The 72,089-nt window shown below is 44.8% G+C and overlaps 1 pseudogene; it reads left to right on the forward strand.

Annotated features, from left to right (window-relative positions):
- Positions 1-32,661: 32,661 nt before the first annotated feature.
- Positions 32,662-47,805, forward strand: LOC135903181 (uncharacterized; annotated as a pseudogene).
- The last annotated feature ends 24,284 nt before the right edge of the window (positions 47,806-72,089 follow it).

Genomic DNA, 72,089 nt, shown 5'->3' on the forward strand with positions numbered 1-72,089 from the left:
GAGAGCATAGGAAAAGGTCAAATATGTCCTTTGGAGATGTAATGACCATTCATTACACTCCACATACAGGCTTTCTACGGGACTTGTCCTAAAAGCGCCTGTAGCCAGGCGTATACCCAAGTGGTGAATGGGATCTAACATCTTTAAAGCACTAGGTGCAGCAGAGCTATATACTATTGCTCCATAGTCGAGACGGGACCGTATAAGGCTTTTGTAGAGGCTCAAAAGGCATCTCCTGTCACTTCCCCAAGATGTGCGGGACAAGAGCTTTAGCGAATTCATTGTTTTCAGACATCTCGCTCTCAGATATTTAAGGTGAGGGACAAATGTTAGTTTAGAGTCTAAGATGATTCCTAAAAATTTATGTTCGTGGCTGACAGATAGCCGTTGTCCATTAAGATAGATAGCAGGGTCAGGTAATATACCTCTCTTTTTCGAAAATAGAAGGCATGTGCTTTTTTGGGGGTTTAACTTGAATCCATTCTCGTCAGCCCACTTAGATATTTTGTTTAGGCCAAGCTGTATATGTCGCTCACAGATAGAAATGTTGCATGATTTAAATCCTATCTGTACATCATCCACATACACTGAATAAAACATTGTTCGTGGAATGAAGCTATAGAGGGAATTCATTTTTACTATGAAGAGCGTGCAGCTCAGTACACCACCTTGTGGCACACCTGTTTCCTGCGTAAATTGACGAGATAGTACTTTACCAACCCTAACACGGAACGTACGATTAGAGAGGTAGCTTTGAATAAGGTTCAAAAGATTGCCTCTGACACCCATACTAGCCAGATCACGAAGAATTCCAAAACGACAGGTTGTGTCGTATGCCTTTTCCATATCTAAAAATACGGCTAATAAAAACTGCTTGTGCACGAATGCATCTCGGATATTCGCCTCCATGCGGACAAGGTGATCTGTCGTACATCTACCCTCCCTAAAGCCACACTGCATGGGGTCTAGTATTTTGTTGCTCTCAATTAAGATAATGAATTAGGCGTTTGTTTACCATTTTCTCAAAGAGTTTGCATAGGCAGCTTGTCAGGGCTATAGGCCTGTAGCTGCAGACCGAAGTTGGATCCTTGCCCTCTTTGAGAATAGGAACGACGACTGCTTGCTTCCAGGCAGATGGAATGTAACTGGCAGAGAATATGGAATTAAAGAGTGATAGTAGTGTTATGTGTGTTTCGGCGTGTAGGTGTTCTATCATTTCATAAGCTATTCGATCGCTTCCAGGAGCTGATTTATTGCAACAGTTCAAAGCAGCCTGAAATTCCACCATGTTAAATGGCCGGTTGTAAGGTTCATTTTTATTTCCTTTCCGGTTCAGAGGCTGTCGTTCCGCTTGTCGCTGATATCTTAGAAATGTGTCTGAGTAATGGGATGAGCTCGAGATGTACTGGAAATGTGCCCCTAGCGAATAAGCTTGGTCCTCAATAGTGTCTCCTTGTGTGTTTACTAAAGGTAGAGGGTGAGTTTCACGGCCTTTTATTTTGTTGACCCTATTCCAGGCTTTCCGTTCGTCTGTATATGAACTGATGCTACTGATGTATTTTTGCCAGCTTTCCCGTTTGGCCCGGCGGCGTGTTCTTCTACCTAGTGACTTTATTTTCTTGAAATTGATAAGATTTTCGGTAGTTGGAGATTCGCGAAGGTGATTCCAAGCCTTATTTTGATTTTTACGAGCTTCTTTGCACTCCGCATTCCACCAGGGAACACGTCGCCTAGTGGGCGAACCATTTGATTCAGGGATACACAGTGACGCCGCATCTACTATAAATGCTGTCAGATATGTCACGGCGTCATCAATAGAAAGTGCAGAGATGTCTTCCCAGGTCATGCGGGTAAGTTCTTTATAACGTTTCCAGTCGGCTGACTCGACTATCCAGCGGGGGACGCATGGGGAGCATTGATCATGTTTTGTTGATTTTATGATAATTGGAAAATGGTCGCTCCCATATGGGTTTTTAAGCACGTTCCACTCTAGATACGGAACGAGTGTACCAGATGCAATGCTCAAATCGATCGATGAAAATGTTTTGTTTGCCACGCTATAGAATGTAGGCTCTTTATTATTTAGCAAACATGCACCTGTAGTGAAGAGGAGGCTTTCTACTAGGCGTCCCCTGGCATCACAACGACAACCTCCCCAAAGCGTGTTGTGTGCATTGAAATCTCCGACGACAATATAAGGTTCGACCAGTTCATTAATAAAGCTTTGGAAATCCGTTTTCAAAAGATGGCAGTTCGGAGGGATGTATACTGAGGAAACTGTTACTAGTTTATTAAACAGTATCGTACGAACTGCAACTGCCTCTAGGGGTGTTCTAAGTTGTAATTGCCGGCAAGCAACACCCTTATCTACAATTATTGTCACGCCGCCAGACGAGGCATGAGCGTCGTTGCGGTCTTTTCGGTATATGGCATACTGCCGGAGAAAGTTCGTGTGTGAAGGATTAAGATGTGTTTCTTGGACACACAGCATCTTTGGATTATACTTATTTAAGAGTTCCTTAATGTCGTCTAGGTTGTGGAGTAAACCCCTGACGTTCCATTGTATTATCTGCGTATCAATATTGTATGTTTTTTGTGCTGTGTGTCTAAGAAATATAGATTATATAAGCTCACGAGACCTTTTCAGGCCCCTTGATACGAGCTCTCTCTTTCTTCCCGGCGCGCTCGAGGGAGCTGCGCCGTTCCTTGGGCGTCTGAGACGCCGAATTTGTGCTTGTATCCATCACCTCGTCTGAGGCGGTGGATACTGCCTGCGGAGCAGGCACTTTCGCGAGAGTGGTGGGCCGATCTGTACGGGCAGTGGCCCTGGGTACAACAGGCCCGGAGGTCTGCTGGCCCTCATTTGCGGGAGACGGAACAGCGCTGGCTGTCCCAGTCAGGGGGGTGGATGGCGTGACCGTCGTCACTCTCCGAGTGACTTGGGCGGGCGCCGAACGATGTGGTGCTGCCCCCCGGCGCGCCACATCGGTGTAAGAAGGACTGGTCTGATTGTTGGTATAGAAACGCTTGCGTGCCTCTGGGAAAGTCAGATTTAGTTTTACCTTGAGTTCTATTATTTGTTTTTCTTTTTTCCACGAAGGGCAGGATCGCGAGTAAGCAAGGTGGTCTCCCTCACAGTTGGCACAGTGGGTTGTTGAACTGCAAACGTCAGAAGAGTGTTCGACGGAGCTACACTTGGCACAAGTAGCGCGCCCTCTGCAGGTTTGGGACCCGTGCCCAAAACGTTGACACTTAAAACATCGACGTGGGTTTGGATTGTATGGTCTGACACGTAGCTTGCAGTAACCGGTCTCGATTGATTCAGGAAGAATGCTAGTTCCAAAAGTTATGATAATGTGCCTAGTTGGTATTTCTTTGTCATCTCTTCTTATTTTAATCCTTTGCACCTTGACAACGTTCTGTTCTTGCCATCCCTCCAGTAATTCACTTTCACTAAGCTCCAGAAGGTCATCTTCCGAGATGACGCCGCGCACTGTATTCATTGTCTTGTGTGGGCCTACTGAGACGGGAATGTCCCCAAACGCTACAAGTTTTGAGAGTCTGTCGTACTGTGGCTTGTCGCGAACTTCGAGAAGAAGATCACCGCTTCCCATCTTCGTTACTTTATATCCTGGGCCTATTGCTTCAGTGAGGGATTTCGCTACAAGAAAAGGTGATAACATACGGACAGTCTTAGTTTCGTGTTGACTGTGAACGACGTGATATTTCGGGAAGGGCTCTTTTGGTTGCATGAAAAAGCTGAAAGGTTCATCGGTGCGCCCCCTCTTCAGGGAGCGATCAGGTAATAGGGGAAAAGCTTCAGCCATAAAAAATTGTAAAATTCGGCGGCGATGGTGGCCACCCACCACCGAGCCCAACAAGGGGACGCTACAAGGTCGGAAAAATACCTGCAGACGCCAGCCATGCATCGCCGCTATAACCGAATATACGATACCCAAGGTTGGATAACTACACCAGGTTAACCCTCGCCACCGGGAAGTCTGGAAGTGATAAGAAGCGAAGAGAAGACAGGAAAGATTGAAAGTGAGAGAGAAAGACGAAGATTGAAGAGAAGGACAGGAAAAGGTGACTGCCGATTTCCTCCAGGTGGGTCAGCCTGGAGGTGCCGTCTATGTGAAGCCGAGGCCGAAGAGGTGTGTTGCCTCCGCCGGGGGGCCTTAAAGGTCCAATCACCCAGCATCGGCTCAACCCCCAGGATCCCCTTTCCCCAGACACGGCTAAGCCGCGTACGGCTACACGCGGGAGGGTCCAACCCTCGTGTGCTCGGGTCCGTGGTGTCGCCACACACCAAACGCCTGCTTGCGCAGACGCCCCTGCGGGGGCTTGGAGGCTTTCTGTTCAGAAGGGTCAGGCAGTGGGGCATCGGCAAGCGGGAAAAGCGCTACTTCGGCCCGGGCACAGTCGATGATGGCACGATGATGAGACAAGAAGTCCCAGCCGAGGATAATGTCATGTGAACATGATGACAACACGAGAAATTCAACAACATAGACAATGCCGTCGATGACCACCCTGGCAGTACATTGAGCGAGCGGGGCTATATGCTGCGCAGTCGCGGTGCTTAGAAGCATACCAGACAACGGCATTGTGACCTTATGGAGGCTGCGACAAAGCTTTTCGTCGATAACAGAAACTGCAGCCCCAGTATCAATAAGCGCAATTGCGGCGGTTCCTTTGACCAAAACGTCGAATAAATTGCGTGGCGACTGTGCAGGCCTTGTAGAAGTCGCGAAGCTTGCAGTTCGTGCCTGCGGAACTGCAGCAACTAGTTTCCCTCGCTAGGTGACTGGCGGCGACGTAAGGGGGAAAGTGAGCGACGACGTGGTGATGGCGAACGATGGGTGCCGACAGGGCGTCGAGGAGGCGGCGAAAACTCGTTGTCGGGAAGAGCCGCATGCCCGGTGGTGTCATGGGAATAGGCATATCCAGGCGGTGCGATAGTAGCGTTACCAGGTGGCATGCGACGATGGCAGAAGCGCGCAACGTGGCCGGCGACACCGCAAGCGAAGCATATGGGTCGGTTGTCGCGTGTGCGCCAAGGGGTCTGAACTGGGCGTCGAGATGGAACGGGAGGCGACGCGGGAGGAGGTGCAGCTTGAAGTCGCATTGGCGCCGGAAACGAGAACGTCGGCGGCGCAGGTCGCGCGGCGACTTCGGCATAGGTCAGAGGTGCAGCCACGGGAGGGCAGGGGTGGGCGAAAGGTAAAGACCCAGCAAGTTCCTCGCGAATGGCCCGCCTAATGGGAGCAGCCAGAGATGTGTCAGACTGGGGAGGTCCATCATTGAGAGGCAGCATAAACAATTGGCGTGCCACCTCCTCACGAATGAAATCCTTAATCTCAAGAGAGAGCGATGCTGCTGGCGTGGTGTTCGAGCGAAGTGTGAGGCCCGAGAGAGAGTCGCCAGGTGCGAGAGCGCTGCGCGCAAGGACCCTTTGTCGACGCAGCTCATCGAAGCTCTGGCAAAGAGTGACGACAGCTGCCACAGAAGTAGGGTTCCGCGCCAGGAGCATTTGAAATGCGTCGTCCTCGATGCCCTTGAGGATGTGCTTCACCTTGTCCTCTTCAGTCATGGTGGAATCGACGCGGGCGCAAATATCGACAACATCCTCTATGTAACTTGTATAAGTCTCGCCGGGCTGTTGAGCGCGCTGGCGGAGGCGTTGTTCTGCACGGAGTTTTCGCAAGGCTGGGCGACCGAAGACTTCCGCGAATGCAGTTTTGAAAGCGGACCAGGTTAGCAGTTCCCGTTCGTGATTGTGGAACCAGATGTTCGCAACGTCAGCAAGATAGAAGATGACGCTACGGAGCTTCGTCGGGTCATCCAACTTGTTGTGTTCACTGACGCGCTCGTAGGTAGAGAGCCAGTCTTCTACGTCAGTCTCACCTGATCCGCTAAAAACAGGAGGGTCCCGCTGCCGTTGCATGGCGCCGCACATGACAGGAGCGGCAGATGCGCCGAGTGGATTGTTGGGAGCGTCGGTCATAGTAGCGGCTGGAGCAGATGTTAAAGTTCGGCTGCGAAGTTCCAGGGCGAGGTCGGGGAGTGAAGCACCTTCCACCAAATGTAATAAGGCGATTTATTAAGAGGCACTGGGCACAGTCTGGTAGCGCTGGCAGTCGACAAACGCTGATCACGCGCACAGCCGCAACAAGAGCACCTTCTTCGTCTTCCTCTTCACCACAATATATATATATATATATATATATATGCGCATACTTTTCAGCATCCACATTTTTATCGCCTCCATGGTGACCGATGCGGCCCAACGTTGACGCGGCCTATGTAATTGGATCGACACAATCTTCCCTTTTTGTGCGGCAATCGTTCCTAGCATAGCTAATTTGCCGACAAACTACAAAATAAGTACTAGTACTTGACGTCAGATCACCACAGCATATTAAAAGAAAGTGATCTAATATGCTGAAATGCATGGGAGCATGTCCGCCCAGCGGCACTTTGGCATTTTGGAAAAAAGCATCCAGGGGCCGTATTCTGTAGCGGTTCCTTTGGGAACCGGTTCCTTTTGGCTGTTGCCATTGGTCGGCGCTTCGATGTCGTCATCCCTGGTGGGCGGGACGACAAATTTTGATGACGTCACGCAGGTTGCCAATTATCTGGAAAGGAACCGATTCCCTGCTAGGAGCGGAACCGCGGAGAAGTGGTTCGTTTGAGAGTCGCGCGTGGGGGCGAGCATGATGTCGAGGGTTGCTAGGGCAACCGCGGCTGCCGGCTAATCTCGCGCCAGCTGACGAGCCGGCACCTAGACGAGACGAGACAGAGACGGCAATGGCGGCTCCCTTGGTTCTGCTGCTGGCGAGTGCCGAAAGACAACGACGCGACGCGTTCGGCATGGCCGAAGAAGAGTTTCGAAGGCATTTTAGTCTCTCCAAAGACATAGTGCGACGTCTTTGCGATGAGCTGGAAGGACATCTCGGACCTCAAAGATTGCGTGGTGTCGACACTACGATGAAAGTGCTGTGCGCGCTGCGGTTTTTTGCCACCGGGAGCTTTCAACAGTGCGTCGGGAATGAAGAAGCGATTGCACTGTCGTAGCCTTCGGTCAGCCGGATCATTACAGCCGTCGCCAAGGCCATTACGGTTGTGGGCAAGGAAAAAGGATGGGTTAGATTCCCATCCACGGCGCAACAGAAAGCCGCCGTCAAGGAAGGCTTTCTTAGCCGTGGAAAAATTCCAGAAGTTCTAGGATGTGTGGACGGGAGTCTGATAGCCATCGTTCGCCCTAAGAAGCTCGGCCCCGGCGAAACGAAATCGTACTGGAGCCGTAAAGGGTATTACACCCTCAACTGCATGGTCGTGAGTATTGTTCATTGACAAATATTTTCGATATGTTTTTGCGCGAGTGCACGTTGTAAAAAACTTCGTTTCGTTATTTTTCATCAATTGCCGGTAATACTTGCGTTCCTATTAGAGAAAGTAGCGTTTGTGTTGTATGTGTAATGACGACTTTGATCTTTGCATAGAACACGGCCGCACTTTTTCAGTGCTCTCCAATTACAGTTGAATAGCCTTTTCGATGCTACAATGTAAACACATTACGCGCGACTTAAACCGGAATAGACGCCGTAGCAGTGAAGGGAGTCTTCGTCTGCGAGCGATCCTAACAGAAGACGAGCCCTTGTGATTCTTATTCGACGTAAAACTAAAGCATTGTGGCCAACAGACTGTAAACGCGAAAAGGAGCATCCCATCAATGAAAATGGTGTGAGGGAGAATGAGAATGTGTGGAGACCCATTTGCTCTAGCTCTCAATACGGCACATGCTGTTTCCGCGTTCTTTCGCTTGTAATAGGCACTTTGTCTGAAAAACAAAAACATAAGAAAAAACACAGGTGGCACTCTTTAGCAGAACCTTATACAATATGGACGGAAGAAACCAAAGGAATTATTTTGCACATTGTGTTGTTACCGTATGCCATACATGAGCATGTGAACACATGCCAACATTGCATTTGTAGGTTAAGATGACATCGTTATCATGCTGATCATTAGTTCAACTGCTTACTGCGTATGTTGATATCTCCTTTTCTGTAATTGTGTTCACTGACTGAACAGTAACTGATTGGCAAGTAGTGTCGTAAGCAAAAGGTTGTGCCAGATATTTGTTGCAGTGGCACTGACACCTTCTCTTTGCCTTCCCTTATGAGGTGTGCGACGCGAAGCTGAATATCCTGGAAATTGACCCACGGTTTCCGGGATCGTGCCACGATTCTTTCGTCTGGAGGCATTCTGCATTTCGCCGCCGCCTCACTCGTGGCCTGTTACTTCATGGAGAAGTCTTGCTTGGCAAGTGCACCTAAAGTAGCAGTGCTTCTTCCACATGTAAAACATATACAGTCAAATAGTTTTGCATCCTAGCAAGCTTTAAGAAAGCGTGATTTGCTAGAAATGTGTTGTGAATGCAGCAGTACCTAATGAACCTGCAGCGACTATCGAGAGAAACAAGTCTCTCTTAAAAGGCAGATATTTATACCAGCATGTATACAACAGCTGACATGTTATGCTGTTTATTTATTAATTTCAATACACTGAATGCCATGTGGAGCGCTACAGGCAGGGGTGGAATTCTACAGAACACATCGAAATGGCAGTTTTCAAGTATAGTGGAAAAGGGTTGGTGACAATGGACTCGGGGGACCTGGTCCCTGTCCTTGGAACAAAGGAATAAGCGTGTGCGTGAAACTTTCGGCATCGACGTTAGTGATCGGTGTAGTATATATTGTAGAATGGTGCAAGTTGCGCTATTTTGCTTTGCGTCGCAATGTGTGCGATTTTTTTTGTTACAGCGACATGTGGTGCTGGAGTGATTAGAAAGGATCAAACGGGTAGCTCGATTTTGGCTTCTAGCGCGATGTGATACACGGACACAGAAAGGAGCAGACAGGACGAGCGCTAACTCTCAACAAAATTTTTATTTCGGTAGCTCGATTTTGGGTACCTTCATGAGAAGAGGTACGAAAGGTAGAGCAAGGATCCCAGATACTGGCAGCATATCCGAGAGTAGACCTTTGAAGTGTTTTATAAAATAACACTTCTGAAGAGGGAAGAGCTAATAAGTTTTAGTGGAAGATGTACATTTAGGGAGGGGCAAATGGGATGAACGGAGCAGATAACCACGAGTATGAAATAAATATTACATGTCCAACTTAACCTGAGAACGAGATTTGCAGCCAGGACAACAGGTGAAATTGGGCTTTTCTTTAAAATGAGTTGAACTTTCTTTACAACTTTCCGGGAAGGTCAATGTTTGATAGATATTGCAACAATAAATCCAAGACCCGCTCCTGTTGTAAAAAGGCCCTGGCGTAGACTGTGTTCTTGCATTGTGCCTTAATGTATCCATTTCCTTCACTGACATGCAACACTTTACAGGGGACTCTGGGTACCCGCTAGAGCCATGGATCATGACTCCTGTGCCTGGTCACCCAAATCGCCTCACGGCAGAGGGGCGCTATAATGAGGCACACGCATCAATGCGAAATGCCGTTGAGCGGTGCATAGGAGTCGTCAAGAGCCGCTTCCGATGCCTGCAGAGGTATCGGGTGCTCCAATACTCGCCTCGGAAAGCAGCCACTATTGTTGCAGCTTGTGCAGCGCTGCATAACCTCTGCCTTGCAGCAGGCGTGCCTCTGCCAGATGACGACGGTACACATGACGACAGCTCACAGGGGCCAGCCCAGGCACAAGTGCCGCTTCAAGTACAGGTGCTGCCGCAGGCACACCCTGTACAGCCTTCTCGAGCTTTGTTTCAAAGAGGCCGTGCGGTGCGCGAATCCATAGTTGGTGTGTTTCGGCTGCCCAGAAATTCGCGCGTTGCCTACCTGCAAAGTGTGCGCCGGCGCATTCGCTGGCAAATGAGGCGGAGACATGTGCTGGTGTAACATGTTTTATTTTTCTTTTCATGAAGTAAATAGGCCGTGCACTTCAACATAACACATTGCGTGTGCTCACATGTGGCTAATCGTAGTATGCTGCATACTGCGGTAGTGAAAAGCACATGATTTGTCTATGTTGAGCATGACAGATGCACATGCAGTGACAAATAACCATGTGCCATTATGTTACTCCTTTGCTTTGTCCACTGTGCTTTTGAATATTGCCTCGCCAGGGAATTTTCTTTAAATAAAGGTTATTTACAAGGTGAATGGCAACCAATCTTGCATTGTTGAATATTGCTTTGCGATGCCTATTTTACTGTGCAGTATGCATTGTTCCAAAGCTGAAGGTGTCTGTTCATGGGTGACACACAAGCACAGCACAAGTTACACAGCAACTGAAATGTCATTCAGAGCAATCTGTATAGCACATATTGAAACGTATAGCAACAAGCGAGACATGCCAAGCACTTTGGAGCAGGATTTCTTTAAATAGCAGACACTCATGCTTCCTACTGCTTTGTTTAAACTCAAGAGTTGCTTCAACATTGCATTTCTTGCACGCATGATTTCACATAATGCTCGTAATTGCTCCTTAACAAGGTGCAACTACGCTATAACACAATATAAACAAAATCATGACAATGAAACATTTCTTTATTTTATTCATTGGGTACCTGCTTCGCCATTCAGGCATTACAACAGGGAGGGTACAACTCATACAAATGGACACTCAAAATTACATTCATAAAGCATGGAAGAAATCATCATTTGAACAAATACAGACAGTGTCAGGTGGTAGAGTATTTCAATCCCTTATAGTACGAACATAGAAAGAGTAGTGGAAAGCGTCGCTTTTAACCCTCTATTGCATGGCGTCCCATATTTGGCACATACCAGTTACCATTCTTTTTTGCGTGTGTGAGATTCCCAGTTGAGAATGTGATACCATCAGAGTAAATCTCATAGTTATGTGCACTTATTATGGGCAAGTGCTGCCATCTCTTGAGCGATACGCAAAACAGAGGTGAAGTAGATTTTGGGATGCGACGTGAAACTCTGAGGGGGCAAACAGGAGCAATTGGTTTTTTTTTTCTGAAAATTTCGACCGCAGAAACATATAAAAATTATTTTGGCATATTTTTTGGTCTCGTCAATTCAAGGCAGTTACTAGTTTTCTCAATTTTGCCTGCAACTACAGCAGAGAAACCGAAATCAGTGTGCCATATTTGGCACAGTATGAACTTGAAATACAAAATATGGTAACGTGCTGCCACCTGTTCAATAGCCCGAAGTTGCAGGTCACTCTATCACAAGATGGAATTTTGACGATCGGTACAGTAAGGGCGAATTGTCTACCAAACAGCCGCCTGAAAAGCGAAAAGGGACTGAAATGTAAAGGACGTGGTGCTTCAGAGGGACTCACAAGCGCGATAGATGACGTGGAGTTATCGTGTGTGCGTTGATACGATAACCGCGCCGTGACATTTCTGTCGAGCTTTGTTGGGAGAGATCCAGTGCAAAAGACTAAGCGCTGGTTTACCTCCGCCAAGGTGTCTCGCGAAATTGATTGCCCCAGCGTAGTAAAGGTCCATAACAGGCACATGGGTGGTGTTGACCTGCTGCACTCACTGTTTGGACTTTACTGCATACATATCAGAGGTCGAAGAAATGGCACTTTCGAATTTTTACGCCTATGCTAGATTTATCGGTAGTAACAGCATGGGTATTGTACAGGAGGGTGCAGGAGCAGCTTAGGACGAGACAAGTACTACCGCTGGCTCATTTAAAAGCAGAAATTGCAGAATGCCTTACCTCCCATATCAAGTGCCTACCCAACTAACGACCAGGAAGGACTTCTAGTCAGCACATCGAATTCCAGGTTCAAGTCAAAAAAGCACAGGGACCAGCGGCCGCAATGCCACCCAAAGACGACCGATCTGACCAAGTCGGCCACTGGCCAGAATTTGACGAGAAGAAACAAAGATGTAAGCGGCCACCTTGCACAAAGAAGTCATTGGTAAGATAGAGGAAGTGCAACATTCATCTGTGCCTGAACGCAGCAAACAACTGTTTCATTTCATTCCCCACATCGCACTAAAAAGACCACCGTCCGTGAAGCTTTGTTTTCCGCCCATGGCAGCAAGAGCGCTCAGCCATCTTCATGGTGTGCCATATTTCGCACAAAGGTTTATCTTTATTATTACAGTCTTGTTTGTTCATTCAATCAATAATGAAAGCTGAAAAAATGACTTTTCGTAATTCATGCAATAGAGGATCAAAAGGAATCTCACATATTTTTAATTTGTGATCTCGCCTTTTAGAAAAGTGGGCGGCTGAAAATACAATTACCTGACTATCCCCGTGTTAGAGTGGTATATGTTATGAAGAAATTTTAATCTGAGGTTTCGGCGATGGTGTTCAAGATGATGCGAATTTAATGCTTTTTTGCTTTCTGTCATGCTAAGCATCCTGTCATAATTGCCAAGGACAAACCGAACTGCCCTGTTCTGCACTTTTTCTCGCTTATCTACAAGTTCTGTAGTATATGGATCCCAGCAAACACACGCATACTCTAGTGTACTGCGCACATGTGTGAAATACAGTTGCTCCCTAAGTTTCTGTGGCAAGCTACTAAAGTTACGTTTCAAGAAACCTAATGCTCCGACAGCCTTGTTCCTAACATGAGTAACGTGTCTGTTCCACTTTAGATCAGCAGAAAAAAATACACCTAAGAATTTATATTCTGACACTTGTTCAAGAGTAGCATTATTTATAGTGTTACGATTGCTGTCATATGAGCGCTTCCCGGTAAGGGTGACGTGGACACTCTTTTGCTCATTCAGTGACATTTTCCATTTTTCACACCATGTGGCAATCAAATCCAAATCGTGTTGTAGTGCTTGCTGGTCAGATTCGCTGTTGATGACCTTATATACTATACAGTCATCTGCAAACATTCTAAATATTTATTTATTTATTTACGTGTACCTTACATGCCTTCGAGAAGGCATAGTGTAAGGGGGAAGCACGGTAACATATTAGTATGGAATCGGGAAAGAAATAAACATCAGCATAATGAATGGAGTGCACACAGAACATGGAACAATAGAACAGAACAACAACAATAGAACAGACCAATACATTAGCAAATACAATATGTAGAGCAATAACAATAAATGGTAAACAACAACATAATAGCATAATAACATCGTAAACGTTTTTACATGTTATACAGTAGTAAGTATTGTAAAAAAATTGGGAGCGCTGAAATTCTTTAACTTGTAGAAAAAAATGCAAGTAAATTACAAAAGACATGACGTGTTTAGACGGTTGAAACGGCATATTGATTGCTTAGCAGATTGCGAAATGCAGTGTGTTTAGATTGGCATGCAATGGTATCTGGTAGTGCGTTCCATAAACGGACCGCACGGGGCAAAGTTGAAAAATTAAAAGCGTGTGTGTTGCCATAAATTCGGGTGTAGCTGAACTGATTGTTCAGTCGTTGTGACGTCGAGGATGCTTCTTTCAGGTTTGATAAGGTTAGGCCAACTGTGTGAACAAATCTGTGAAATAATAATCGTATAGAAGATGATATATTGTTCGGCAAGTCGTTAATGTAAATTAAAAAGAGAAGAGGCCCAAGTACACTGCCTTGAGGTACACCAGAGGTGACGTCAGAGGCCAGAGGAAACGTTAGCAATAACAGTGAACTGTTCGCGATTAGTAAGAAAATTACGAATCCATGATAGGGTTAGTGAGTTGAGTTTAATTGCTGAGAGCTTTGATATCAGGTGACTATGGGCTACACAATCGAATGCTTTCGAGAAATCCAAAAAGATGCAGTCAATTTGTTTATTACTGTTCATATGAAAGTGTAAGTCTGACGTGAATTCTAGTAGTTAGGTTTCGCAAGAAAATCCTTTTTGGAAACCATGCTGTAAATGATGATGTAATGCCCGAAGTGGTGCCATGAATGTGACTTCTGGGGTACCCCAGAAGTCAGAGGTACGTATTCAGAGGAACATCCGTTGAGAGCCACAGACATCTGTCTTGAGCGAAGATACTCGGCAATCCATGCGATAACGTTCTCATCCAGTTTGTAAAGTCAAAGTTTAGCGATCAGAAGACTATGTGTGACGACGTCAAAAGCTTTTTTGAAATACAGAAATATTCAATCAACAATTTGTTTCTTGTCGACTGCTGAGACTAGCTCATGAGTGAATGCAAGCAATTGTGCCGTACACGAAAAACCCTGCCGAAACCCATGCTGACTAGGATGAAGAAGGTTATCAAGATGAGACATGATGCAGGTATACACATGTGCCATAACCTTACATACATAAAATGCTAGTTAAGGATACTGGTCCGTAGTTCTCAACTCTGTTCCTCTGTCCACTCTTATGAATTGGCACCACTCGCGCTAGTTTCCAATCACCAGGAACAACGCTGTTATTTAAGAAATTTTGAAATAAGCGACAGAAGTACAAAGATGCTCGAGCAATTTATAAGGAATGATGTAGGGATATCATCCGGACCACACACTTTTGTTCGTTTCAAACTCTGTAATAATCGCTCGATGCTCGTCACAATAAATACAACCTCAGACATTTCGCCGGCTCCGACCGAAAAATCAACTCTATTAACCGCACTAATGTTTGAATGAGTCGACTGAAATACTGATGAAAGGTATTTAACAAAAATGTCGACCTTACTTGACGCAAGCGATAGTAAATAGCTTGACGATTTACGCTCAAGCTCGGGCCATCTTCTGAGCGGCAACACTAGCGCGCGACCACACATCAGCCATAACGGCGGTGACTGAGCGAATCGCGACAGCACGTCGACTTGGCGTTGACCTATTGAAACCCATGCGCCTGATGTTCACCTCTTCGTCGGGCTCAAAGAACGGCGGGCAGACTCCGATGGCGCTCGCCCGCCCTCGCGGTCCGGGCAGGCTGCCTCCTCCGGTTCCTCTGTGATTAACACGTTTGTTAGAATATGGTGCGCAAAAGCTCCGTCAGCGAGTGAGCGTACCTGGCTGCATCACGGTGGGCGTTATACACGTCTTTCTTCCACACGCCGCGCCATTGGGCTGCAGTTTTCACTGCCGGGCCCTCAGCGTTCAGCAATGCAGTCACTTGCTGCCAGAGCTCCTCCTTGCGCGCCGCCGTCAGCTGTTGACCCAGCACACACGACGCCTTCGCAAGGTAGGGGTGCTCTTCAACAAATGACACGAGTATATCGCGTTGCCTCGCTGAAACATGAGGACCCAGCCGCCTAACCTTCGGCGAGGACATCGTTTTCGATCCGCGGCGCGCAATTTGACAAGTCCAAAACGTAAACAAAGCGAGGCAACTTGTTTGCATAACGTATGGCACACCACCTAGCGACTAAATAAGAAAACAACACAAATAAACTTACAACTCCCAGTAGCGGTCTGCGCCGCAAGCTCACATTTATTACTGAAAATATATTTGCAAGTGTTTTATACAAACCGATGTTTTTTTTTATCAAACCAGCAACATCCTTCAATTGCTATATTGTCCCCCAAGTACAAACAAAAATGATGACGTGATCGTCCGGCAGACCGCCGCTCGTTGATTGGTTCCCCTCACGCCCGTTCCACTCTTTCTCCGAGTTACGTAATCCAGACGTAACAGCCAAAAGGAACCGGTTCCCAAAGGAACCGCTACAGAATACGGCCCCAGTACTGGTGAACGCAGAAAGTCAAGCTGTCTGCGTGCAATGTGTGGAAGATGTCCTATCGTGGGGGCCACGCGGTGCACCTGTAGCTCGAAGGCAAGGGGGCAGATTTCATCCGCGAGCATCGTGCCAGATCCTTGCCAGTGACAGCAGAACTCATCCGCATCAAAGCTATCGAGTTCACTCGAGAATGCGGACTGTCCAAGGAACAATTCAAAGGCTCCATTTACTGGGTTCGTTGCTTCACGCGACGCAAGGAATTCGCACTTCGACGGTGCACATCCATCTGCCAGAAGATGCCGAGGCATACGAAGACAAGCTGGTGGAATTCCAGCATTATGTTATCTGTCTCTGGCAGCAGCATGGGGACAGATCGGCAATGCTGATGAAACTCCAGTGTGGTTCGACATGCCGTCGTCCACCACAATGTGCAAACACGGCGTGAAGGAAGTCAAGCTTCTTTCAACGAGGAATGAGCATTCGCGCTTCACGGTGATGCTCGTGTGTGATGCAGACGGCAGAAAGCTGCCCCCATACATAATCTTCAAGAGGAAGACGCTCCCGAAAGAGGCTATCCCACGGGATGTTGTCATTTGCGTGAGCGAAAAGGGCTATATGGACGAGGCCCTCATGATCAATTGGATCAAGACCCTCTGAAATCGGCGACCCGGTGCACTCCTGCGGTGTCCGAGCATGCTCGTCTTGGTTGCCTTTCGCAAGCACTTGATCATAGGTGTGAAGCAGGCACTCCGCGACGGGAGGACAGAGTTCGCCGTCCTTCCGGGAGGTATGACATCAGCACTTCAGCCAATGGACGTCGTGCTTAACATGCCCTTTAAAGACCGTGTTCGTCAACAGTATAATCAGGAGATGGCCGGTGCCAACGCGACGACCCCAACCAGCCGGCTCTCGCCACTGTGGCCACATGAGTGTTGCAGGCTTGGCGCTCGCTGCCCGACGATATGGTGGTGCGGGCATTGAAGAGGTGTTGCATTAGCAACTCCTTGGATGGTACCAAGGAAGACATGTTGTGGGTCGCAGCCAGTGAGAAGCAGTCTTCAGACGAGAGTTCAGACAGCTCGAATGGATACGCAGATGACTGGTCTGACGGCACCAGTAAATAAACGAAGTTTTGTGCCTTATAATTTTTATGTTGACTTCTTCGCTTCAATGCAAGGGGGTCGACCAATATTTCGCCCTAACCTATATTCCACATAATACGGTAATCAGCCTCCCTGAGAATTGATTTTAGCAAGGTGCTTGGCTAATATGGCAATTTAAGGCAGCCCGAGCTCTAATATTTCCCTGTAACAGATCTCCGCGCTCGCACCAGCCTTCAACACATACGAGCTATTCCGCATTATCTACGCATACTATTATCTACGCATACTCAAGCTGCACGCAGCTTGAGTATGCGAAGGCACGCAGACTCAAGCTTGCGTGCATTGTGTGGTTGGCAACTTCAGACATAAGTATAAGAAATTAGTCTTGCTTGGGTGCTGGTTATTGCACAGCACACATATCTAACCAATCAGCACAAGAATTAGCCAATCAAAGCTGAAATTTAGGCAAGTTTGTGAGAATGCATATTTGACTTCAAGCGCAAAAAAACAGGGCGGGGGGAAGAAAGCAAGAACAGACGGGATGAGCACTTGTCCTATGTGGTTTTCCTTTCTTCTGTCCCTATTTATTTGCACTTGAAGTATGCACATACTTTAGACACACTTATAACAAACTGCAGGATGCACACAAATGTGGTCATTATATCGAATATTTAAATATTCTGAACGATGTATGTCTTTGCTTATTGCAAATTGTCAACTATGCCAGTGGACTGTAAAGCAAAATGAGAAGAAATGTGTTCACAGCAATGCATGCAGTGCAGCATTATATTTACTGCTAATAGCACATTTCTATTGCAGTACTGTAAAATGTCCAATCTTATTAAATTTGAAAGGCAGTGCAACTTCCCAATGCAACTTAGGAGTACTTCAGCAGATCAGTTTACAGAAAGATAATAAAAAGAGCATTGCCTGAGCAACATACCCACAAAATTTATTTATTATTTATTTATTAGTTACCTGCATCGCCCCGTAGGGCATTACAGCAGGGAGGTTACAAACTTTAATCAATACATCAACAAATTAGTTCAATGCGTGGTAAAAAGCATCATTTTCTGTAATATATACAATGGTCGATGGCAAACTGTTCCAATCTCGAACAGTTCTAACAAAAAAAGAATAACGGAAGACGTCACCCCTACAAGAAAATTCCCTGACCTTCAAACAGTGGTCAAGTCGCCTAGATATATGATGTGGTGCCTGGATATATTTATCGCGGATTATGCCTGTTTTAGAATAATAAATATCGTGGAAAAATTTTAATCTAATATGCCTTCTACGATCCTTCAGCTCTTGCCATTTAAGTTATAAAAAAATAAATTAAAAATAAATTATAAATTATTAAATAAATAAATTATAAATTAAATAAATTATAAAATAAATTATATATGTAAAAATTACCTTAATATGGCAACAGACTTGTAGTACTTTTTCATATTCCTGTTCCCAATACACTAGTTAAATGAATGTGGTAAATCAGTTCTGGGGAAGCCTGCAAGTTTATAGAGCATGACTCTGCAGAAAGAATTTCCACTATCATGCAAATTCTTTTCGAAGGAACTGCAAGCGTCACGTCATTGTTAGGCCAGAGAAGGTTCTTGTCCAGCTGAATAACTCATTGACACATGCTAGAAACTGCCTAATAGAACAAACATGGGCAAGTTATGGTTGCAGCATTTTATGTGCTTTAAATATATTTCAATGACGATTTGAGCAATGCACAGGGTCATCCATTCTTAGCACGCACACAGCGCAGCATGGCTGTGCGCCACGGAGCGCCAGCACGAACGGCTTGGCCGCCCATCGAAGCAAAGTGGCGCAGGTGCACAGGGGCTTGGAGGTAGGGCTTCATGTCCTGTGTAGTATGCTAAAGCATGGTAAGCTCCCTCGCTTCAGCAGACGACGCAATGCCCCACCTCCAAGCCCCTGTGCGCCTGCTCCACTTAGTTTTGATGCGCGGCCAAGTGGTGCACGCTGACGCTTTGCGCAGCACGGCCACGCTGCGCCGTGTTCATACCAAGAGTGGACGACCCTGTACATTTTACAATGATTATAATTAGGGTTCTGTACGTTTGGTGTAAGATGAAATGAAGAGAGAAGTATGGCATACTTTCTGGAGAACAAGAACTGAAAGCAAGGAATACTGATTATGGACAGTGTTGTGCTGGTTCAAGATAGTGTGAAATTTGTCAGCAGTCTCCAAAAAATAGTGTTTTATTTAAAATGGCCTTCTTTCCTAGTCAGAGGTGCAAAAGGGCTAGTTGTATAACCCCAGTTCACAGCTGACAAACAAAAATATAGTGCAGCCCATTTCACATTTCATAAACAAAATGTGTACACATATCCCATGGAATGAAACTTCACAAATACCATAAAAAGTGTGTAAAGACACACTCGTAATGAGTATTACAAGGGTTCACATGCCTTCCACTGAACCCTCCGCCAACACTTCGTATGACTGCGGTGGACCACCTAAAACAAAAATACAGCAGTATGAGAAACATTCTACTGTACCTCCTGCATGCATTTTATCTGGACGTAAAAGAACAAAACAAAGCAAATCCTGCAAAAAAAAAGTCTTAAAGACTTCTACTAGAGGTGCTTGAAGCATTACAAAGGATGCTGCCAGAGGAACTATCATCTGTAATTGACATAATTAAGTAAATATTCACAAATCACTCTAACACCCTTGGAAGTCATCATTACATAAGGTATTTGCAGCAATGCACATATTTCTGTACAATCAGCCAAACAATTGACAACAAGCGAGTGCTGCCCGATGATAACTGCTTCGTTCCAAACTCACGTGGAGCTTTCGCATAGGCATGGAAAGGTTAAAAATTTTGTGCAAGTATATGAAATGCTGCAAATTCACTGACTGGCATGCAGCTCTCACCAAACATTTGTGGCAGTAGGCTAAAACTTTGCAAGTTGGTCCAGTGCTTTGTAATGGACAATGCAGAAAAAGCAAGGAGACGAATGACTATAACCACAGGGGTAGCATCTACTTCAGAGAACAGCCCAGCAGACAAATGTCGTGATGGCACCAATTAAGTGTGCATGCACCTACACTAGAGTTTTCTTTGCACTGCAGCAACAAGCATGGATCATTAAAATGGCAAGCATTCACCCGATGTTGTTATCTGACTGATTGTACTTAGTAAGTCCAGTAAAAAGATGCTGGCTCTGCCATAACCGAGAGTAGATGTAAGCATGAACCAGCTACGGGCTAATCAGATGGGTTGGAGTAATTACGACGATTACTCACAGCCATCTCAGGCGTGCCGGTCACTGTCGGCCTGGTCACTCAGCACGTTGCCAGCTCTTGCAGGAGGCGGCACAAAACCCGTGCCACGGAAATCATAGAACACTAGCCATGAAAAGAGCACAAGCAACCCTGTTTCAGCGCAGAAGATGACAATCAAGTGTATGGTGCACTGTATATGCCTTTTTGAACATCGCTATTCGAAATGATAAATTAAACTTCAGCGCACAAGAAGTTGCAGCTTGATAGAGTGGTATGGTGAACAAACATTAGGAAGAAATCAAAAGCAATATTTTTAAAGGGCAGTAATTAGCATATGTAATGTGGTCCTGTACAAAGGGTTGGGGACCATAGACCGTAAGTTTAGACTGGGGCGAAATTGAGTTTTGACTGAAGCGAATTCTGGCATTGTTTCGTTTCTCGAAACAGTGCGTTGGTTGTGCAGTTAACTCGACCCCATAATTGAATGCCAGAGAGCCATTGCAATGTTGTTTGCTCTTGAAAAGCACGCCACTGTTGCAGCAGTTTATTTTCCTTTTGTTTTTTCCTCGCTGTGCGTGACACCACCTAGGGACAACGCAGAGAAACTAATAGTTACAAATTCTAGTATTCTGCAAGCTCTGGTGAACTGGTGAACTGGTGAACTCCCCGGAAGTAGACTTCCGGGGAGTTCACCACTTGCAGATTGGCTGCTCTCTCCGCCCCGTTCTCGCAAATTCTGCATACTGCCACTCTCTGACGTTGCAGCGACCTAACAGAATGCGTATTGAACAAAGATCTTCGATCGCGCACCATATGTTCTCGTTTCATTCTTGCCCCATTCTCGTCTCATTCTCATCTTGAGTCTTGAGTCTCATCTTGAGTTCCCGGATAACAGCTCGATTTTGGCTCAAGGTCTCTTGAAGGTCGCGGACGACGGGAGCTAACAGCATTTTATGCTTTAAAAAAATGTCTACAAGGAAGCTGTTCCAAAGTGGTCAAGACAAACCAGTCACACCTTTTCCAAGGCAATGTAATAACTAGGTGCACCTGTACATATGAACAATGAAGACAATATAGCAATTAATTCTAGGACCTGTGTGTTGCATGAATAAGATAAATACATTGCCAACAACATGCAACATTTTGTTACATCTTGTGCGTATGTTAGACTAACATCTTCCCATGCGTCGAAGTTAAATAGTATGTCTCGCTGAATATCTGTCACATGAAGCCACACAGATGTAAATCACTTGCAATCAACTAAGAGGTCAAAAGTTTCCTGAAGTTATCATGCAAAAAAAGTAAATTTTATGAAGTTATTTAGGTTAAATAAAAAGCAAATTTTTAAACATATTCTTAACAATTGCAGCTTAAAGGGCCCCTCACCAAGTCCAATCGGTAATTTTCTTTGTGCACTGCAAGTAGCGGGGCATCACCTAGGGAAGGGCTCACTGCCAACGTAAGCACTCTCTCCTTCTGCTATGTCTGATGCCCACAGGTGACTTTTGTTACCTGCCAACTCCCTCACTGGAGCCAAGGGACCTTGTCCCATTTACGTCACAAGCACTGCCTCCATTTTTTTCCCCTTCCACTTTTCGCTGTGTGGCATACTACCAGTGGCAGCATTGTGCTAGGCAAAATACCAAGGTCATAAGCCATAATTGGTGACGTTGCAGGCAGTGCATCTTACATAGAGGCATTTGTGCATGTAACCTTGACTCTGTGGCTGGAAGCAGAGCTCACGTGAAAAAAAGGGCATGCAAGCTTTTCTGTGACGTTTATGCTGTTACACCGTGTAGCTTTCAATATTTTGCAGACACAGCTTCCACAGAGTGATCTATGCGTCACACTTGTCTGTTCAAAATGCCTAAACCTCGTGAGGGCCCCTTTAAAGAATGCCAGGTCTGGAACAGGAAAACCAAGTGAGAGAGAGCTGATGAGCAAACCTGGGGATACTTCTGGCACCAAGATTTCATGAACAACCTCTTTTGCGATTGTGGTTGTCTTGGCAGTGGGAGCAATTTCTGCATGAAAAGAAATTACTGGTATAAAACACCAGCTAAGAAAATAGCATTAAGAAACAAGGAAAAGCCAGACATTCTTTTGCCAATGGCTGCAAATAATGCACAACATGGTGCAGGAAAATCCTTATATGTGCTCGTGCCTGTGGACATAGCTGTGGCTAAGATGCATACGTGGCTCCTGTGCCACGCATGGTGCTTACAATAATGAAGAACAGAAGCTCCCACCTTCCAAAGCTGTATGCTCCGAACACAGATAATGAGCCCCGAAGTCATACATTCAGTGTACACAGTATATTTTTGATAAGCCTTACATAACCTGCAATGTTGATTTAGCTGCTACATGCACATATACCACAATATTGCAAGAAGTGAGTTAATATTTGGCCAGGAACTGACAGCATGTCAGGTATAAATGATCTGCCATGAACTCAGTTTGGAAAATCAGGTGCACACTATGAGCCTACCACAACTTAAGAGTACTGGTACAATACTTTTGCATCCTGTTTTCCATGCTTCATTAGATAACTGCTGAACTGAGAAACATAGTATGGCAAAAGAATTCCCTAAATGCACAAAGAATTGCTAATTATATCCTCTTCCAATGCTACGATCAGTTGGCCTAAGGTTTTTTTACAAGGTTTTCTCTACATGTCACGCATATCAGAGGCAATTCTCACATGGTATCACAAGCTGCTGACATACAAATGAGCCTGATGATACAGTGTTCACAAGCCACAAAATAACCGTGTTGCCGCAAGCTGGAAGCACACCACGTGGCCTATTCTTTCCACTTGTTCACATTCAACATGTAATAATAAAAGCTTCGCACTCTACTGTCTCTTAGAATGTGCAGTGCCCTTTGCCCTCCTCCCCTTCGGTAACTTATTCCTCGTCACCTAAAGCTTTCTCGCCTTGAAAAGCTTCCACAACTCTATAACATTGTGCTTTTACCACTGCACCAAACCACTCATCAGTGATAACACATGCACATAACCACAATTTGCACATGTAGTGAAGCTAGGAGGAATGAAAGAATTGGAAGAGAGCACCATAGGATAAAATTGCAGCCAAAAAAAGTTGACTCAATAAGTGATCTTGTCAAGACAGTTTTTACTGTCTTTCACTGCCGCACTAACTGCACTCTTCTGAAAATAAAATGAGTGTGATAGTTACTGGACTGTAGCGCAATGGCGATTAAATGTACAAGCCAGCATAAGCTACCCAAGTTGCATAAGCATGTTGCAAAGAAGTAATCACATGGCAGTTACCAAAACTCCCAAACACATGAACAGGCACCGACAAAAGTGGTAAACTCCACACAACGGGAGCCGCAGCAACGGCAAACTGCATCGCAACGCCATCTACAGACAGCACCTGGGATCGAGACAGCCAATCGGTGCCCTTTATTATCTGCAGGCATGTCGCTTGACTCGTTTCAATGTTTCGTGCTTCAGCTCGCCAGAATACCGAGTGACGCCGCTGCAGTATACCACGTTTGTAGGCGCCTGTATGTTGATTAGAACCTACCACGAGCCAAGCTTACAATGCCAAGTCTGCTGAGCGCAGGGTCATGCGGTAAGCCAAGAGAAAGAAAGTGAAGGGTATGGATCCAAGAATAATTGGTTTACAAAGGCCAGCTATGCAATGTGACATTTCCTCCTAGTTTATTTCCTTTCTCTGTGTAGAGAAGCCCTTGCAAACGAATGGTATGCAATTAAGCTGTACTCTATATGGTACCAATCTAAATTCATTGCATTAAAAGGTGGTATAATTCATGATTTATTGCATGTTTGAGAAACTGAAGCCTTATTATAGAGTTGGCAGCTTTAAGAATAGATTTTTAATAATTGTGTCAGTGCACCTTTAAGACAAAACATAGAAGCTTCTGTATTATACTTGGCTCATAGATATGCACCCATTTATTGATTATATGACACTCTACAGTGCATGCCTATGTAGCTGCACGTATGTTTCTTACTTGGTTTGTGTCTATTCACTCTCCTTTTGATCCCCAGCTTTTACTGCTTTCATTGAATACTGAAACATGTTATCGCTGTTGCGTGGCACTTGTTAGGCATTCTCAGCTTCTGTGTTAAAAAATAATGAATTTAAGGAGCTCACTTCAAAAAGTCCTGCTACACGAACATGAGTTAGAATTGTATAAGCGCACTCAAATTCAGGACTAGCAATTGCACAGACAAGCACTAACTTCAACATTTAAGGCTTTATTGGCTGGCTGCAGCAGGCATAATAAAATGCACTTTGTAAACTAGAGATCGTGTTGTGCATCATACTGCACTTTCATGCAGAAAGTTCTGGGTAGGCTATATGGAACACTGCCTAAAGGGCAAACTGAGAAACCACAGCAACAACATAAGAAAGCATGCGGTGGTTGGTTGGCTCTGTTGCAAGACATGTGGCAGTGAGCCGTTGTTTAACAAAGGCTCTGATGTGCCGAGACACAGAGATGGACTAGGCTGGTCATTGAAGTAGCCCGAACAGCAAGCCTAATTATAAATGCGTGAGCATGCCTTCGCTTGCTTTGTCGAGAACTGTTTTTTCTCAACGCGATTTTGTGTGGGCATTGCATTTTTGTTTGCAAGTGAGCATGCTTTCCATGCCTGTATGTGCATCTGTTTCCAATAAAGTGACTCTTGAAGTCTGTGTTTGTGTGTCCACTAATTTGTTCTCGGTCATTTCACATACCAGCAAACGTCAACACTCATCACAAACACGAGCTTGCAACTTACCAATCTTGTTGAGGCGAACATCCGTCAGCCTTCTTGACCTCTCTCGCTCCTCTTCCAACAGCCGAGCAAGCTCCTCTTTCTCAGCTTCTATATTTTGTAGTTCTTTTTCAAGGTCCTCAATTCTTGCTTCCATCTTCTTCCACTCAATTTCATGGGAAGCTCTTTTATCTTTCTTGCTTTTAGTGTGATTTTCAACAGATTCTTCGCTCTCATCTTCAAAGTCTTGAAACTGCAATATTACATGACACCATGAACCTTGGGAGAATGACGAGACTTCTCAAGAGCAAACTATGAATAATACTTGAACTGCGCTATGAACAATACAATAAAGATACGAACTATGAAGAAGTCACTTAGTTGCATGCGTATGCAAGCCAATAATTTACTACCAGAAATCAGAACCAGACATCACCAAGTTATCTCTGATTAGCAGTGTTAACCAGAATCAAAGGAAATATGTGCTGCAATAAAAATCCATAAATGTGTATCAGCCAATCGACAGTGCACTTCTGGCAAACCAGGCAACACCTGTACTGGTATTAAATGAGACAGGCCAACATGAGCCAGCCATAAAGGTGCGTAAAATCTCACCCATTAACATGTTGTGGCATTACTTTTCAAAAAATTAAGCGCCAACGGTAACGGCACACTAATAAGGAACAAAAAGACAGGAAGCGCCTTGTCCTGTCTTTCCGTTCCTTCTTAGTGTGCCGTTACCGTTGGTGCTTCATTTTTTATAGCTATGCACCAACTAGCCTCACAACTTGTTTTACTGCAATTACTTTTCAATGCAGTGTGTCACTTCTGAGGTCACAAAGGAAGCCACACACTAAAAATACCAGTATATACCAGTCAGGTAAAATTATGGTAATAAGGAAATGTTGCAATGGCAGGTTGTCTTGATTATGATAATGCAAGTTTTCCATGCATGACCACCTATAAAGCACCAAGTGGGATTTTGTACTAGCCAAGGAAATCAAGGCAACAGTTTATCTTATGACGTACTTTGGCACCATTTGTGCATTGCAAGTGATGCATATTTTCATTCTTATTTTCCCACAAAGGTTTTGCCATTACCTCTGCACACCACATACAATTATTTATTTTCACATGCTAATGCAAGTGGCATTTAGTGAAGATTTCTAGTTTTAACAATCCCTTGTATGGGTTTAGTGATGAACAGGTGAAACTAACATTAAATATTGCATACTACTCTTTTTTTATGTGTGCAGTCTCGTGTATGCTAGTCGTGTCCAGTTGAAAATAGTGCTATGTTGTGCTGCCAGAAGGCCAAATCACACAGACCTGTATTTTGAATGAAAATGTGCAGAAAGAAAAGACTACTAATAACAAAGTAAAAGGCACAATCACAGCCCCCTCATCACATCACAGACATGATAATGAAGCAGCAAGGTAAACTGCTACTCTAAGCTTTAACCAAAATATTGTTTCAGCATCGCCATCAGGTTTGAATGTTGACAGCAATAATGGGTAGCTGGGCTCAAATAAATATTGCTTACCAGTTCCGAGTTCTCCGACTGCTTGAATGCCTTAAGTATGTTGCCAAGTTCCTTCCTGGCAGCTTCTCGCTTCCTTTTCCTCTCTTCTCTCTTGGAGAGCCCTTCATCAGCCTTAACCATAAAAAAGGCATGCAAGATAAAACTCAACACATCTCCTCAAGAACATTTATGCAGGCATCGGGATCTATTTCTTATCTTCACATCTGCAGGGACTCTGCCAGCAGCCAACACTGACCACTGCAACAAAAGTGTGTGTGGTTGAATGAGAGGAAACAGGGGAACTGACTTTTTTTTAGCAGCCCCATAGAGATGGTAAAGCTGAAGAAATCACGAGGGAAATTAACTGCGCTTTTAGGTGGATAAATAAATAAGAAAATGGCACATGTAGTGCAATAAGGCTTTCAGTGTGGCACTAATCATAGCTGGCCAGCTTTTATTTCCTCTTCCCCTTTTGTTATGTTTGGGTTTGACTTAAACATTGCCCTGACCAGGCTAGATGTCACTTAACTTTTGATTTCATCCAGGCCTCTTTCTATGCATTGCAAAAGCACTTCCCATCATTCAGGTAGCAGCTGCACATTTTGAAACAGTTCTACTGCTACACTCTACAAGGTCAATAAAGCACCACATCATGGCCTCCAAAGCCATGTTTTTGCAATTACGTATCATACAATTATGCAGTAAAGCAGTGATTTGAGCTTGTTGATAAGACATCGTGAGGCACATAGCGCGTTAAAAAGCACCTGTATGTGTCACGTCTCACTTTTGTCCTTGTCTTTTTAACGCGCTATATGCCTCACAATTATGCAGCATTTTTACAAATGTATAAGATCTGGGGCCTTATAATCGGGGCGTTATCACCAACAGCATTGCAACACTTAGGAAAAATAAATAAGAACAAATTAATAGCACAAGTAGACAACTGCACAAGCCACGGAATGCACAAAAGGAAGCTAGAACCCCCTATGAACATACTATCATCAAATGAAACGCAAACAGTGAAGCGCGTGACCAAAGCATAATTGAAGGTATAATGTGTACCATCCAGTCAGCACCAGTGACAGGAACACACATCCAGTTTGACCGCACTGCACATTGATGCTCCACCTATCATGCAATATTTATGTTTCTGTTCTGGTTCTCTTTCATTTGAAAGCAAGAAAAGATGACGCTGCTGTTCACATTTCAATTGACACCGATAGGACATACAGTTTCGTCGCACTGTGATAATGCTCGCCCTATACTGCAATATTTCAGCTTCCATTGCTTTTTATTTTTGTTTTCTTGCATTCAAGTAAAAGAGAACCATAACACAAACGAAAATATTGCAGCACAGGTAGAGCATCCTTGTGCAGTGCTGTGAACAGGATCTGCACTCCTGTCAATGGTGATGACTGGATGGCGCGCACTACACCTTCCATTATGGTTTGGCCATGCGCTCCAATCTTCACGTCTTATTTGACGCCAAGAGTACATCACAATAAATACTCAAGTTTCACCAAGAAGGCTAAAGCGATGGCTTGATGCAAATGGTATGCTTAAAGTAAGCAGTAATGGTCTGCCAAGCTGCATTCTGCTCTCAATTTTGCAGCTAATTGTGGGTGCTAATAGTAATAATTATTATTATAACAGCAATAATAATAATAATAATCATGAACAATAATATGCGCAGGTGCACACCTCACTAGCAAATTATTTGTGGTCCAAAGCAGTGCTTTTGAACGTTTTCAGTGTATAATTATACTAGCAGGCCACAGCACGATGCACCAATCTTTCATCCCTTGAAAAGTTCTCCTGAACAACACAAAGTACCACAAGATGGTGCTGCAGTGCAGTATTTATTTTACTGCTGAACTGAACTTTGATAACTCAGCAATAAACTACAGCAGCTGCACCTGTTTTGCTATGTAAGCTTTAACTGAGGAGCAAAGTAACGCTCGTAAGAAACCCAGTAGGTTGATGATACAGAAAACTAAGGGCCTATTTCATTCCCATATGGTCCCCAAAGTATGTGTCAAAAACAACAAGACTGCAACTGTGCCAATCATGCAAAGAGAGGGGGTGCACAGCATATCTTCAGTGAAACACTGAAGCTCAGGTGGTCACTTGGTCACTGCCAACTTCACAAGAGCAGATACGGTGACCCATCAACCCCTTTATGCAACATGTGCGACCTGACAGACCAAGACCAGGCAGCCAGCCAACCAGGAAGAAAGAGAAGTGGGATGTAGTTACCAGGAATTCGGCACAAATGACATAGAAGCCCTTAAGGTATACGCAGCTTGAATAAGATAGGAGGAGTACAATGGGTGCACATTCTTCGGTGCCTCAACCTGATAATTGCAATATTCATGTGTAACCAAACTTTGAAGAGAAAGAAACAAAGACCTTTCTGCCACACAATACATGTGCATGTGTGGTAGAGAGGTCTCATGCACTTTCCCAAGGAGCCAGGTAGCAGCCAAAATCATAGCCTTGTTACTAAACTGTTTGTGCAAAGACAAAGACTGGCCAGCAAGCATGACCTCAGCAATCACTATCTGCAACTATGCGCTGTGACTGTACCACACTGCAGTGCAGGGGAATTTCTTTTACCACAGCATTCACATCTGCGACGAGGCAAACCATGCAAATAGTGAGGATGGTACAATGAACCACACATGAATCAAATATAGCTAAAAACCGAAAAAGCTTAATGTGCAAGATGCACTCATGTCATATATATATATATTCCATTAGGTGTTGTTTTACCACTGGCATAACCAACCAAAACTAATGTACGCGTTCACACAGCACATTGTAAAATGTAATTGAAAAAAATCTTACCAAGTTGCCTTTGTGCAGCTTTCCCAATATCACTCTGGGAAATGAGTGTCGCGAGTTCTTCAATTTGCACAGAAGGTCCACAAGGGTGCCTGACAATGATTAAAACAGCACTCAAATGAAAGAAGGCAAACCATAAGAACAGCACGCTGGGCCACGTGTTTAGACCCCTACTCTAGGTGCAAATGGCCTGCGGCGGCGACGCGTCGGCTTACCCGCGAGAGCAGTGACGTTGGCCGGGTTCCGCCTCTTCCATCTTCGTCCGCCCAATACGCCATGACAACGTCGTCCTTTTTGAAGTCAGTTGTGCTTTGTGGCTCGAAATCTCTTATAAGAGCCTCAGGCAGCGCTGCCCGCTCCTTATCTTCTGTGTACTGTACACATGTAAACATTGTCTCGTACCAATTGGTACCGATCGTCGTGCAGGCGGAGTTTCGATACACACGAGGAACGCTCGTTCACGACCGACAAACTATCAGCACCAACAACGGTTCCCGCGGATATAATTATAGTTTACTATAAATATAATATAGATATGATAAAACAGCTACTTGTAAAATCACAGATCACCTATGCAAAATCTCTCACTACAGCGTCTATTACAAAGCCCTACCATACATACAGACCTAGTCTAAAGGACACGGCCGCCCATGGTGGTAGATTAGTTTAGATGGCGCCAGTAACGAGTTTTTTTTCCCCGATGTTAATGATTTTGTTCTTTAGGATGGTAAGGTGGGTGTTGCAGATGTTTATTTCTCGTATAAAGTGACAAGCGTAGCCACCGAAATTTAAGTTTTTTTGTTCATCGGTTTTATTCTCGTGCTTCGTCCACGACCGATGAGTACACCACACGGGGACGAAAGTGCGTCTGTATGCTGCGCTACAAATAAACGACTTGTTTATATCATTATATATACTCGTTTACAAAAGGCTTAAGCAGGTGTCATTAATTTACATCTAAGAAAATGTGTTTCAGTGCCCGGCCCAATCGTTAAAGCGACTGACAACTAATTTTCATGGTAACCACTTTTTTAGTGCAATATGGAAAGCTTACCGGCTCTAATCATGAAGTAGTAGCATAGAATAAAGGTATTAATGATGTGGAAAACGCCGTGGAGAAATTTGTTATCATAATTTTTCGATTTGCAGTGACGATGAAGTCATTCACCGGAAGCATGCTGAAGACTGCGATAGGCGAGCGCAATAGCGCGTATAGGGCGGCACTAGTTGGAGGCAGACAAGTGCAGCCGTAGATGTGAGAACGTATTCATCTCTCAAAGATCTGAGCGAGATGGAACAGGGGACCTTAGCTCGCATGCGTGCTCACAATTATCATCCTTACGAAGTAGCACCCAAACGTCATATTTCGATGCACGAAAGCTGCAACGGAAACGAGGAATCCGACTTGCACGAAAGAACACTGTCCCCGCCGTTTCCGTAACGCAGTTTTCACTCTAATTCAACGCAGGTCAAATCACAGCTCATAATATTCTTACACCATGGTCAGATCTAAGAGGGTTGTCACCTCTTGTACATTATGTTGCACTTTGCCTTCAACCGTTTGTGGATTTCAAACAGACGCGATTGCGTAAAATATTTACAACTTGTATCAATTATGTGCCAGCAGAAATGTATGAACGTTGAGTATTCGTAGTCTTGTCATCAGCGTTCGACAAAACAAACATTAATTTCATCTATACCGACGTGTCACTATATAGGTATACATATGACAAAAGCAAGAGAACCGGATGCTGCGTCAATGCACACGCGTTTATGTCAGCATAGGTAAAGCGGTATACCGGTCCGCTTCACCTTATGCTGACATAATCAGCATCAGCATTTGTTGTAGTATACATATTCCACAACAACAAACACGGCTTTGTCCACGTAGTACAATTATACGTGGACAAAGCCGTGTTGCAGAGAGCATGCATCTTATCGTTAAGGACAAGCTGCATGCTCTCGGCAATAAAGCGTATATGTATATACATAACCCTCAAGACAGCCTGTTTGGTGTACTTTAATAGTGATATTTTCACATTTATTAGAAACACGTACGATCGAATATACAGACCTAGCTGTAGTCGAACGCCTTTATAACGAAGTGCATGCGGTCACCTCGTGGCACCATGCAGCTCACAATAGATCCGCGGAACAGAATTATTCCTTCGTTATATAATTGTCGATATATAATTATATTGGCAAACTGGAAGCACAGAATCGTTTACAGACGCTATCTCTTTACCGAATACGTACGTACAGTAAACGCCACTGCACTCGGTCGCGGCGATGGAGTCTCCCGAACCGGCTTCTTGCGTGAAAGGCGGGCAGTCGCTGAGCGCAAGCTATGTGAAATGTGTTCATATAGCGGACTGTCGTATAAACAAATGGCGCATAACAGAATGAAGTCTCAATGCAGCGATCGCACTATATATGTTTATCGGTATTCTCATGCAGCGGGCAATGTCCCGCTGCTTCTCTTTCGTAATCCAGTGCGTTAATTCATAAAACAAACATGACCATATACGCCTTTTGTAAATATACTACTTACCTATCCTATTCCATTACAAAAAAAAATTAAATGGTGTGTTTTACGTGCCAAAACCACTTTTACGAGGCACGCCGTAGTGCAGGCGCGACGCCGGAAGTTTCGACCACATGGGGATCTTGGGATCTTTAACGTGCACCTAAATCGAAGTATATATATATATATATATATATATATATATATATATATATATATATATATATATATATATATATATATATATATATACACGCACACGCCGGGCAGCGATTGCGGGCGAGGGTCTCAGTGCGCGTTTCCTTCTACTCACCGAATATCGCAGACCCGGCGCCGTAGAAGAAATCTTCGTTGTGTCTGGCTTGCTGCATACCCGAGTTGTAGCCGATGGCTGTCTGCCCGTTCTAAGTTTCGCGGGCGAAGCTTCACGCAGCTTCTTGTCCTGCGGCTACGTGTAAATAAGGCTGGCACCGGGCTCCGTTGCGTACGTCTGGCAATGCGGCTACGAGCAGTAGCCTACCATACTGCACGCTTCCAAAGGTACAGCCACTACCGATTATAGTGATTTCAGATGTCAAGCAGACACCCAATGCCGGAAAGCCTCCCCACTTAATCAGAACTGCAGCGCAAGGGGGACTTTAACTTTCGTTTTCAGGTCGCTTTGGCGCTTCCGAAGCAGCCGACGCGGCCGCCGTGTCCACGTGATCCTTCATGTCACGTCATGCCGACGGTGGCGCCAGCTTTTCCAGTCGTGGAGCTCGCCCCCAATATACAGGATTAAGCCGATGGGGTTAATACGAAGGCCTTGTAGTGTGGTTGGTGCATTCAGTGGTAGCTGCGGCCACGACCAGCGACTGATCTTGACCTCCTGTTTTGCGACTCTAATTGGGCGCTGCCGAATTGAGGGTCGATGGAGTCTTCGATTAATGGTTAGTAGCTTGTTCACTGTTCGATTAATGATTAGTTAATTATTCTATGTAGCAGCAGTTTTGCACACATTACGTGTGTTTTATCGCTCAGATTGAGCCGATGGCCGACGTTCCGTCGAAAAGGGCGCGCAAGAGCTACTTGCACCATAGCAAGGAACTCGGCGTGCCGAAAACGACTTTTTACAGACGTTGGAAAGAAGGCGAGGAGAACGCGGATTGTTCCAGTGCACCGAGCAGCGCAGAGCCGTCTACGTGCGGGGATGACGCTTCGCCTTCCTGCACCGGCGACGATCTGTCCCGCGAACCCTCATCCGTCGGGTCTGAAGAAAGCTGCATGTTTCGCGAGGAAGCAGAAGACTGCGACGACTCAGTTGAGAGTGGATCGCCGCCGCCTGTTATCGAAGAGGAAATATTGGCCACTACATTTGCTGCAATCAGCTCGGAAACGCTGCCAAACCTTGGTACGTCCAAGGCAGGAGCTGCTGCTATGGCCATGTCATATGCAGTTACGCATGGCTTGACGTGGACAGCGTTGGGCGATCTGGCTGCGCTGGTGAACAGCATCGCAGGAGCTGACGTGTTGCCACGCAACAAGTACGCATTTAGAAAGCTTTGGTCAACAAAGAAAAGCGGCTTAGTTACCTATTGGTACCTTTGTGATGTTTGTCAGGCTGTGTTGACAGTGGAAAGCGGCAACGCACTATGCACTGTCTGTGGCACCAAAGAAAATGTCACCAATGTGCATGCAAAAGGGTCATTTTTTTGTGACTTTGGACACAGCAAGTCAGCTTTGCCTTCTCATTGACAGGACAAAGGAAAGCCTGGAAGAAGGGTTGTTGAAGAGAAGCCAGCGATGTGATGCTGTCCCTGACATAACAAGTGCTGCTTGCTTTTATGAGCTTAGCAAAGCTGAGAACTTGACTTATGATGACTTGACTCTGACCATCAACACAGATGGAAGTCCAGTTTTCAAGTCCTCCAAGACATCAGTGTGGCCTCTGCAAATTGTGGTGAATGAGCTACCACCTGCCAAATGACTTCAAAATCCTGTTCTGACAGCACTATGGTTTGGGAGAACCCACCCAAATATGCAGACATTTCTTGCAATGTTTGTTGAGCAGGTAAAAAGTATGAAGCCCATATCATGGAAGACTGCATCATCTGTACACCAATCTAGAGTATTTGTGCTGTGCTGTGCTGTGGATGCACCTGCACGTGCTGCCGTTCTGAACATGATTCAGTTCAATAGTCTGCATGGCTGCCCTCGGTGCCTCACGATGGCTACGCATAGAGAAGGTAAGAAATGTGCTGATATCTCCAAACAGCTTTTATAATTGCAGTATTATATAGTGTATTTATTGTAATTGAGTGGTGTCTCTTGTATGCACGGAACAGTCTTCTTATTTTAATATTTTAGTCTAGAATACTGGTGTAGAAGATGTAGCTGCACACATGAATGCCAACTATCAAGACAGATATTGCTCCTCATATCACCCAAAGACTTGGGAAGCAAGGGCAACTTTCAACACACAGCATGCTCTATGTGGGTTCTTGAGAATATTTGTGCAAGTAATTAAGTTCGAAAATATTCACTGGGAAGTCTGTTATGTGCGAAAACCTGGCTTAGCATGACTGTGCATGAAGTGATAGACATGCTACGTTTCTTAAGACGTGTGGCAAAACATGCCACATGAGTGTGCATGCAGTAACAGATGCAAGGCATTTGCCATTAAGGCAAAAGTACAGCAGTAGAGATACTGTGACTTTCCAGTTTTCTGTGCCATGTATTACTTTAACTGACCACGTCTGTGAGGAGCACAGACGTGGTCACAAGGCCCGCAGACAGCTGCTCGAGTATATGAACCGGGTCTGGGAGTGTGGCAAACTTCCACACGAATGGAAAGAGGCAGAAGTCCGCTTCATACCCAAGCCTGGGAAGACACCTCACATCGACAACATGCAACCAATATCCCTCACGTCCTGCGTGGGGAAGGTCATGGAACGCATGGTACTTAAGAGGTTGCATCGACATCTTGATGCCACCGATCAGATGCCAGAGACAACGTATGGCTTTAGGCAACACCTGGGCACCCAGGATGTTCTCGTACAACTCAACGAACTGGTAATTAAGCGAGCAACGAAGCAGGCGCTGCGAGCGATACCAGCGCTAGACCTCACAGGTGCCTTTGATAACGTTACACATTGAAGTGTCCTCCGCAACCTGCGCAACACGGGCTGTGGAGTGAAAACTTACAACTACACCCGATACTTTCTTCGTAACCGAACGGCAAGGATCAGAATAGGAGAGGAGACATCCCAACCGATCTCCCTGGGGGATCGAGGAACGCCGCAAGGTTCGGTCCTTTCCCCCCTCCTATTTAACATGGCTCTCCTGCCGTTGCCCAAGCTTCTCGAATCAATAGATGGTCTGGGCCACGCATTATATGCCGACGACATCACCCTCAGGACTTCGAGGTCAGGGTCGGATGGCTGGATGGAAAACACGCTCCAAAAAGCGGCTGACACGATCAACAGCTATGTGAAGACATGTGGCCTTTGCTGTTCGCCTCAAAAATCGGAGCTGACCATTGTCAGACCACGTGCATCAAGGACACAAGCAGAAAACATAGAAATCACTTTGGAAGGGAACCGGATCCTCCCGGTGCCTCAACTCAGGATCCTGGGCCTCTTGATCTAGGCAGACGGCAAGGCAACAGCCATGATTAGAAAAATCAAGTTCACGTCAGACCAAATTTTGAACATGATCAGACGAGTGGCCAACAGGCGGAGGGGTCTGAAGGAATCGGACACCTTGCGCCTCGTTGAGGCCTTTGTTATCTCACGAATCGTCTACGCAGCACCGTACCTGCAGCTCCTCAAGAAGGACGTCTTACAACTTGACGCAATAATCAGGAAAGCCACGAAGCAGGCCTTGGGTATTCCCATAAATTCATCCACGGCAAAATTACTTCAAATGGGAGTCCACAACACAGTAGCCGAACTCGTAGAAGCCCACCTATCCAATCAAAGGGTACGCCTTAGCCACACCAAGGCGGGCAGAAGCGTCCTCCGCAAGCTAGGATGGCAAGAATCGCACTACACCCGCCACGACCAGTTACGCGAAAAGTTGAGTGAGAAGTTGGAATGTAAACCACTACCACGCAACATGAACCCCACAAGGCATGCCGGACGACGCGACGCCCGAGCAAGAGCCATCTCCAGGACCCTGGAGGAAGACGACACTGTTTTATATACAGACGCTTCTCTATCGAAACACTCTACGAGGGCAACAGTCGTGGTCACCGTGCTAGAAAAGCTGGTCACCTGCGCATCAATCTACACTCCGTCTTCGGACGAAGCAGAAGAAGCAGCGATAGCTTTCGCACTCCTGCAACCAAATGTCGCCAAGATCGTCACGGACTCTCAAGCTGCATACAAGAACTACAGATCTGGCTGGGTGTCCCTTGTGGCACTAAAAATCCTTGGTAAAGCTACGCCTCCTAAACAAGCGATCGAATTAGTTTGGGTCCCGGCTCACTCCTCAGTTGAGGGCAATGAATGTGCTCATCAAAAGGTCCGAGCGCTGAACTCCCGGGCCAACGAGGAGGAGGCAAGGGGATGGCAACCCATCACAAATTACAGAGATATAGTCAAATATTACAGGGATGGCAGGAAGACCTTCCCGCACCCCCACCACTCCTTGACCAGAGCCGAGCAAACAATATACAGGCAAATCGAGGCAGGATCCTTTCCCCACCCCTGCCTCCAGAACAAAATACACCCAGACAGATATAAGAACACATGTCCTCACTGCAATGCATTAGGCACCCTTCGGGACGTCATAGGAGAGTGCAATTTTTCCATAGACCACCCCCCACCTATACCCATAACTAACCCCCCTGCTATCCCCACCCTTTACGAGCGATGGGAGATCATGCTGTCCAGCCCCGCCCTGGAGGACCAGCTCCGACTGATCCACTGGGGCCAGGCGGCCCTGGAAGCATATGGAGCCCGCGAAGAGTGAGCCACCCCATCAGACGCTTAACGCGTTTCATTTCATAATGGACCAGTAAAGCTGTTTCTCTCTCTCTCTGTGAGGAAAATTTGGAAAGCCATTGTCAAAAATACACATACCTCGACAAAACTCATTTTTGTCGAGCTCACTGTAAATGTGCTCATAGGTTCATTAGGTAATTTTGTGCATATGAGGACAAGCATCTGTCGTCCCTGTTACCACATTTTGCAGTTTTTTTTATCCATGCAGGTAACAAGATCATACCAATCTAATTTTTAACACGAAAAGAAAAAAGACAACAGCACTGATTTCTTTTTTTCTTTTTACACTAAGTACATACTATTATGAGCTTGTTAGAGGTGATGGTTTCTTGTTACGGTAGAAGCACATACTCTGTAGCCAACCATTTGAATTCAGCGAGACAGTCTCTATTTCTGAGTAAATGTCCGGAGTTGTAACTTGATCCAGTTTGGATAACCAAATGTCCCAACTTTGATTTTTTCTGCTTAATAATAGAATGGCGCTCCCCTTCCATTCAAACTTTGTCCACTCATCGACAGTTGGCAACCCTATATGAACAAGTTTGGAACAAATAAATATGGACAGCTGCCAAGAGTCTTTGTGATAATGTTTGTGTTCACACACCTGCATTACATAAGCAGCTTACATAAGCCTTACGATGCTGCGGCTTCATGTAGCCGCTAAAGGCAAATTGCGTTATGTTGTTGCTGAAAACAATTGCACTCTGGTGCATCTTGAAGTACTGTGACTGTATTGGTGGCAAGCACACCAGCATGCTTTGCAAAGACTCGCAATCAGGTGTCACTTGGTTGAGGCTGCCGCCATAGCTGGCACAGTCGCCAATGTTACGATTGTAGAAAACAAGAAAACACGGGGTGGTGAAGAAAACCCACAGCAGCAGGCTCACAAAAATCAAGAAGTTGAAAAGCAATGAAGTGATTCTTTTCAACATTTTACTAAAAACAAATACTATTGTATGGTTTAAAATTAACAAATGTCATCATTCCCTACTGTTAAGTCACAGTCGCTTAAATTAGTAGTAGTGCCCTGCCCTCTATAACTTCTGAACTCTACAGCATAACAGTTTTTGTCATAAACTGTGTGCATGTTCGTACAGGTTCCTTTAAATTTGTAGTTTGCACCAGATAACGTAGCAATGTCAGGTACATTTTCATAATTGGAAAGTGTGGTGTCTCTCTGCAACTACATTTTGGATTGTGGATGCATAGCCTGCAGGCACAGTGTGGTTTTGTGGGCAAAACTTATTATTATTTCGGTTGTCACCATATATAGTTTATGTAGTGCAGTGCCTTTGTAAAAGTGTACAAGCAAGCTTTCCATTTCATTATTTTCAGGTGGCATGCGCTACATTGACCAACCGGCTGAGGAAAGGACACATAGTCAAGTAATCAGAGACATGCATATTGCATACATCACAGAAAACACAGTGAATGGTTTCAAGGGCCCATCGGCTTTAATGAGCCTTAAAGGTAAGCATGCAGCGGCATTCTTTTATGCTTTTATGTGGTGGTGTGTTAAACAACCAGCTGTAACCGTCTGAAGAAGGAAGGGAAACCAGCTTATGAAGCCTTAAAGAGCCCATAAACGTCTAACATTTTTTTACACTTTTCAAACAAACATGCTCGTCGCTTGGAGAATGCTGTGAGCATAATCACCAGCGAATGCTGCAGCCCTATGTGCTGCAGGAAACGCCACTAATTCGAAAAACAATCCTGTACTGCTCTCCTGCCCTATCCGCTGCTGCCTTTGTGCATCACCACCACGCATCAACAGGGTGCTCCAGGTGGTGTCAGCAGGGCTAAAAACTCTTGAGTGGTCAGTAGTCGAGGAACGACATTGCCAACTTGGCAAGAGCTGACTGTGTATTCTGAGAATGGAAGGATGCTTGCCCACTGTGCTCAACCGAACCTTTTATGAAGCTTCTATTCAGTAAGTTTCACGCTGATGATGATTAGGGGTGGACAATGGAGTACCCTTTTTTTCTGGCCTGCATGCGAGATGTAGCTTTCACTAGAGTGCGTAGTGTTGGTGAGTATGTGACAAGGAGCAGATAGTGCAAATGGGGAGAGTAGCAAAAGAGAGCGAGAAACAGTAGCAGTTGCATTTTCATTGTTCAAACGCCTGTATCTTTGCTATTACTGCACCACTTTAAAAATATTCTTGCCGCCACGTGTTCATATTCCAGCAACAGTTGAGATCAATTGCAACAAATGATTGAGGACCTTAACTGAGCAAGTGCAAAAGTGTGGTTAAAGTTTTGTATGGAGAAGAAAAATGCAGTGTTTAATAGCCTGGCAAGAAAACATGAATTCATGATCGCTCGTCAGCCTCTAGAGTTTCTACAGGAGTACGTTTACCTAGGTCAATTACTCACAGGAGACTCTTACCATGAGAACGAAGCTTACAGAAGAATAAAAATGGGTCAGAGTGCTTACGACAGGCATTACCAAATCCTGACTTGGAGCTTAACACTGTTGTTGAAAAGAAAAGGGTACAATACAATCATAGCGTTCTACCGGTGCTAACATATGGGGCAGAAACTTGTAGGTCGACCAAGAAGCTCGAGAACAAGTTACCGTCTGCACAACGAGCAATGGAACAATAAATGTTGGGCGAAATGTTAAGAGACAGGGAGAGAGCGGTGTGGATCAGAGAGCAAAGGGGGTTTCCGATATCATAGCTAACATTAAGAGCAAAAGATGGAGTTGGGCAGACCAAGTAATGCGTAGTGTAGATCACCAGTGAACACTAGAGTTACAGAATGGGTGCTAAGGGAAGGGAAGCGCTGTCAAGGATGGCAGAAAATGAGGTGATATGATGAAATTAAAAAATTCGCAGGTGCAAGTTTGAATCAGCTAGCGCGAGACAGGGGTAATTGGAGATCCTTCGTCTTCCAGTGGACAAAAAATAGGCTGATGATGTTCATAATGGACTAGTGCTCATCAGCCACTAGGTAACTCAATTTTCGAGCTCATGGTTGTTTAGGAGCTCTTTAAGCAGGTAGCTCTTCCCTGCTCCATATTCATCATAGTGCAGGCGGCAGGGAGGTAGTACTCTGTATACAGCCTAACACCTGATATCAGGCTGAGGCCTATGGTGCAGGGCACTTGCCTGGTTTCTTTCTGGTAGGAGCATTATCGTCGGGTGACTTCAATCAGTAAGTGTGTGTGTTTTGAATGTAATTTCTCAGGTTTCAACCTTGTCAAGGGAGTCAGCGTCGAATACATGCACTGTGTTCTGCTAGGAGTCGCAAGGCAGATAAGCGAGGCCTTGTTCAGTACAACTGACTGTTCTGAACGGTATTACGTCGGTATGTATATTTCAAACTTTGTTTCATGCTTCTTATACTTGCAATATTCAAGCAAGGCTTCAGCTGTAGCAAACACTGACAGAAGGTGCTTCTGTGAGGCAAGGAGTATGATAGAGGACATGTTGAATGATTAAACAAACCAAAGCAGTATGCAGTAGGTTTAATCAACCAACTGCATAAATGAGATGTATGAATGGTGAACAGAGAAGCAATGTTATCAAGACAGGCAGAAAACAAATGAGTACGATGATAGAAAAGTGAATAAAAGATTGTATTTTGCGAAAAAAGTGCCATTTGTAAACAAATGTGTTCTGTGGCATTCTTAAGTGATAATGTAGCATAGAATGATTAATGACGATGAGCAGTTACTTCTGCAGTAATATAGCTTGTGCTTTTACATATTATGGTTTTTAATACTGAATTACGTAACTGCAGCATACAAATTGTTCTTATCCAGTAGGGAAGTTTCTAGGGACTGTTAATGGGGGGGGTCATGTTCAAGTGTACACAGATTATGAAGATTGTAGATGTGCTGATTTCAGTGACTTTGCTCTGTATACTTTTCATCTATCTCTATTCATCTTGCTTGAATGGCTTGATGATGCCACTTAAGTGTTTATAATAATTGCTTCTTGCATAGCAGCATCTGCAACAACTGCAATGTAGCAGTGCAGATATGCAACAATAGCATATTGTAATGCTTAGTTATCATTTTTGCAAGGAAAAAAACAAAGAAAAAACAAAACATTGAAGGCTATAACACAGACATTTGCTCAAATCATCAGCATGCACATGGCTAAGAACTAGGACCAAGCATCAGCTGTTATTTGCACATTTCTGCAAGTGTGTGCTTTGGAGGGAAGGTCAAGACCTGTTGAAGGATATGGACAGAGGGGAGGGAGTGATAAATAAAGCAACAGAGACGGAAAGTAGTTACTGGTGGCTGATTAACTATCCTGTGTTAGTTGTAAGGAACAATTACGAGACTAGGTTTTGTAGAAACTAATTTGGTACAGCAGCGTCTTGTGCAGCAAGAAAGGTATAACCGTTACATGTTCCTGTTGCACTGTGGCTTGCCTGTGCATCAAACACAAAGGTGGATCAGTTGCGAACTATTTGTGCAGGAGGTACAGGCTGGGAGCTATCCCCCATAAAGGCACGCAAGCGCCATAGCTGATCTTTACGAGAGACTTCCGACATGTCAGCAATTACAAAAAGTGTTAATTGTGTGCCATGAGCAAGAGATAATTCAACACACATGTAAAAATGGACTAGAAGTAGAGATCGCTTGCAGAGCTATGTTATACAGTGCCTAGTAGGTTACAAGACAGAAATGCCTACTAACGCAGTGGCTATGACTCTCAGCTGCTCAACAGGCAGTCATAGGTTCAATCGTAGCCATGGTAACCATGTTTCAATGGTGCTGTGCTTTGGAAAATCCAAAGTACATGCTACAGAACCTCAGGTAGTCTAAATTCTGAGCTCTCCACAACACTAACCCTCGCAGCACATGTGCAGCTTTATGATGTTAACAACACAATCTTACGCTTAATGTAAACACAATTGTGGAATAGGTTTTGAGGATGAAGGCTGTAGCTTTCGTGGAGAGTAATCTTTAAAGGTATAGACTGATGGGTTAGTTGGTATCGCATCGTGTACAGTCTAGTGGAAAGGGGACACACACTGTACCATATTCCACTCTTTTCTCTCGCCATGTGTTTGCACTACAGTGTGCGTGTTGAATCTATAATTGCTTGTACCTCTCTTGGTGCTGTGTGTTACAAAATTTGTGAGGTTGCTTTAAAAGGTGTGACCACCGTATAAATCACTTCGTTATGACAAAACTAATTTCAGCGACCCTTTAATCTATTGCTGTATTATGGCACATATTAGAAGAATAGTATTAGGTGAGTAGCATGTGTGAAGTGACTGGAAAAGCCCACGGAGAGTAGCACGAGGTTGTTTAATAATGTTTGGCATCATCACAGTACACTGTACGCAATCTGCATGCTTATTTAAAATATGTAAAAAAAAATGTGATGAGGTGGATGTAAGACATATGAGGAGGAAGCATTGCTATGCTCTTAGTGCTTCATGCCACGTTAAGTGCGTACAGATTATTTTAAATGTATTGATAAGGAAGTGCTGCCTGATACGCTGCAAAGTTTCGTATAGTTGACGCACCAAATACAACAATGAAGAGCTCTGCTCACCAGTGCACACACCTTCACAAATCAGACCAAAACCAATGTAATTGAGTCTAGATATGACTGGAAGTAATTCTTTTTTGCCATTTTCAGTAACTTGCATGCTTTAAGCATATGTTACTCTGACTGACGTGCCATGGATAAGGTGATTTCATTCTTCGGGTTTAATTTTACTGTATTGGAGAGACATCTTGGTCACCTAAAATGCTCTGTATAATTAATCATTGTGCCGTTTTTATGTCTGCAGCCAGCCCATCATCTGTGAGAGAAGTTAATAACCGCTTGTTAAGCCTTCAATCTCCTCACTGCATCACACGTCTACCCCGTCGCATCGATGACAGGGCTCATTGGAAGGCTTCAGAATGGAAGCACTGGCTTCTTTTCTACGCCCTGCCATGGCTTGATGGCCTGATCCCCCATGAGTACTGGCGTCACCTCGTAAAGCTGTTGGAGGCAGTACATATTCTGTTTAGAGAAGAGATATCTACTCAGCAGATAGACCATGCAGGTAAAGTACTGCACATATGTAGGTTAAGTATCCACGTCATAGCTCAATATAATTGCTTGTAATCTTTGTTCAGAAATTATGTGTTGGGAGTGGCACAGTAAGTATTGGTTGTTTGTTGATTTATCAGTCATATTCAATAACGAATAACTGGAAATTGCGCAAGTACTCAGGTTAAACAGAAAACAAGGCTCACCTCCGTAAACATCTGTTCTTTTCACTCGTACTGCAAATCCTGTTGAAATGTACTTAAAATGTGGAATTGTGGCAACAAGTACATATACGTGTGAATCTGTTACCCAAGATAACATTATAGACAAAAATCTGAAGTGCACTCTTGAAAGCAACTGGCTTCGCTCACCTTTGTTTTGGGTATTATTTATTGCACTCTAAAATGTATGTTCTACACCTCCACACTGCAATTTGTAAAATCATGTAAGCCCGCTCTCCTAAATTTTATTATTGTGGAAAGCTAGTCTACTTCAACAGTTACTGATAAAGGATTAGTGACACAGTATGAGAAACATGGACTGAAAGGGGTGTGTATAGATGCAACTATGTGCACTTCAACACCAAGCTTTGTCCATGCACAAATAAGAGCCTATGTAATCATATGTGTCTGTATGTCTTTACTTTGCAATTACTTATGCGTCTTTAGTAAAGTGCATTATATGGCCCACCAAATGTGAAAGTTTCTTGGTGTAAAACGGCTTTTGTGCATTCAACTTGGGTGCATTAAGATTGAGTTTTGTCTTGGCAAAATTTTCAATAAGCAGGTTGTAATAATGAGTGATGAAACAAAAAATGTTAGGCATAACATTAAGAGACAGGAAGACAGTGTGTAGATTAAAGAGCAAGCAGGGGTAGCCAATATTTTAGTTTACATTAAGAGGAAAAAATGGAGCTGGACAAACCATTCATGTAGGGCAGATAACTGGTGGTCTAGTAGAGTCACAGAATGGATGCCAAGGAAATGGAAGTGCAATTGAGGATGGCGGAGTATTGCGTGTGGTATGATGACTTCACAAAATTCACATGCATAACTTGGTAATTGGAGATTACTTGGGGGAGGCCTCCATCCTGCAGTAAACATAAAAACAGGTCGCTGCTGCTGCTGATAAGCAGGATTTAAAATGGTTCGAAAATGAAGATAGTGCACCAAAAAGTAAAAATAAATGTTCATGCTCTACGACCGTATTTATTGTGATGCCGTGCAATGCAGTAGGGGTGTATTGAGAGGTCCACAAGATTGAATACCTGCCATGCTCTACCAGCTTTCTTTGGCTATTCTACCCACTTTGCGGTTTGTGTGTTTCTATCTGGCTGTGTACATGGCCTTGACATATGCCTAAGAGTGAATAATATATAAAATTACACATCTGATGGATAGTTTAAACCTAGTTCCCCCAACACAGAAGCCTGATGCTCTAACCTTTAAGCCTCGGATGCATACCTGAAAAGACATAACAAAACACCCTTAAGAATTTCCCTTGTGTAAACCAGATAGAACTTATGGGACACATTCTTTACCAAAATTAGCTGCACTTATCACATAGTGGCGCATTTCTACAAGGTGAAGCATGTTTCATCTTGCAATTTAACATGTTTTAATGCCGTATAAAACTTCTGCTTGCTCTGCAAGGTCGGCCATGGTGGCTGAGGGATGCATTCATCACTGAAATCTGCAGTGTGTCTCATCATCATAATATGGCATTTTCCCTTGCTGGCTCTTGCAAGCTTCGCTTCCGTATTTTCTTAGTGTGTGGAGTGTGCATATATGTTTTTTTCTTGCACATGTTTCTTCTAGCTGAGCTGGAAGGAAAGTGTGCCTTCCCCCTGGAGGTCATAAAAAGAAAGTGTTGCCTGCATAACTGTAAAGGGGTAATAGCATGAGGGAAAGATCAAAAACATTCTCAAGGGGGCACAACTTGTAATCACAGTTTTATATGGACATGCTCCTAGAGGACAGAGGCTTCTATTCTGGAAGCCACAAGACTTCCCGACATCTATTTTGCCAGCTATAGAAAATTCTTGTTGCATGGAAAGATTTTCACCATTTTGTGAGCCAAGCACATATATTAGAAAGATTGCAACACTCTTATGTGCACTCACATTTAATTTAACTGGTGTCAGTGCACTTAAAGGTCTGTGGTGTCAGTTCTTGCTCTACATTTCATTGAAACGTAGCTCTAGGGGACTATTAGGTTGGGCATCTCAAACATTCTTTTATTCTTGCCATGCTCTTGTGCTTTTTTTTGCTCTAAAGGATGAGGCTAATTTTTCCTGTTTGTGCCACATGTTTTTCCATGTTTTCTTGTGGGCCATGCTCATACCTAAAACTAACAAGCACTCGTAGTTTTTCTGCAATTATGCACCATTATGCAGTTTCTCTGGAGCACCTCTCCACACAACTTCTAGAAAATGTAAAAGGCATAATTTAGCATTTTGGTAGCAGTGATAAATAGACACTAAAGATAAAATATATAAATTATGGGATTTAACGTGCCAAAATTATGATCTGATTACAAGGCATGCCGTAATGAGGGACTCGAATAAATTCGACCACCTGGTGTTCTTTAATGTACACCTAAATGTAAGTGCATGGGTGTTCTTGTATTGAAATGCGGCAGCCGCGGCTGGGATTCGATCCCTTGATTTGATTCTTAGCAACCCGACACCATAGCCACTAAGCAACCACGGGGGTAGCGGACACTAAAGAGGAAAGTAAGTTAAGCTGTGTTAGCAAATAACCCTTATTTGTATAACACGAAAAGCTATTCTTACCATAGGAGGAAACTTGGTAATCTAGCATGATGCAAAAGGAAAGACATGGCAACGCCACCTTAAGTTCTCACTTCGGCTTGCCGTGATGTCAATGATTTTCAGTGTCTGTTCAGGCCTAGTTTATTGGGCTACATTGTATTGCAACAGAGGCAAAGACTGAAATTTGCAAGTTTCGAGAACTTTTAGTGTGATACAATGGACAGTAGTAAACACTTTGAGATCTGTTACATCACACTGATGTTCTGGTGCTTGGGGTTCAATGTGAAGTTAAAAAAAAAGGTTTGGCCTTAATTTTCTTGTTTAATCAACTTTTAGTGTGCAATTAACGAAAATAGTTGAAAGCGTGCCTTGTCGGTCTACACGGATTTAGTGTTCATCTTTAGTGTCCATTTAACATGATCAGATTTTGTATATCAACCATGTAGCCGCATCTGATGCAATGTTAAAATGTTAAAGCAATATGCTTTAACAGGAAAGTGAAAGTTGTGACAGAGAAAGAGCATGATGATTACACACTACTAAACCGTTTGTGATAAGTTGCGTATATTAATGAATGCTTCATTTTGGCAGGCCACGTGGTCCTTAGGATGCCTCAAAGTAGGTCTCTGCACAACAGTGACTGTGTCAGCACAAATATAGAAACACAAGTGCATGTGTTGTAACTCATAGTAATTTTTGCATTTACACATTTCTTCGCTTCAAAAAAAAAGAAAGGCTGAGGACACTGCCCAATACTCTTGTGCTGAGGTCTCTGCTGAGCCATTAGTGGTACAATTTCCTTGCAGTGGCACAGGACCTTGTTGCTTATGGGGAAGTGGAGAGGAGGTGCAACAAAAATCCAAGGACACCTAAGCGCTTGTTACAAGTTGCGAATGCAAAATAATTATTGTCATAACATGTACCAACTGCAGTCATTCGAGCTTCGTGCTGCGAGTAATTTTTTTTATTTTTTCTGCGAGGTATTTATTATTGAGTTTTCAATTAGGTTGGTGCGGGTTACTTTCTTTTTTTTCTACAGTTTCTACGTTAGCATGTTGGCTGTAGACCGGAATCATTTGGACGATATTGCTGAGAAATGAAGTGCATTTATTCAGTTATTATTTGCTATGTACGTGGTGGAAGCGACAAGAGACTGAGGCAGTAGCAAAGGCCACCAAAGCTGGCACATGTGCACAGCAGCTAATCTCAGTGGGGTTGAGAGAGAGAGAAAGAGATACAAACTGTGTGCCGGCTTACAAAGCCATAATCCTCGCACAACACCTGGCACGCTAACACAGCAGCAGGTAACCGTTTCACCTGCTCGTCATGTCGCGTTGCAGCCAGTGGCAACATAAGTGATGTTTCGCTGCTACAGGCGCTGCTTTTTTCAATCATTGGGCCATTTGATGCTTTCACATCAAAAATGACACCATAGTAAATGACTTCCCTGGTCCATTAACTAAGTTTTATTTTAAATGCTCGCTAAGGTGCTGCCTTTTGGAGATGCTTGTAATTCCACTCAAAATATAAGCTCAACTGCACCAAATGTGATTAGACCCTCAAGCTTTTTATACATTACGAAAATTCACTTTTCTGATTGCTCCATTTTATTCTTTTCAGAGCGCCTTCTGTCAATGTTTGCAGCACGCTGTGAGGCACTGTATGGTGTGACAGCAGCGACGTTTAATGTGCACCAGCTCTACCACCTTGCAGAGAGTGTTCGATATTTGGGGCCATTGTGGGCCCATTATGCCTTTTCATTTGAGAGTGGGAATGGGCATCTTGTAAAGTCGGTGACCGCTGCTCATGGCCTGCCCCATCAGATTGTTGAGCGTGTGGTTATGGGGCAATATCTAGAGCACTTCATTGCCACTGCAAATATCTCGGAAGAGGACAGGGCAGTTAGTGATAGTTTCCTTGGACACCCACATATCCAGAATGCAGTTGAAGAAGGTGGTGCAACGTTTCTTGGCCTGAACAAGCATGCTACACTCAGTGCTTCCGAAATGCAAGCACTCAGTGATACTCGCTATGGTGGCAGTAGTATTGAGTGCTACGAGAGGCTTGTATTTAAGAAACAGATGTACCACAGCACACTGTACAAAAGGCGAACTAAAAGTGACAGCACATTTGTGCAAACATCAGAAGGCTTCTTCCGCATAGAGAAAATGGTTCGTGTGTTGTTGAGGGCAGGTCACACTTGCTTGCTGCTGTGCCGAGAAGTCCTTTTCCTGGATGACCAACGCTTCCCGCAGCACATCCGGCCACGTTTCCTGTCAGCAAAGGCTCCACCAAAAGTTCTCAGGCCATCAGACATCTTAAAAAGCTTTGTGTACCTAGAATTCAGCAACACACGCAAAGCATTTTTGTGCCCTGTGCCTAACATGATTGAGAGAGACTGAAGAATAGAGTGATGCGCCAGACATATTACTGTTTTCTGGATTATTGAACTGCATTCTGGAGACGTGTGTGCCACTTTATTTATTAATGGAATATAATGGGACATGAAAAAGAAAAAATGATTTCACTTTCAATAGTAAATTACCCTTATACGATACCAAAAATGCCACCCTTACTGCAAGAGGCTTGGCAAGTGGAAAAAGGCACAAAAAGGAAAAATGAGTAGCACTGCCGCCTTAAAGTTCTCACACCAGCTCAGCGTGATGTCATAGATTTGGATGGCGTCTGCTAGGGCCTAGTTAATTATTTATGGGTAAAAATGAGCTACATTGTGTTTTAAAGGAGCCAGAATGAATATGTCAAGTTTCAGGAACTTTCACTGAGCCTACGTGGCCTAAATGTTAAAGAATGCCATGAACTTGAAAACAATGGAACTCTGTGCTTCATTTTTTGTTCTAGTCACCACAAAATTTAAGAAGAAAGAGGGCTAGAACATATTGTATTATTCGAAATTGTTCATGTTTATCTTTAGTGTCCCTTTAACACTCCAAGGTTATCGAATGCTCAGGTTGGCTATTTCTTCTCTGTTCTATATCACCAAATGACTGAGCTCTCATGACGACTTCGGCTTTTGGTAGAGCTTGTCATGGTCAAAGCTTATGGACACCTGTATCGCTCCTGTAGTGGTGAAATAAGTCACAGTAATCAATGCGAGTGCTGTTCCCTGTAATGTCGAGCTGAGAATGTCTTCGACTTCCACGAGCTGGTAATTTATGTTCCTGTCATTGCTGCTCTGCACATCACAGTAATGATCAGCTTGAGCAGTGGCCAGACTCCCAATGCCAAAGCAAAGTTCAGCTCATGCGTAGTCAGCAAGTCGGAGCCCCTGCTTTTCCATGAGGCTGGCTGTCGAGTCATGTGGTAGCAGTAGGAAGTCCTTGCAGAGCACACAAATTTAGAGTACTTTGAAATGCACTCTGGCATCGTACATGTTATGCAGCCACAATTTTACTTACTGACACTCTCTTGGCGATTAGCTTGTAGCTGCCTAAATAGTAAATAGTGAAACTTTGCTTTCCCTTTTAGTAAAGTTGGCAGAACAGTTCAGCATGAAGGTCCTTCTGCTGCAATTGCCGAACAGAACAAAAGGGCCATTTACTTTGCCCTTCTGCCCAAGCTTATGCTGTTTGAAGCAAGATGTGGTTTGCTCCCCCATGTTTCTGCCACTTGCAACAGTTATTGCATGGTTGACTTGGAAGGTGCAACATCATTATCTGAAGGAAGTCGCACCAGCTGCTTGTTCTAGTCACAGATGCCTGTAATACGTTAGGTTGAGTACTTGGAGCCCTCGAACCACTTTTCCTGCAGTCCCACTGCTTTATTCTTGAGCACTTGTGGCAGTGCTCGTTACTCTGTAGTACTTTCTTTTTCTTATTCAACGGTAACAGGAGTCTCATAGTTAAGAGCATGAGCCCTCGCTGCCGTGCGACAGGTGCATGGGGTTTCATGGTTCACTACTCTTTAACACTGATGCAGTACTTTAGCACTTCTTGCATAAAATTCTCCGAAATCGCGATGCTTCTGTTGGACATCTGTGCTTGGTGTTTAGTGGTGTGCTAGTTGGACTTTCCCTGGTTTCTACCATTGCCTGCAAAATTTCAAGAACTCGAGAAAGTAATCTGCATATCCAGATGTGGTTATCTTTCTGAAGTACTTAAGGCAGAGCTTGCTTGATATCTTCTTGTGAAGCAGTAGGAGCGTGTCGTAAGTGCTTGGCAACACTCCCAATGGTTCTAGACTTCAGGCTCCCGCTTTACTTATTTTAAAGCGTCCTTTCTCTCTTGATCCTACAGAAGCTGTGCATTGGGTGCATGCCAAGCAAGCACAATGCGTGCCTTTCAATTATTACATCTTTACTGAATTTCTCAGTGACAGTCTGCACCACGATGCTTTACCTTGTTGCTAAAAAACAGCCCTTTGATGGCAGCGCAGCTCTATTTGTGAAGCAGCTCATCAGGTGTTAGAATTCGGATGCTCAAAATAGGACACTGGTGTGAACATTCAGTTCAAGCCAGTTCCATAACATTGCTACGAGCGGTCTCCATCGAATTCAGCATTTTGTAGCTTTTGGTAGTTTGATAGCTAGAGGTTGTCGTTGAACTTTTATGATCAATGGAGTAGTAAGAAGCTGTCTGTCATGGTCGGTAATATTTCCGGTCACTGATGATGTTCCTGTTTTTTTTAATGCTAGATGGTTAATTTTGAAGTTCATGTAATTCTTGGTTTTGTGTTGCAGATCCTTTCATTTTAAGTCACGCAAGAAGCTTGCACAGCTTTGAGCTCTTGAATGTATATTTTATTTTTGACTGTGATTAACTGTCTCGGGCTTTTCTGATTTCTTGAAGCATGTAAATGTTCAAGCTGAAAAGGACTGGCAGTTTTTTGAAGCAGCTTACCGACTTAGGTGATGATCCTGCTGATAGCTTGGCGCTGGTCAGCCGGTTTCTTGTAGAGTACTTTCGTGGCGTTTGAGTGTCAGCGGCTGAAGTGTCTTGAGTTTCGGCACAAAGGATTGTATGAACACTAGCGCATAGTTAGGAACTTATGAGTAAGCGTGTCACATGGAAGACCGTTTCTCTCTGTGTGAAAACTTAATGAGGCAGTGAGATCCGCATGCACATGGGTTACAGAAAACATTATGCACACTCAGTGTCATGTTGCCAATGGTGAAATAATTTGCAAGGCTCACTTTGAACAGAGGTACGACAGTTGCATTTATTTTGTGCCATGTTCAGTCCTAGTCCGCCAGTTCGGGTGACCCGCTTCGCACATAATTTGCTTTCAGTCGCCACCACGGGTTGGTGGCGCTCTACTTGAAAAGAATGCTCAACTATACTCCATCTCAGTAATTCCTTGCAGCACTGGGGAAGCTGCAGGGCTCCTCAGCCAATAAGAAGGCTGAACGCTCTTCACGCCTTTAGCCAGTTTTAGTAAGATCGAATGCCCTGATAAATGTTCACACATGTCGTGCCATCTGCTCGGCATCTAGTTGGCGTTTACTAGCCACCGTCAACACGTAAGTACCATACTAGAGCGGAGTAGTAAATTATTGATGCAGTTAACAATTAGGCCTTCGTAGCATTCTGCATCGTCAACGCATCAGCAACTCTAATCCTGTGGCAGCACCTGCTAAATTGAAATCTAACCACGTTTACTGCTTTGCACTGCCTCTGTAGTCCTAGCAGCATCAAAACAAACAGCTGATCTCAATAGTAATGACCAAATATACCTAATGCTTTGTCATCAGCATGAAATGAGACCAAGTGATGGTAGATTTTATCATTTATTTGTTGCAGTAAGGGTGGGGAGCCAGTAACGAGCTCGAATTAGGGTCAAAGTGGGCAGTCTGGTTTGCATGGGGTGCTGCCATGTTGCTGTGTAATCGAGGTTAGGGTGGCTATTAATGTTACCAGCAATAGCTGGCACAGTAATTCGACGTGCATGTGCAAAGAGTCTAATATCTTGTATATCGCTGCAATGTATCGTGTCAAGCACAAATAAATCTAATCACGCCGGTTATCAGACAGTTAAGCCTGCGCAAAGATATTGCCTGTATAAACTTCTTATCTGCTACAGTGCTGCAAACCACTTACGAGATGTAGTGTCATGCACACAAGCACTCAGTGGACTCTGCTTTAAACTTCATTTGTTACGTAAAGTGAACACGCTGCTAGCAGTGAATGCACTGCCTACTACCACCACTACTAATGTAAACGAGGGGGACAACACAGTGATGCAAAGTTGGCTTCTTCTAGGTGCACTTTCTCCAGCCTTTCACTTGGCACGTCATACAATGGGTCACTGAAAGCCTCTGATGGCTCACAGGCTACACAACATGGTACACTTATGTGCGCTGGCAACTAGGATGTCATAACTATTTGTTGTCTGGGGCAAAGCTGTGCATGACTGATGAGACTCGTAGAGCTCGGACCATTTTTTTCAGTCATGTGCAGAGTAGTTTGCAGGATTATTCTTGAATTTAATGGAAAAATTTTACATTAAGTTTGTGTGTGAGCATGGACCAGTAGTGCTTTGTTGCTGGTCTGCAGCCAATATACGTTACAGGGAAAAAATCGTGGTAAAGGGGAAAAGGTTGTTTTTATAAACATGTTATAAGTTAATTTCTATGTAGCCTGTACATTGTCTGGATGTTCAGGTTTTGCTTGTAGTACAGGCCCTAGTTTCCTATATACTTTCATGACAGCCCATCCATGCCAAGAATACAGGGTGCCTGCCCAGAATAGAAGAGACGACATTATAGAGTGGCATGTGCTGTAGCTGGCCCTTTTATTTGCACAGATTCTATTGCTTTATAAATCTAAGTGCCAGTAACATTTTCACTGGCACAAACAGTCTGCCAAAAATTGTGTCAGCAGTAAATAATATGCATACAAAAAATAAACAAGCATAAGAAACGTTTCGTTTATTCTAAGGTGCTTCCGTGCACTTTCGTTCTATATTGAAGAGGTATTGCATGCTAGCCTTGTGACAAAATAATATGGAACTTGAAAAGTGCAGCACAAATACATTTATTGCCATCATTAGCAGTTAAATATTGTGGACCATCCGTAGCAGTGGCTTCACTGCAAAAATTTTGGAATCAATTGTCAGCCTTGGTCATAACCTTCAAGGCAAATTTAGTGAACAGAGAGCGAAAAAACTTGGCAATGCTTCTAACAACTTCTCATGATAATCAACCATTGCATATTTCACACTGTCGCTGCACTTCAGCACCATCTACGCCAAAGTAATGCTCTTAAAGTCGCTATCTCGCATTTATAATCAAAATGATGCTGATCGAGCTTCCAAGAATTACATGCTCTGTGAGCCTTCAGGATGCAGTATACAGTGGACAATGCATACATTACATAGCAGTTGAAATACAGCCACATCATAATCTATTGGCTGTCAGTGACGATGCACAAAACAAGCTAACCGAATTAATAGCACGTGGTGCATGAAGCTCTCGACCAGTGCAGTTGTCTGTGAAAAGCAAGCTACTGGATTTCTAAAACGTTCTTAAAGTTTTAGTACTAAGCACAACAACAAATATGTGAGGACAGGCTCATCTGTACTTTTCCCGGGAAGCGTATGTCCATAGTCAGTGTCACAGATGAAAGTGTCTTTCGGCTCTGCATGCAGCAGCTGGTGCTTTATACTTGGCCACTGCTTCGTCCAGGCAAGCACATTTTGTCATGCTTTAGAACAGTTGCAGACACGCACACATAACTTTCACCTTTTCTGCAAGCCGGCCACTGCTTGTGTGTGGCTTAGGTATTCTGGGCTGGCAATGCCCCTATGGGCTCCATGGGTGAAATATGAGGAAGCCAATCCGGGAGGTAGAATGGCACGGTGCTTCCGAAGGGATCACGATCGCATAGAAAGTATGTAAGGGGCTAGGCACAGGCTCACTTGTGGTTGCACTTGTTTTGTATTATAATGATGCCTCACCATTAGCAATGTATAAGGCTGTTATACTGTAACACTGTGCAAGAAATATTCTGAAAGTTTCTTTTACATGTATATATCTAGTCACGGTATAATGTAATACAGTAGCTTATATTTTTACCCGAGGAAGATGATGTGTCACTCCACTTGCCTCTGACATATTTCAGTTAGTTTTTTCCACTCAATTATTTATTTCTCATGAATACAAATGTTACCAACGGACCCTGTATCCTATATGGCAAATCACTGCAGCATATATGCATAATAAACTGTGTTCTACCCTTTCTGTAGTATTTTCTATGCACTGTGTCTGTTACAAAACTCCAGCCTACCCTGGCTGACAGGTTTCCATCGCATTGATCACTTCATGCTAGTGGTCCTAAATACCAAACTGCTGCAACAAGTCTTGCATTACTCGTAACGTAACAGGAAACTTGCAAAATAGACATGAATACAGAGAAAATGTAGCAAACTGTCTGCACTATAGCTGATTAACAATCTTCCGCAGATAAATGGCTAGAACCTTTACATTACAGGTCCAGATCAACCACAAGCATAACCATAGTAGTCTACAGCTGATATTTTGTCAGTAGCAAATTAGAACAACTGATTCTTTGACAGTAATCGAAAGTTCATGTATACTGGAAGCCCGCTGTCTCTATATATCTTGAAAGCTTGTGCACTATACATGGTGCTGTGTCTACCCGCTGTGCTGACTTGGGACTCGAGGCATTAGGTTTATATAAAAGCATGAGCTCACAGCTTTGCTTATTGGGTGTTGTGCACTGGCGCAAACTGCAAAAATACTCCGACCCTGATTTAGATGAACACCAAAGAGCTTCAGGCCGAGATTCCAACTGTGGTATCCTTCCTAGCCCACTGTGTACTTTTGGGGTACTCAGGCCGACATTTATGATTGTGGTTGGTGAAACTGAAGCAATGATTAGGAGTATGGGTGAAGGTGACAGTGGCTTTTGTTATATCGCCTATAGAGCTGCGCTTCCCTAATTAATCTGAAGTATGCATACCATTTTGTACATGCATATTATTTACATATACTGGCGTCTCAGAAATGAGACATAGTAGGAGTGGGTACATATAAGAAGTGAAATGAAAAACCACTCAGTTACAAGAAAACACTTACTAAAAGAAAAATTTAGGTAATCAACAAATGGCTGAGCAAACAAAAATCAATGAAGTTCACAATTTTTTGAGCAAAGACCACCTCGGGTGAGTTTCCAAGCAATTAAAATAAACCATCTAAATTATTATATATTTCAGTACTATGGTGAAAAAGAAGAGTACCTTTAAACAACCAAATGAGCTTTCAGTGATGCAGTGTTTAATATGTGACTGCAACACATCGTGTAGAAAAATCATCGAAAGAAACTGGTGTATCTATGAGATATGATGAATTAACTATCTTGTGGAGCCAAACAATATGTCACACAATCATTTGTCTAAAGCCTGCAGAGACAGCCTGTGCAATAAGTGAGGAAAACGACAATTTTAGACTCAAATATGAATTACTCTGTAATGAAAGTCTAATGAAATAACTATCAGTGGACTCAAATATGGATGGCGTGAGGTACTGATATTCACCAGGCATTCATTACATCCACCACCTAGCCCATATACCACATCTTAGATATATGCCACTGCTGCAGAACATGGTCGAGCTGTTAGTCGTGTTCACATCAGCTCTGTTGACTTACCTCAAGGCCTATATTGACTGGAAGACTAGCTCATGCAGCTACGCTGCAGATGTAATACAGGATTTGTGAGGTCCCGCAATCTTCTGCTCAATCTTCCTATGTGGCCCAGCCTCCTTTTCTTGACATACATGAACTTCATGAACTTAATTGACTTGTAATTGGTAATATCAGCGCATATGCTGCTGTAGAAGGTGACTAACTTATTTCAACAAGTTACGCGTTCTTTCACAGTTTAAATTTACATTAACCAATTGATACACAGCCTTAATCACAGCATGCAAGTTAGCAAGCTGAGAATAATGTAATTTGAATGCAGATATCCTCAATGTTTATTTTATCTATGCAGCAAGTTTTGCTTTATGGACATTTCTGCAATATTTACTGGTGTGTTTATGTACCCGACTTCTTTCCGTTGATTTCATAGGCATTGTTGTGATGACGTAAAAAGTAATAGGATGCATCAAGCACACTGTACACAATCCAAAGAATTAAAGAATATGTGCGGACTCCTGCGTTTTCATGAGATTCGATTTAGTATTAACAAGTTATGAACCACATTGACAGGACCCTTAATATAAAACCACTTTATTTCAAAGTAATGACAGCACAGCTTGTAATACCAGCTAGCTCCTTTAAACAGTGTGGCATATGCAGTGCAGGTATGCAAATATGTTGCTGTACATATGTTATGGAATAATAATGCAGTGGAAATCATTAGCCCAAAAATTTTTAAAAAAGCTGATACAGTTTTCTGTAAAGTCAGCAACACACAGGGCTTATTCACAACCTCTGTCGGCACAGCATTGCGAAACTGCTTTCAGCAGCACGTTTATGGGAACGATCAAATGACTTCACGAGCAATTAATTATATTGAATCATTAGCTGGAGTACGTGATGTAGCTGTTTTCCCCGATATAGTACTGATGACCAAGTATCCTAAAAATTTCTGAATGCGACCGTGCTGCGCCGAGAAAGAAATCTGTCACAGATTAAGTTAACCATGAAGCTAGCTCGATAGATCAGCATGCAGTTTCACTTTGGTCTACCGTAATTTAAATGTCATGTTTTAACGTTCGCGTGGTTTGCACCCGCCGGCCGGCAGATCTCGGAATTACCAGCCCATAGTTAAATATGCGCTTGGGACTCTTGTATAAGTGGAAAGGAAACATACCGCACCTAGTGATTATCGGATATCAATTCTTTACGGTAGCGCGATCCGGCCGATGGCCGAGCGTAAGCTTTGTAATATATACACTTCTTCTGCGAACAAAACACTATGTCAGTGGCAGGCACAAGATCCGCGAAGATTCACAATATCTGCTTTCGTGCACAGGCTACGCTATAGCCTCGAAAATGTCATTTCTGCGCATCGTACGAGCGTGTTTAGGGTGAGCGCGTACACGCATCAAGTCGAGTTGGCGTGGGGATTACGGCAGCTCGATCGAAACGGATCGATCAACCGTGCTTTGACAATGCAGCTGCTTTTATACGGGACGCGGTTCGATATATACATTAATGGTTCTGCGATAATGTAGCAACAAACTAGATTCGCCCGTAGAGCTAGAGCTCCAATTTGTGATAGCAACTGCTGTATACGCGCTCACCTGCATATATCTCCCTGATAGTCGAAGGAACTTTCAACGTGAGGTTATCCATTTTTTTCTCACCGTACATTTATTCGCGCACATGTATACACGCTTACGAAGTCGTCCTGCGTGCACAACACATCACAGTCGCGAAGCGTTCCATGTCGCCAGGCCTCGCAGCCGTTGCAGCTCCCAGCGCTGAAGTGCGGCCCAGTGCGCCACCTTCCCAGCGTCCAACAACCAGTGCATGCCTCTCCAGCGGACTGGCCCCAGCGCCCCAGCGCACAGCGTGCCAGTGTACCAGCGACTGCAGACCTTTTTCGGTGCCTCCAGCGCATTTCGCACTGGCTCCAGCGCCCAGCGTCCCAGCGTGCCGCCTACAACTTGTGTGTGCGCTGCGCACTGGCACCAGTGAAATACAGCGATGTCAGCGTTGGCCCAGCACAGACACAGTGCAAATCAGCACTCCCAGCGTCACAGCGTGTGCCACCCAGTGAAATATCGTCGCTTCCAGCGCATTTACAGCGTTCCCAGTGCAGAAAACGCACTGGGAAGGCACTGGGAGGCGCTGGTTTTTGCAATAGGGTCATATTAGGTGGGGACTTGAACATAAAATTGCTTGAAAAGTCAACACTTCAGCAACAGCTCTATACTATACTACAGACCAACTCGTTTTTCAATATCATAAATCAACCAACACGCATTACGCCCGAAATACAACGTTACTAGACACCCTCATTACTAATGCATGTGATGAATTGTCAATATGTGGTGCACTGGCAGCTGATCTTAGGGATCACCTACCAATTTATTTAATTGCACATCTCACAGTTCACCCTAACAAACCTGCAACAAGGTTTGCTATGCGTGTTCAAGACATAAAGCAGACTACTTTACAAACGTTTTATGATAAACTGTCGTAAGTATACTGGAGCAGCGTCTATGAGGAAACCAATGTTGATGACGCTTATGGCACTTTTATTTCCACTTACAAGCAGCTGTATTGCTAGTCTTCTCCATGCAAAACAAGAGTGCGAGCTTCGAAAGCGCATAAGCTATGAATAACTAAAGAATGCCTAAAGGCTGTATGAATTAAAAACATACTTTTGAAGCGCTTTCTAAAAACAAAAGATATTGACAATTTGAAGAAATAAAGAAAGAAATAAGAGTAAGAAACTATATGAGTAACCAATCTAACGACGAAGTAATAAAGCATTCCGATATTGTTTGGGGGAGGCTCAATAATTTGCTAAACTTAAAAGAGAAAACTGTAGTAGATGAAATAGTCACACATGGCACTCACTTGTCTGGTTCTTAACTAGCAGATGCTTTCAATAATTTCTTCGTGTCCATTGCAGACGGCACGCAACCCAACCAATACCTAAAAGGCATGAGTCAAAAGGCTAGCGAAACCGCGTTTTTAACCCCTGTTACAACTGACGAAGTTCTGTCGGTCCTACAGTCACTGAAAAATAGTAAAATCAAAGACATTCACGACCTCCAAATATTGCCAGCGAAGTATACATCCCACATACTTGCACCGATATTGGAATACATAATAAACTTGGCATGTTCCTCGGGAACTTTGCCGAAAAGGCTACAGGTTGCCAAGATTACCATAATTTTCAAAGGAGGAGACAAAAATAATTTCTCCACCATAATTTTCAAAGGAGGAGACAAAAATAATTTCTCCAACTACCGACCTATATCGATATTGCCAGTTTTTTCGAAATGCTTTGAAAAGCTTTTACTGGTGCGCATTACAAGCTTTATTAACAAACACAAAGTCATATCAGCTTCTCAATTTGGTTTTGTCGCAGCGAAATCAACAGAAACAGCATTATTAAGCACGAAGGAAATTATATTAGTCATTTGAAGAAAAAGACTCTCGGGGTTTTCGTGGATTTTTCCAAAGCATTCGACTCCATAAATCACAAAATATTATTTCTCAAACTTGAGCACTACCGATTTTGCGGCACATTCCTTCAGCTTTTATTAACATATTTAGAACACCGCTAGCAACGGGTTGTAATTAACAATTCTTCATCGCTCTTTAGATCCATTCATTCTGGCGTGCTGCAATAATAATAATAATATTTGGGGTTTTACGTGCCAAAACCACTTTCTGATTATGAGGCACGCCGTAGTGGAGGACTCCGGAAATTTTGACCACCTGGGGTTCTTTAACGTGCACCTAAATCTAAGCACACGGGTGTTTTCGCATTTCGCCCCCATCGAAATGCGGCCGCCGTGGCCGGGATTCGATCCCGCGACCTCGTGCTCAGCAGCCCAACACTGGCGTGCTGCAAGGCAGTATTCTTGGACCTACACTCTTTAACATCTACATTAACGACATTGTGAACATTCAACGCTGAAATTGTGAACGCTAAACGTATAATGTATGCAGATGATGTCAGCATATTTTCTAGGGCTAAAACACTTAATGACTTGACAGTAAACGCTAATGAAACTCTGCGCAAATTGGTTGAGTGGAGTAATGAACCTTCATTAAAGATTAACGCTACCAAAACTAAAGCTGCACATTTTAGACCTAAGAACAAACTAGAACATTTACCTACACTCACGCTTGGTTTTCAAAGCATTGAAATAGCGGAGTCAGTAAAGTGCCTAGGTGTTACACTGCAGTCTAATCTCTCATGGGACATACACATCGACAATCTGGTTAAAAAACTTGCAAAATGCCCAGGCATGTTATGCAAAGTCCGCTCTTTACTACCTCTGAGTGTTACACTTTTAGTTTATAATGCACTATTTTTATCTAACCTTTTATACTGTCATCTAGTGCGAGGTACAACAACATGGTCAAATACATATAGGTTACAGAAAATACAGAAAAAGGTCGTTCGCATCATTGTGAATGCCACGTTTACTGCTCACACTCAACCTCTTTTCGCATCAATAAAAGTAACTCCAATTAATGACCTATACAGGTTATTGCTAAGTAAACGATATCAAAAAACGGAAAAATAATGCAGCATTCTTTGATGAATAACTAACTTACGGCCCGAAGGTTATTGCTGCTCAACACGTAACAACGACGTCTAGTATGTGCCATCCTTTCGTACTAATTACGGTTGTAAAATCCTCCGACATACAATTCCAACTCTTCTTAATCGGTGCAATGAGCACTGAGGACCTAACGATACGGTTTCTTTCTTCAATGTAAGTTTGCGCCTCCTTTCTACCTTTTTCGTTTCTTATTGTTATTCTTCGTTTTGCATTCTTTAATGTTCCTGAGTGTTTCGTGTTGATTCTGCCGCCTTCATTTATTTGTTAATGCAGGAGGATGGTCACAAATGTTTTTTGAATATAATGTTTAACTATTCACTGTAGTCTTTTTTTATTGTTCTGTCCGTGTTTAGTTGCTGCCGGTTTTTATGTACGGGGGTGCGCCCGTCTGTCAAGGCAGTCATAGGCTTTTTGGGTGCACCCCTAACCTCCCTGATGTTGAAATAAAGGTATTTCTATTTGTATTTGTATCTGCTGCGTTACGGGTCTGACCACCGTCTTGGTCTGGTGATCTGCAGCTACTTGAGACTGACGGCCATTGCTTAATCGAGTGTGTCATTTGGGAGGGAATGACCAAATACAGCACCAGAAGGCCAATTCCTGCTCTGATGAGGGAGTGTGTTGTTGAAGCTTAGTCGGTCTGCTTAATTTGGTTGTACCTGGATTAGTATAGCTACACCTGCTCTTTGCGTTTTTGCCGGTATGAGGCGCCCCTGCTAGCCTGGAGATGTAGTGTATTCGGGAAGTTTTCGTGCCTCCATAATTGTGCTTTCATATAATTCAACGCTTTTTGTTCAGTTCCACATAAAAAATCTTGTCTCGGGAACAGCATCAGCGGAGAACCTGACTACATTGCAAAAAAGAGCAATATGTCTTGTCTGTCAGGCACCATTACACCCTTTTTTTAACTGAAATATTAAAAACTGAATCCTTGCGTAGGTAAAGGGTGTGCCGCCAATATATAATTAGAAAAATTAAGAATGCTGACAGCTGAACGAAACTAACATCCTTACAGCCATGTATCTCGTTCTTACAAGTCAAGTCAGATAGAACCTCGGAAGGTTAACACGAGCCGAACAAACTACGGCGACCAAATGCTGCATTTCTTTGTTTTCAGCACTGTTAAATCGAATTAACAAAGAAAATGATGTCGATATATCTGTTTTGCCTCTAAAAAAGCTACGCGATACGTTTGATAGCTTTGATGCCATAATAACTTCAAGTTATTTTTTCTCTTCTTCTTTACATCATCACTATCCCTTTTATCTGTGAAAGCTGCGCTAAACAGTTCCCCGATGAATAAGTTTATTTTTTTTAAATTCTGACCATCGTTGTTCTTTCTTTTCGCATGGTAATTACGCATAACAGATCACGTCTGCTCTTATTTACCCGGTATGAAGCTGCCCTGCGCATGATATAGCCAAGTTACACTCAGGCTGTTATTTGCAAGGTGTGAGACCAAGCTAGTTGGCATGTTATGCTAAAGTGACTGACGCAATAGTGGACATGGGGCACTAAAAAGGCGACCAGAAACGCAAACTTCCAACTGGTGTTTAATAAACGAAGTAATGTATATATATTGCTGGGGATGGCTTGCTAACATGGAAAGATGCCTAAATGTGAGACTACAGGAACATAATCAGAAATTTAAAAAAAAAGAGAAAAGATTTCCTTAGGATCTATTGCTCCCAATGCTAATGTCATCCACTCTGAAAAAACAGAAATTATAGCAAGCAACTTGCAAGAATGCACTAGACTCATCATTGAGGCAGCGGCTGTCACAGAAGGAAATTGCGTTAGCAAGCCATGCCTAGCTTTTACTGCTAAAGAATTTGAATTCCTGGAGTCTGTATGTGGGAGGCCTCCTTAAGCCTTGGCGCGGCTATGGTGTGCTCTTGTATATTTGTGATGACCATGTGCTCTTGCGCGATTGTAACTGATTATGATCAAGTGCGCGAGAGTATATATATACTGTGACGCAGCAGTAATCACGGCTTTTATTCCGCGTCAAAAGATTAGGCGAACCGACCACGCCCACAGCACGGAGCACACCCGAGAGCCAGCCCCACAAGCGATGATGAAGAACCCCATATGAACCCCATATGAACCCCATATGATGATGATCGTGTACAGATGACAAAGAATAGCTTATAAATTGCCACACTAATGTCCCCTCGCGCGAGAGCGGCCATCCTGGCCGCAATTCAAAGGGGCGGTGAACGTCTCGTGAAAGGCTTCATACGGGAAACGTGGACAATCTCAGCGGCGCGGCAGCGGCGGTCATTTGGAACAATAACTGGTTCCACGCGATAGTTCACTGGAGAAGTCTGCTCCAAGACTTTGTAGGGGCCGATGAACCGAAGCTGAAACTTGTCACACAAGCCAGGAGTACGAACTGGTGTCCGGAGTAGCACTTCCGCGCCAGGGCGGAAGCACACGACGCGATGAGAGGCGTCGTAATGCTGCTTGCGGTCCTGTTGCCGTGCTTCGGTGTTGATGCGGGCGAGCTGGCGACAACGCAGAATGCGGGACACATATTCTTCGCAGAAGGAAGGACATTGATGGACAGTTGGCGCGAAGAAAGAGACGTCAAGACAGGGAGAGGGCGAGCGACCATAGACAAGGTAGAATGGCGAGTAACCGGTCGTGCGTTGAACGGCGGTATTATATGCAAAGGTCACGAATGGTAAAATTGCGTCCCAGTTTCTGTGATCCGGGTCAATGTACATGGCTAACATGTCTGACAGCGTGCGATGAAATTGCTCTGTGAGGCCGTTGCTTTGCGGTTGGTAACTGGAGGTAGTCTTGTGGGTGGTTCCGGAGGCTCTGAATACTTCGTCTAGTAGTTGCGAGAGGAATGCTTTTCCACGGTCGCTCAGGAGGACGCGAGGAGCACCGTGACGCAGTAATAAGTATTGAAGTGTGAATGCAGCACCTTCAGAGGCTGAGGCAGAACTCACACAAGTTGTTTCGGCGTAGCGTGTCAAGTGATCAACGGCTGTCACCATCCATCGTTAGCCGGTGAGAGTCACAGGAAGTGGGCCATATAGGTCAACTCCAACGACCTCAAATGGTTGCGACGGACAAGGAACCGGTTGCAGTTGTCCGCTTGGAGATGATGTAGGGAGCTTTCGACGCTGACATATAGCGCACGAAGTGACATACCTCGCTACACTGGCGGACAATGCAGGCCAGTAGAAGCGCCCTTTGATGCGGTCATAGGTTTTCTGGAAACCAAGGTGACCAGCAGTCATGTCGCCGTGAGAAGCCTGCAGGACATGAGCACGGAGAGACTGTGGCAGAACAGGAACCCAGCGTTGACCGTCATGGTGATAGACATGACGGTATAGGACGCGGTTGTGAATCTTAAATTGCGTCAGCTGCCGACGAAGGCGGGCGTTAGGCGGGCGCGAAGCTCCTTGAAGGTGGTCGATGATGCGCCGACAGTAAGAGTCGGCAAGTTGATGAAAGTGGAAGGATTTGTTCTCGTGTGGAGGCATCTCGTCGACAGTGGCCAACAAGAAAGCATCTGAGGAGGGATGGAGCGAAAGCTTGTCACGGATGGTAGTTGGAGCTCCATTGCATGGTGTCGTAGGAAGCGGACAGCGAGAAAGCGCGTCTGCATCTTGGTGTTTTTCCCGCACTTGTAGGTAATGGTAAAGTCGTATTCTTGCAAACGAAGAATCCACCGACCAAGTCGCCCAGACAAGTTCTTCAGCGTCGAAAGCCAGCATAATGCATGATGGTCGGTAACGATCCTAAAGTGGCGGCCGTGAAGATAAGGTCGAAACTTCTGCACAGACCAAATGATAGCTAGACATTCCTGCTGCGTGATGGTGTAATTCTTTTCGGAGTTTGTCAGAACGCGACTTGTGTATGCGACGACCCTCTCACCTAAAGTGTCGTCTCGCTGTAGGAGAATGCCACCAATTCCGTGACCACTACCATCCGAATGCAGTAGGGTAGGAGCAGCTTAATCAAAATGGCGTAGTACTGGTTCAAATGTGAGAGCGCACTTCAGATGGCTGAACACAGATTCACATTCGGGAGACCACACAAAGGGAACATTAGAACCCAGTAATGTGTGCAGAGGTGAGGTAATGTGTGCAATCGCCGAAAATAGGAAGCGAGGCCTGAGAAACTATGCAAATCTTTGGTCTTTTCGGGACGAGGGAAGTGCTGAACTGCGGAAACCTTGTCAGGATCAGGACGAATGCCATCTTTGCTCACAATGTGACCTAGAACTTTGATCGTCTTGCTCGCAAAATGGCATTTCTTGGTGTTTAGCTGAAGTCCAGCGTTGGCAAGGCACGTGAGAACTTCATCCAGACGTTGCAGGTGCTGAGAGGTTGACGAGAAAACAACAATATCGTCGAGATAGCACAGGCAAGTCTTTCACTTTAGGCCACGAAGAACGGTGTCAATCATGCGCTCGAACGTTGCGGGCGCATTGCAAAGGCCGAATGGCATGACATTAAACTCGTAGAGCCCATCTGGTGTTGAAAACGCTGTTTTCTCCTTATCGTCCTCATGCATAGGTATCTGACAGTAGCCGGAACGCAGATCGATGCTGGAGAAGTACTCGGCACCCTGCAGGGAATCCAAGGCATCGTCTATTCGCGGCATAGGGTATACATCCTTGCGTGTGATCTAATTAAGTGCTCGGTAGTCGACACAAAATCGAACAGAGCCGTCTTTTTTGCGAACCAAAAGAACGGGGGAAGACCAAGGGCTAGCAGAGGGGCGTATTATGTTTCGTTGGAGCATGTCGGTGACGTTCTCGTCATTGACTTTCCTCTCGGCTAGCGATACGCGATATGGTCTACGGCGCACGATGGATCTGTCTCTATCCGATGCGTCGTAATCGAAGTCTTTCCCAACGAAGATGAATCCGCGTCAAAGGAAGCTTCATGTTTTTGGAGCAAAGCAAGCAATTGTTGTGACTGCGAAGGTGTCAGGTCGGAACTGATGGCAGCTGCAAGAGCTGAAGGAGATGCGGCCCGTCCGGTACAAGGACCTTCAGAGGAAGCTGGTTTAAAGGAAATAACAGATACAGACCCTGATGCAGTGGCGCAAGCCAATGTAGTGCCTTTAGGGATGAGAATCTTTTCGGATGTCGGGTTTGTACCGTAGAGAAGTGCAGAGCCATGATCAAAGCTAACGAGCCCTGATGCAAAGGCTATCCCTCTGGCAAGACAGCGTGCAGATGGTAAGACGAGCACGTCACCGCAGTCAATCACATCAGACGTGTGAGTAACGATGCTTTGATGGCGAGGAGGTAACGCGGTATCTTCTGCAGCAAGGAAGTGGAGGGGTGTAGGGGTGTGTCATCTGCATGAAGTGAATAGGTCGTGTCGGTCATGTGAAGAACGCGTTGTCCACAGCAGATGGAGGCGGAGGCCGTAGAAAGAAAATCGCATCCCAATATGAACTGCTGGGCACACGAACTTAGCACTGCGAATTGCACGTGATGTAGAAGTCCATCGATGGAAATACGAGCTGTGCACATGGCGATAAGTCGAATGGAGGCCTCTTGAGCAGCGAGTAGCGTAAGTCCATCATAGGGGGTCGTAACTTTCCGAAGCCGCGAACACAAATCACGGTGAATGACTGAAACACTAGCACCAGTGTCTATTAAAGCTTCTACTTGTACACCTTCTACTACAACCACTATCACATTGTACGGACGCGACGGAGGAATTTCTGTACTGTCGTTCGATGCAGCTTTTCCTCCAAAAGCTGCATAATTCAGTTTTCCGGACGACGCTCGGCGAATCGAGAAGCAGGTCTCAGTGGGACGTGGAGCGGCGAAGGGGTGACGGCGAGCGGCGTCTCGCAGGATGGTAAGCCGTCTCGGATGCTACAGTAGGCGATGGAGAGCGTCCGCGCGGTGGACCATAAGGATGGCATTGGTCATGGAAGCTCCCTAGGCGTTGTACTGTAGCTCCGGGCGAAAAGTCATCCCGTTCGTATACGTCATATCCGCGACGCTCGTCTTGCTGGCGCTTGCGGCAAAAACGCGCTATGTGGCCACGATAGCCGCAGTAGTAGCAGATGGGACGAGGAGGACGCCACTGCGGATAGCTGGTTTGGGTAGGTGCGCTGGTAGTCATGGAAGCGATGTGAGCTGGTGTTGGTGTTGGAGGCATCGGTGGGACGATGACTGGAGTAGCTGCGGCTACTTGTGCGTACGTCGATGGGGCCCTAGGTGTTAGAGGGTCCGTGTACGCTGCACCAGCCATGGACGCCAATTCCTGCTTGATGACATCTCGCAGATTGGTATCGGAGGCATGAGAAGGCATAGGTCCTGCTGCTAAGCCAAGATACTGGAGCTCTTCTCGAATTATTGCGCGTATCATTGCTCGTAACGTAGGGTCATCGGCGCTAGTGTTTGCAGTGGTGCCCGGCTGCAACCGTACTGATTCGAGTTCGTCAAGGCGCTGGCAAGTAGCGACGATATCAGCGACGGTAGCGGGGTTCTGGATGGCTAAAGCATGGAAAGCAATAGCTCCGATGCCTTTGAGGATGTGGCGAACGCTGTCTGATTCGGTCATGGCCATGTTCACGCATCGACAAAGAGCAAGCACATCATCGATGTACGACGTATAAGATTCACCGGGTTGTTGCTTGCGAGTGTCGAGCGTCTTTTTTGCGAGCGCAGAACGAATAGCCGGTGTGCCGAAGATTTGGCGGAGCTGCTGTTTGAAAGCGCCCCAGTTCGTGAAATCAACCTCATGGTTGAAAAACCAAGTCTTCGCTACGCCTGTCAGATAAAAGGCGACGTGACGTAGCTTGAACGCATCGTCCCAACGATTAGCCGAACTCACTCGGTCATTGTCGTCCAGCCAATCCTCGGCGTCTTCACCGCGAAGTCCAGCAAACAGATGGGGATCACGCCGGTGCCCACTGACAACCCAATATGGAGAGGCAGGGGTAGTCGAGGCCGAGATGGTGGAAGTAGAAGTGCCTGTTGGCTCGTCCTGCGACATGTTGGCGGACAGCTGGCACAATCGGCGACCCGAACGAAGCTCCAGGAGGTTGAGCGGGGAGTCAGAGGACGGGGGACCGAAGAGCACACTCCACCACTTGTGACTCAGCAGTAATCACGGCTTTTATTCCGCGTCAAAAGATTAGGCGAACCGACCACGCCCACAGCACGGAGCACACCCGAGAGCCAGCCACACAAGCGATGATGAAGAACCCCATATGAACCCCATGTGATGATGATCGTGTACAGATGACAAAGAATAGCTTATAAATTCCCACAATACATACATTTCTGTAATAAACACCAGTTGGAAGTTCGCGCTGGTACTTGTTGCTTTATAGTGTCCCGTGTACACTCTTGCGCTAGTCACGTCAGCAGGTTGCTTGCAGCTTTTTGCCTGGTCTCCCCCTTGCAACCTTGTTGTGGCAGAATACACTGAATTCAGTTTTATTCAATTATTCAGTGTAGTGATGCGCCGCACTGCCACTGCCGAAACACCTCATGTATTAGGCATATATGCAGCAGCTCTAATCACACGCGCGGTCTTTTGAACATGCTGTGTTATGTAGCGGCACCATTACAAGATCCGCTGCGGCCGATCGAAAGCGTCTCAATACTTGTGGAAGATATGTGCCGACTTTTCCACGCCCGGATCCATCTTCGCCGCAAGAACCGGAGTTAACGTAATTTTATTTGCGGTGTCAAGCAAGGGCTGTTGGGTGGCCTGGTAAGGAAGCCACCAAAGAGCATTGCCGGTTTTCACGTGGTAGCCACATGAATGGAACGCGCGAGCAGCAGTGAATATGGCAGTATAAAAGACACGTGTCCACCCTATCATGTGATCCCCTCGATGTACCCTTGGACAATACATACCCTTTGCTGGAGCTCACCAGGATAGTCGTTCGAGAAGAGTTCCACTTACTTTAGATGACTCCTGCATCAGTACCACGGCATTCTCTAGTTAAGCTGGTCCATGAGGAATTCAGACAATCTATCCAAGTCCTAGAACGATGCGAGACACCACAGCATGAACTATGGCAGCCACCGACTCTCATGTCGTATGTGGAAGCTGCGCGGGACGAGTTCTCGCTGATATTGCATGGTGTGAGCGTCGTGCTAGGATTTCATGGTGTGTGCGCCATTGCGCGAGTGACTTGCGAGCTCAGGACTCGCAGCATGCCGTTCATGACTCAAGCACGACAAACTAGCTAAAGGGACATAGGGCGCACTGCAGACCGGAGGCCGTTGGCTTTTCACAGCAGTGATGCCGATTACCGGTACAGGCCAAACCCTTACCGCCAAAAGAGGCTACGTGGTCTTTCTCTTAATATGCCCTGCCTAGGTGATGTCAAACGCCGAATGTACACCGAAGCCTACCTCACGGATGGCAGGACCTCCTTTTCTCCGCGTGTCTGTGACCCTCGCTCACCGTCAACCACGCGAAACGGGTCTTCAATCCCCCTCTTCACGCCGAGTGCAAGCAGTCGTCGCTCGAAGAGCCCTGTCACCTTGGAAAACTTAGTCCGGCGAACAGTGCAGGTGAGGTTACTCAAGTTGCGAATGCGAAGAACGTCCACTACGATGACCGCGACACGATGAAGTTGAGAAGCAGAGAAAGCAGGGTAGCTCGATGTCCGAGTCTTGTGGCATATCAGTAATCATAAATGACCGCGATGTCACCCTATTAATCGACATGGGTGTGCGCACGTGTCATATGAACCAGGACCTCACGCCTTTGCACAGAAGAATGCTCTGTGCACAATCTCTATACACAAGAAAGTTCGACGAAATTAACAGGTACTGGGATTCGTACTCCAAAAGGGCACTTCATAACACCTGGGGGGGGCGGGGGGGGGGCTAGATGAAGTCCCTCTCAGATCGGTTTACAACGGTACTGTCATAGTCTTCTAAGCGCAGGCTTAAACGCGCTAGTTCGCCTGAATGATGCTTAGGTTTGCCAAGCCAGCACAGGGCATGGTTGATCCCTGACAGCCTTGAACGATCTACCATAGAAGTAGAGACGCAACATTCTAATTGCCCAAACAACTGCTAAGCACTATTTTTGAGTGTTTGAGGACATCTCAGCCTCGGTGAACTGTGGCTTTCATCAGCAGTGAGGCGTTCCGCTCCGCCTTGCCACTCAACAAGAATTGCGCGAAGCCCGCATTGCTGAGATTAGTATCAATTTCTGGGTCAAGGTTTTCGTAGAAATGAGCATGTATTGCGGCAGTTACAAACGCTGGCGCACAAATTAACGACTACTATTGCTTATTCTCCTCAATGAAAGGCACATCAGCGCATATAATCTGTGTCATATACACAGCAGTTGTTGAGAACTCCTCAACGAAGCGTGTTGACATTCCCATAGACCAAGGAAGCACTGGGCAGCTTTCTTGTCTTTGGGTCGTGAAAACTCGGCCACGATAGCTAATTTGTCGGGGTTTTGTAGGACCGCATTAGGGCCACATACATGTCCAAGAAATGTGAACTCTTGGAACAATGAAGCATTTGTCAGGCTTCATTGTGATGCCGGCAATACGGATCGCAGTGAGGAGACTATTGAGTTGCAATACGTGTTTGTCCAACTTACTCGTCAACACGACCACATCACCCACATGTCTGTGACGGAGTTGTCACTTGAGTTCAGCAAGGATGGTGTCCTTTATCTGCTGAGAGGTGACAGGCACGAAATAGAGACCAGCGGAGAGAACATTGTACTCATGTAGCTCGTAAGGTCTCACAAACACTTTTATTTTGCAATCCGGTTCATCTAATCATAATTATCGATACCAGGGCTTAATTTTCAACAAAGAAAATAACAACGCAACTTTTAGACGACGCAAAGCGTCTCCGATGCGTGGCAATAGGTAAACATCACGTTTGATGACACGGTTCAACTTTATGTAATTTATACAGAAACATATTCTGCTGGCTTTCTTTGTTAGTTGCACTACAGGCGAGGCTCACGGGCTTGTCGACGGCTAGATGGCGTCGTCTTGAAGCATCGCTTTCACATGCTGCTTGATTGCTTTGCTTTCCACTCGAGAGACCATGTAAGAATAATGGCGAATAGGCCGTGCTGATTCGCCCCTAGTAAAGCGGTGCATTGCGAGAGTTGTGCATCGTACTTTTGGATGACGTTAAAAACAGTAGGAAAATTCATTCAGGAGACTCAGTAGATGTTCTAGCAGATCAGAGTTAACGTAAGTGCGTTCGGTTAGGATGGGTAACACAGAGGGATAGGACGATGCGGTTTGCTATGCGCCAATGTTGGTGTCATCAGTGATTTCTTGGAGAAAGACGATTTTCGTTCCTCGTGGTATATTCCAATGTTAAGAAGAATCAAGAATCAAGAAGTCTTTATTGAGTAACACAAACAAAATGTATACACAGATATTTGGACCGATAGCCAATGAGGCTTGTAAGCGGTCCAATACAAAATAACATATAGGACAGCAATCACAAACACATTGAAGAAAAACTAACTTTGTAGCCTTGCTTCCATTCCCAAAAAATGTTTCTTGCATGTCAGTTTGAAATTCCTAGCTTGCTTTACTTCAATTGGCAACGAGTTCCAAATTTTCGCTCCTGTAAATTCTATTCGTCTTTCTCCGTACGCATTATGGCAAATAGGAAGGTTAAAATTGCCATTGCTGGCTTGTCTAGTGTTGCGGACGGGAATACTGAATGCACCAAGAGGTAAGGGGTAGTTGGTATTTATAATATTATTAACCATAAGAGCTATTTTGTAATCGCGTAAGGTTGTGAATGACATGATTTGCATTGCGTCAAAAATGTTATTGTTAGAACTATTCGAAGAAGGTAATCCCATGGTTTTCAAGGCACGTTTTTCAAGGCACGTTTTCCTTCCTAAAGTTTGTTTAAAGTACTACTCAGGATTTGTTTGAGACATGAAGAAGCTCCATGGCTAGGCAGATGTGCTCAAGAAGCGTGGTAACGTCTGCCTCCGCAATTTCCTCAGCTCCATCTTCAATATCCCGTCGGACAACACTCAGCACGCTGCTATGGGGTGACAACGTAATGTGACTGTCAGCTGCAAGATGCGGTATGTCCCAGTGGTTGTCTTTACTCTGCGCTATGGCTTGTTTAGTAGTGAAGCTGACACTTGACTGTTGTAGGTCGATGATGCGGAGTGTATAAGGTCTTGTGAACATTGAGGAAGACTGACGCAGTCATTGGTGCACGTGAATTCCCGAATTTGGATTTTTGTAGAGCACAGGCCGACCGGAGTTATGAGGTGCCCTCTTGCAGTATGAATCCGAGCCCCAGCCCATTGCCTCGAACTGTCTTCACTATGCGCGCGAGATTCTGGTTCATAAGACACGTGTCCACACCCCCGTCGATCAACAGGTGACTTCTTGGTCATGCATGATTAGTGGTACGCCGAAAGACAATGGCGCTGAGCTACAATTCGTTCGCCACGTCTGAACTTCGGCGTGTCGCGGTCGTCATAGTGGAGGATCTTCTGGGTACACAACGTCAGCGATCTCACCTCCTCACGTCGCCGGACTAAATTTTCTTGGGTGACAAGGCTCTATGAGCGAACCGAGTGGAGAAGGGTTTAGAACACCTGCTTCAGGTGGCTTACGTTGAGCGAAGGTCAGAGGATTTAAGTGAAAACGAGGCCCTGGCGTCCGCGAGGAGGTTGGCTTGGATCTTTATTCAGCCTTCCTCATTGCCTCGGCAGGGCGTATGAAGAGAGAGGCCACGTTGCCCTACTCGGCGGCAAGGGCATGGCCTGTAAAGTTAATTTGCTCTACGGCAATGAAAAGACAAGGGCCCCTGGTCTTCAGGCCTGAAGTCACCAATCGCTCATTCATTGGCGCACACAACATGCAAGCCTGGGACGACGCTCACATCACAAAATTTGGGCGACAACTCGTCTCGTGCAGCTTCCACTTACGACATGCGAGTCGGTGGCTGCCGTAATTCGCACTGTGGTGTCTGGCATTGCTCTGGGACTTGGGCAGTCCGTCTGATTTGCTCAGGGACCACCTCAACTAGAGAACGCCGAGCTACTGATGCGGGAGTCATCGGAAGTGTGTGCAACTCTTCTTGAACAACTAGCCTGATGAGCTCCCGCAAAGAGTATGTATTGTCTAAGGGCACATTGAGGGAATCACATGATAGGGTCGAACCGTCACATGTATACTGTCATATTCACTGCTGCATCACCTCTTCCATTCATGTGGCTACCACGAGAAAATAGGCAATGATCTTTGTTGGCTTCCTTATCAGGCCACCCAATAGCCTTTGTTTGACACCGCACATAATATTAACATTGTAATGCGGCCATTAACATTGTATCTTGCGGCCAGGACGGATCCGGGCGTGGGAAAGACGGCACATATCTTCTCGAAACATTGCGATGCTTTCAATCGGCCACAGCATTCTCGAATGAATTGCAGATTCATCTCGCCCTTTGCGATCGAGGCTTG

Source organism: Dermacentor albipictus, chromosome 2 (genome assembly GCF_038994185.2).
Source record: "Dermacentor albipictus isolate Rhodes 1998 colony chromosome 2, USDA_Dalb.pri_finalv2, whole genome shotgun sequence".
Taxonomy (NCBI): Eukaryota; Metazoa; Arthropoda; class Arachnida; order Ixodida; family Ixodidae; genus Dermacentor; species Dermacentor albipictus.